Source organism: Glycine soja, chromosome 1 (assembly GCF_004193775.1).
Source record: "Glycine soja cultivar W05 chromosome 1, ASM419377v2, whole genome shotgun sequence".
Lineage (NCBI taxonomy): Eukaryota > Viridiplantae > Streptophyta > Magnoliopsida > Fabales > Fabaceae > Glycine > Glycine soja.
The window spans coordinates 54,516,762-54,586,846 of NC_041002.1; the positions used below are offsets into that span (position 1 = coordinate 54,516,762).

At 34.2% G+C, this 70,085-nt stretch overlaps 8 protein-coding genes and 1 pseudogene across 19 annotated transcripts in view; 5 read left to right on the forward strand and 4 right to left on the reverse strand.

The window, feature by feature from the left end:
* The first annotated feature begins 714 nt into the window (after positions 1–714).
* On the forward strand, positions 715–7,380 carry LOC114423599 (leucine--tRNA ligase, cytoplasmic-like). 3 transcript variants are annotated; one of them, XR_003668872.1, is made up of 5 exons: positions 715–866; positions 955–2,504; positions 3,628–5,376; positions 6,987–7,057; positions 7,178–7,365. XR_003668872.1 is itself a non-coding variant. In XM_028390431.1 (4 exons), the coding sequence occupies exons 1-3, from the start codon at positions 811–813 to the stop codon at positions 5,367–5,369; spliced, it is 3,348 nt and encodes a 1,115-aa protein (XP_028246232.1). In that variant the 5' UTR covers positions 715–810; the 3' UTR covers positions 5,370–5,376; positions 6,987–7,380. The 3 variants fall into 3 exon arrangements, 2 of the variants coding, with proteins under 2 accessions (XP_028246232.1, XP_028246224.1); XM_028390431.1 differs by having other exon boundaries at positions 6,987–7,380; XM_028390423.1 differs by lacking the exons at positions 6,987–7,057; positions 7,178–7,365 and adding an exon at positions 5,880–6,254.
* LOC114423615 (probable aquaporin TIP-type RB7-5A) lies at positions 7,188–9,733 on the reverse strand. Its single transcript, XM_028390443.1, has 3 exons — positions 9,529–9,733; positions 7,967–8,214; positions 7,188–7,785 (listed from the first exon to the last, which is right to left on the reverse strand). Exons 1-3 carry the CDS (start codon positions 9,653–9,655, stop codon positions 7,411–7,413), a joined length of 750 nt encoding a protein of 249 aa, XP_028246244.1. The 5' UTR covers positions 9,656–9,733; the 3' UTR covers positions 7,188–7,410.
* Positions 9,734–12,739: 3,006 nt separating this feature from the next.
* On the forward strand, positions 12,740–21,263 carry LOC114423625. Its single transcript, XM_028390453.1, has 11 exons — positions 12,740–13,498; positions 13,951–14,026; positions 14,191–14,298; positions 14,917–15,033; positions 15,499–15,846; positions 16,001–16,323; positions 18,239–18,338; positions 18,424–18,483; positions 19,046–19,132; positions 20,238–20,378; positions 20,646–21,263. Exons 1-11 carry the CDS (start codon positions 13,407–13,409, stop codon positions 20,973–20,975), a joined length of 1,782 nt encoding a protein of 593 aa, XP_028246254.1. The 5' UTR covers positions 12,740–13,406; the 3' UTR covers positions 20,976–21,263.
* Positions 21,264–21,504: 241 nt separating this feature from the next.
* On the reverse strand, positions 21,505–26,849 carry LOC114423632 (trafficking protein particle complex subunit 1-like). Of its 2 annotated transcripts, none has more exons than XM_028390473.1 (5): positions 26,512–26,849; positions 25,668–25,929; positions 25,036–25,153; positions 23,113–23,231; positions 21,505–21,901 (listed from the first exon to the last, which is right to left on the reverse strand). In XM_028390473.1, the coding sequence occupies exons 2-5, from the start codon at positions 25,889–25,891 to the stop codon at positions 21,850–21,852; spliced, it is 513 nt and encodes a 170-aa protein (XP_028246274.1). In that variant the 5' UTR covers positions 25,892–25,929; positions 26,512–26,849; the 3' UTR covers positions 21,505–21,849. The 2 variants fall into 2 exon arrangements, with proteins under 2 accessions (XP_028246274.1, XP_028246267.1); XM_028390466.1 differs by having other exon boundaries at positions 21,570–21,901; positions 26,406–26,849.
* Positions 26,850–36,091: 9,242 nt separating this feature from the next.
* LOC114423648 lies at positions 36,092–48,629 on the forward strand. 8 transcript variants are annotated; one of them, XM_028390536.1, is made up of 18 exons: positions 36,092–36,290; positions 36,390–36,481; positions 37,474–39,500; positions 39,961–40,473; positions 42,224–42,492; positions 42,718–42,981; positions 43,102–43,163; positions 43,426–43,478; positions 43,570–43,677; positions 43,757–45,453; positions 45,662–45,770; positions 46,225–46,405; positions 46,712–46,779; positions 46,898–47,013; positions 47,084–47,537; positions 47,637–47,956; positions 48,089–48,161; positions 48,267–48,629. In XM_028390536.1, the coding sequence occupies exons 3-18, from the start codon at positions 37,484–37,486 to the stop codon at positions 48,269–48,271; spliced, it is 6,309 nt and encodes a 2,102-aa protein (XP_028246337.1). In that variant the 5' UTR covers positions 36,092–36,290; positions 36,390–36,481; positions 37,474–37,483; the 3' UTR covers positions 48,272–48,629. The 8 variants fall into 8 exon arrangements, with proteins under 8 accessions (XP_028246337.1, XP_028246328.1, XP_028246290.1 ...); XM_028390527.1 differs by adding an exon at positions 36,535–36,566 and having other exon boundaries at positions 36,390–36,454; positions 42,718–43,163; XM_028390489.1 differs by having other exon boundaries at positions 36,092–36,295; positions 42,718–43,163.
* Positions 48,630–49,158: 529 nt separating this feature from the next.
* On the reverse strand, positions 49,159–54,608 carry LOC114423696 (O-fucosyltransferase 29-like). 2 transcript variants are annotated; one of them, XM_028390548.1, is made up of 10 exons: positions 54,530–54,608; positions 53,588–53,888; positions 53,395–53,485; positions 52,961–53,037; positions 52,579–52,667; positions 52,304–52,493; positions 51,958–52,139; positions 51,552–51,654; positions 50,959–51,287; positions 49,159–49,751 (listed from the first exon to the last, which is right to left on the reverse strand). In XM_028390548.1, exons 2-10 carry the CDS (start codon positions 53,843–53,845, stop codon positions 49,433–49,435), a joined length of 1,638 nt encoding a protein of 545 aa, XP_028246349.1. In that variant the 5' UTR covers positions 53,846–53,888; positions 54,530–54,608; the 3' UTR covers positions 49,159–49,432. The 2 variants fall into 2 exon arrangements, with proteins under 2 accessions (XP_028246349.1, XP_028246358.1); XM_028390557.1 differs by lacking the exon at positions 54,530–54,608 and having other exon boundaries at positions 50,959–51,212; positions 53,588–54,008.
* A 6,766-nt stretch (positions 54,609–61,374) lies between these two features.
* On the forward strand, positions 61,375–63,063 carry LOC114423709 (metalloendoproteinase 4-MMP-like). Its single transcript, XM_028390569.1, has one exon. It carries the CDS (start codon positions 61,853–61,855, stop codon positions 62,942–62,944), a length of 1,092 nt encoding a protein of 363 aa, XP_028246370.1. The 5' UTR covers positions 61,375–61,852; the 3' UTR covers positions 62,945–63,063.
* A 208-nt stretch (positions 63,064–63,271) lies between these two features.
* LOC114397252 lies at positions 63,272–65,586 on the reverse strand (annotated as a pseudogene).
* A 2,788-nt stretch (positions 65,587–68,374) lies between these two features.
* Positions 68,375–70,085, forward strand: part of LOC114405844 (WAT1-related protein At5g47470-like) — a 3,062-nt gene continuing 1,351 nt past the window's right edge. The window contains exons 1-3 of the mRNA XM_028368358.1: positions 68,375–68,517; positions 68,934–69,177; positions 69,258–69,419. Coding sequence (XP_028224159.1) covers positions 68,456–68,517; positions 68,934–69,177; positions 69,258–69,419 — 468 coding nt within the window. The 5' untranslated portion in view covers positions 68,375–68,455. The remainder of the gene's footprint in view (positions 68,518–68,933; positions 69,178–69,257; positions 69,420–70,085) is intronic.

Genomic DNA, 70,085 nt, shown 5'->3' on the forward strand with positions numbered 1-70,085 from the left:
CATTTGAATAAATATCTTTGTCAATCTTAAATAATAACCTTCTTTGGTTTCCTCCATTATTTTTTGCTTATGTGTTAGCCTCACACTTATTTACACACATAATGATTTATACACAATTATTTGCATACAAAATAATTTTAAGGCAATTGTGACATTGAAAAATAAAAAATTAATCTTTATAGTATCTTTTGATTAAACATAATTTCACAATCACTATACGTAATCATAAAAATTATTAATATCTAATATGTATATTTTTAATTCAAAGAGAGTTAGATAATAGAAGGCCATCAAGGAAACAAAAAATGACAAAAGAATGTATTTTTAAGATAATTTAATTTGGGGTAACTATATATATCAGTAATTAAATAATTTAATATGTAAATTGAGTAAAAAAAACAGTTGATATCAATAGAAAAAATTTAAAATTTTTAAAAAATAGAAATATCGTTTATTTGCATAATAAATTAACAAAAAAATTTATTTTGATTTGATTGATTTATATGTTAAAATACATAATTCTATTTTTCATGAAAAAATATTTATAAATCAAATAAAATTATGTATTTTTTTACCCTTCTTACACAACAAAAATATGTTTCATAGAAAGGAAATGTATGTCCTTTAAAAGGGTATTATCGGAATAAAGTTTTTATTAGACACTTGCGGGTGATAATAGCAATACCCTAGAATAAAAACACACAGGCCTGTAAGCCCAAAGAAATGGGCTGAGAAACCCGACCCAAAGGGAAGACGCAAGCAAAAACCCTTGGTCTTGATCTCTATCCCGCGCCTGGTTTCTTTCTCTGTATGTTGCTTTGTCGCACGCAGTCTCGCCTCCGTTTTCAAACTTCAGCACCAGACAGGTTATTAAAAGCTTTTTACACCTTCAACCTCTATCCGATTCTCTCCATTTTCTGTTTTCCAATCTGAAACCCTTTAATTTCACCGCAGCTTCCGCCACCTCTCAGACATGGCGAGCGAGGGTGGCAACAAGAGCTTCGCGCGTCGTGACCGTCTGCGCGAGATCGAATCGAATGTACAGAAATGGTGGGAAGAGAAAGATGTCTTCAGAGCCGAACCGGGCGAGAAGCCCCCTTCGCCCGGCGAGAAATTCTTCGGCAACTTCCCCTTCCCTTACATGAACGGCTACCTCCACCTCGGCCACGCCTTCTCCCTCTCCAAACTCGAGTTCTCCGCCGCCTTTCACCGCCTCCGCGGCGCCAACGTCCTCCTCCCCTTTGCCTTCCACTGCACCGGCATGCCCATCAAGGCCTCCGCCGACAAACTCACCCGCGAGATCCAGCGATTCGGCGACCCGCCCGTCTTCCCCTCCTCCGAAATCGAAGAAGAGCCACAACAACAACAGCAAGAACAAGATGAACCTTCTTCTGGCGATGGTGCTCCTCCTGATAAATTCAAAAGTAAAAAGTCAAAGGCTGCTTCGAAGTCAACGGGGCAGGCTTACCAGTGGGAGATTATGCGTAGTGTAGGGATTTCCGATGCTGAGATTTCGAAATTTCAGGATCCTTATAAGTGGCTTTCGTATTTTCCACCTCTGGCTGTTGAGGACCTTAAGGCTTTTGGATTAGGTTGTGATTGGAGAAGGTCTTTTATTACAACCGATATTAACCCTTATTTTGATTCGTTTGTGAGGTGGCAGATGAGGAAGTTGAAGTCCATGGGGAAGGTTGTGAAGGATGTGAGGTATACTATTTTTTCTCCATTGGATGGTCAACCTTGTGCTGATCATGATAGGGCTAGTGGTGAGGGAGTTCAGCCTCAAGAGTACACTATTATTAAGATGGAGTTGATTGCTCCTTTTCCTGAAAAATTTAAGGTGTTGGAGGGAAAGAAGGTGTTTCTTGCTGCTGCAACTTTGAGACCTGAGACAATGTATGGTCAAACCAATGCTTGGGTGTTGCCGGATGGGAAGTATGGGGCTTTTGAAATCAATGACAGTGAGGTGTTTGTTCTTGCTCACCGAGCTGCGCTTAATCTTGCCTACCAGAACCGCTCGCGGGTTCCGGAGAAACCATCTTGCTTGCTTGAGCTCACTGGCCGTGACTTGATTGGACTTCCATTGAAGTCTCCACTTTCCTTCAATGAGGTCATTTATGCGCTTCCCATGTTGTCTATTTTGATGGATAAGGGTACTGGGGTTGTCACCAGTGTGCCCAGTGATGCTCCCGATGACTACATGGCTTTGCATGATTTGAAGGCAAAACCCGCGCTCAGGGAGAAGTTTGGGGTTAAGGATGAGTGGGTGTTGCCGTTTGAGATTGTGCCCATCATTGAGGTTCCGCAGTTTGGGAATAAATGTGCCGAGACGGTTTGCTTGCAGATGAAAATCAAAAGCCAAAATGATAAGGAAAAACTTGTAGAAGCCAAGAAGCAAACGTACTTGAAGGGTTTCACTGAAGGGACGATGATTGTTGGGGAATTTACTGGGAGAAAAGTTCAGGAAGCTAAGCCCTTGATTAGAAACAAGCTTTTAGAAACAGGTCAGCATTCACTTTCTCACTATTTTTTTTTCTAAAATATCATGTGCAATTTTATTGTTTCTTGTATTTCTCAGAATTTATAAAGATTGGCTCCTGCCTCTTTCCTGCTTAATACAACAATGTTAAAGGTTAAATTCTTTGTGTATTATATATTACGGGAAATTGCACTAACCTCCTCTGAGATCTACCTAAATGATACAAACCAGTCCTCTAGATTCTTTTGGTTCACTGAATACAGTGAGTTGTTTTTTACATTTTTTTAGAGTACTGAATACGGTAATTTTTATGACTAATAGATATATATATATATATATGTGTGTGTGTGTGTGTGTATATATCTCTTAAATTTGTAGTATATGTATTTAAAAGTATAATGAATTTTGGATGGTGTTGAAAAAATATTTTACTTTGTTCTGCATTGGAAAACATGTATTGAAACATTATTTACGAACATCGTATCATCTAGAAATCATTGCTGAGAGCCTGAGACTAATGGCACACATGTCTTTGGAATGGTGTTTGCCTCGAAATGAGATAATATTTTCTCCTTACCAATTTTTTGTAGTTTTTTTAAATTAAATAGCCACCTTATAGATTTTGGAAAATCACAAGATTGTGGCATTGTTGCCAAGTGTGTAATATAACATGAGAATAAAATAATAATAAACTTTCATAGATTTGTGTTGATCCCCCCCCCCCCCCCCCCAATGCCCAGCCTGTTTTTCTCTCAAAATGGCACTAATAGCCTCATGAAGTTTTCAGGAGAAGAAGGGCAAGATTGTCAGAAAAAAAAGCAAGGAAGTGTAAGTTTTAATGTGTAAGTTAAATGATGTTATGAAAGGGGTAGTATGTGTAAGTTACAGAATAAAATAAGGGAGGTAAGTGTGAGTGACATTTTGAAAGACCTCAAAGAAGGTTATACCGTTTAGAAATTTCCCCTATATATTAACATGTAATTACATGATACTAGAAATAATTTGCAGTAATAATGAATCAAAATTAAACTCATTATTTTATTTTTAACTTACATATTTAATTGTAAATGTTTTACATTTTTTGTGTTCCTGTATTGAGCTTAGTCATCTTGCCACTGTTACTAAATTTTTTGGTTCCACACTTTCAGGCCAGGCTATTATCTACAGTGAACCAGAGAAACGGGTGATGTCAAGATCTGGCGATGAGTGTGTTGTAGCTCTCACAGATCAGTGGTACATTACATATGGAGAATCAGAATGGAAGAAGCTAGCTGAGGAGTGCCTTTCTAATATGAGCCTGTATTCTGATGAGACACGACATGGATTTGAGCACACTTTAAGCTGGTTGAACCAGTGGGCTTGCTCACGATCGTTTGGTCTTGGGACTCGCATACCATGGGATGAACAGTTCCTAGTTGAGTCTTTATCAGATTCCACCATTTACATGGCTTATTACACTGTTTCACACCATTTGCAGAATGGTGACATGTATGGATCCAGCGAGTCTGCCATCAAACCTCAACAACTGACTGATGATGTCTGGGATTATATTTTCTGTGGTGGACCATATCCCAAGTCAACTGATATATCATCATCCCTTTTAGAAAGAATGAAGCGTGAGTTTGAATATTGGTATCCATTTGATCTTCGAGTCTCTGGTAAGGATCTCATCCAGAATCATCTTACCTTCTGCATTTACAACCATACTGCAATTATGGCCAAGCATCACTGGCCTCGTGGGTTTAGATGCAATGGACACATTATGCTCAATTCTGAGAAAATGTCCAAGTCCACTGGAAATTTCAGGACACTGCGTCAGGCAATTGAGGAGTTTTCTGCCGATGCTACTCGATTCTCTTTGGCCGATGCTGGTGATGGTGTTGATGATGCAAATTTTGTGTTTGAGACTGCAAATGCTGCAATTCTCCGGCTCACCAAAGAGATTGCATGGTATGAAGATAATCTGGCAGCAGAATCTTCCATGAGAACTGGTCCCCCGTCTACTTATGCTGATCGTGTGTTTGCCAATGAGATTAATATTGCTGTCAAGACAACTGAGCAAAATTACTCCAACTACATGTTTCGAGAAGCTCTCAAGACTGGGTTTTATGATCTTCAGGCTGCTAGGGATGAGTATAGATTCTCATGTGGGGTTGGGGGTTACAATCGTGACTTGGTGTGGCGTTTTATGGATGTGCAGACTCGTCTTATAGCACCCATCTGTCCACATTATGCAGAATTTATTTGGAGAGAGCTTTTGAAGAAGGATGGTTTTGTGGTGAATGCGGGCTGGCCAACAGCTGATGCTCCTGATCTCACACTGAAGAGTGCCAATAAATATTTGCAGGACTCAATTGTTTTGATGAGGAAGTTGCTTCAGAAGCAACTTTCGGGCTCAAAGAAAGGTAATAAGAAAGGTCCTCCAGCTGCATCAGTGACAGAAAACAAGGTGACAGGCTTGATATATGTAAATGAACAGTTTGATGGTTTGGAAGCCGATTGCCTGAGTATCCTTCAGAACAAATTTAACAGAGATACGCGAACTTTTGCTCCAGACTCAGAGATATTGCAGGCTTTACAACAGAGTTCTGTAGGTCAATCTTCTAATTATAAACAAATCCAAAAGCGTTGTATGCCTTTCTTGAGGTTTAAGAAAGAGGAAGCAATTGCACTTGGGCCTCAAGCCCTGGATTTGAGATTGCCGTTTGGTGAAATTGAGGTTCTTAAGGAAAACTTGGACTTGATCAAGAGACAGATAGGTCTAGAAGATGTGGAAATTTTATCTGCAGCAGATGTTGATTCCTTGGCCAGAGCTGGACCACTAGCTTCTTTACTAAATCAAAATCCTCCATCTCCGGGAAAACCAACTGCTATCTTTTTAACTCAGTAGCTACTGGGTGAGTTTCTGGAAACTTTTCTTTTCTTAAACTAGTTCACAATTCCTACTTCATTTTTTGGTCATCTAAACACGAATGTAATTTATTTTTATTTGTTATATATGTAGACATGGATGAGTTACTGAACCTTAGTGTCAAATTCTTTTTGGCTTGATTTGAGGTTTAAATCTTTTTTTTTTTCTATATTTTGTCCCACTTAATTGTTTCATGGGTCATACCCTCTTCCTATATATTTAAGTTTACGGCCTGGTTGAGTAAACTAACTTGGAAACGATCCATTCCTGATGCATCCACACGAGTAACTGCTTTTACCTCTTCAGTATAGCTGCTAGAGAAGATTTATCAGCAATTTCGAAAGTTGGCATTCTCGTTATAGCTGAAAATATAATTGTTTCACTGATATTGCATAAGTTTCCTGTTTGAGAAATCTTAGGCAAAGTGCGTTCTTAATAATATTATTGTCTGGGTGCAAAATTGCTCATTCATGTGATCGTCATTTATAGGTTGCAATAGTGTACTTCATTCCGCTGAGGAACGTGTAGTATGATTATCCTGATCTGAATCATGCTTTGTTGGTGGTTGGGGAGCTTGAAATTTTTTGTGGATAACAGAAGATTTTGTTGGAAATTGCTGATGTAGAATTCTGGTTTGCTGACATTCTGCTTTCGTGTGCCGCGAAAGAGATCTCTTCTTCGCTTTTAATTTTATTACTCCTTAAGTTTCCTTCATTGTTTGCTCTACGTCTTCATGTCCAAGTTGTCAGTTTTCTGACAATTGGGAAAATTACATTTTGTAGCATAATGTTCTTATGGTGATGAGTTATTTATTTTAGAATGGTATCAAATCATTACTTAAATGTTGATCAAATTTCTCCATTATAATTGTTTTCATGCTGGATTTCAGACTTTATTTCCTAACTTTGACATGCAACTTAATTGAAGGCCATGGACTTGGATTAATAGCGAAAGATTTCTTTTCTTTTTTTTAATTTTATGTTAGAGTAAAATATGTTTTTTTGTCCTTTAAAATTTTTAAGAGTTGGGTTTCAGTCTTTCCAAAGTATTGTATGTTTTTAGTTCATTTGAAATGTTTCTTTTTGTTTCAAGTGGTATCTAAAACATTTTTCAATTTTTTATAAAGTATCATTTAAAACACTTTTAAGAAATAAAAAGTGGTGCATTTAGAGGGACAAAAACAATAGACCAAATGTTGTAGCTAATAACTGCAATTACAACCTGATTTTGATTGAGCACATCTTGTGATGCGATATACCAAGCAAGTATTAGGATTTCATTTCTTATCAATAGTTATATTAAAACCGTTCATTCTTCATTTTTAACTTCCACGTGTCAATCATATATTCACTTTAGTTCATCCTCTTGTATTTTTTTCTCTGCATTTGCTTTTTGACTCAACACAGCAAATGTTAGTTGCTTTTATGTTTTGTGCACCGTGCAAATGCTCGGGAGCTTCTCTAGTACCATATCAAAACGGAAGATGGCATTACAATGCATAATCTCACTTAAAAAAATTCTTTGAACTTGATTTTGCTGAGGGCATGCCTCAAGGTCTAAAAAGCTGAATAGTTCTTTGTACATTGATAATTGCAGATCCGAGGAAAAGTTTACAGAAGTGACGTTTGAGATTGTAGTTGTAAAACTCGGATTCGGATCCCCTACAGGTAGGAAAATAACTGCACGAGATGCAGTTTCATCTTTTACCAATTACAATACATTCTTTTAATTATGTTAGTCTATTAAATATTGGCCGAGATTGATTACAGTTGAAAAATGAACTGCAGATCTGATCCGTAAAAACCACTAGCTAGCTCGCTGTCATTGGTAGGACGAAAACCGAAAAACAAGGGGACCTTCCAACAATTCATGTATCAAGTTCGAATTATAATTTACATAATTATTGCAAGCGGTGGATAATAGATAAAGTAGAGTTTAAAATGCAAGAAGCCAAGAGGCTCATGACATGAAACGGTGAACAGAGATGAAACTTGAAGGAACACACAAGTGAAGTTGAAGCTCAAGGGTAGGTTTCAGAGGCTGGGACAGGGGCATAGGAACCAATGAAGACGTCTCCATAAATCAAGCCAGCCAAACCTCCTCCAATCAATGGGCCAACCCAGTAGATCCAGTTAGCAGCCAAGTCTCCACTGACCACAGCTGGGCCGAATGAGCGAGCTGGGTTCATTGAACCGCCGCTGAATGGGCCTGCTGCTAAGATGTTGGCACCCACAACGAACCCAATAGCAATGGGTGCAATGATACCCAATGACCCCTTCTTTGGGTCTACTGCAGTTGCATACACAGTGTAAACCAACCCAAATGTGATAACAATCTCAAACACTACAGCTTGCAAATCGTTCACACCATTAGCCGGCGAGTGGCTTGGAATGCTCTGCCAATATCCAAAGCAATATCACATCAGATTTTTTATCTATGAATTTCACATTCCAAGTGTCCAAGTCCAACTTACATTTTTATCTTTTAATTTCTTAACTAATATCCTAATAATATGAATAAATAAGATTCAAAATTATTATATATGGTTAAAAGAAATTTGAAAAAAGAAACAGTACCTTAGCGGTGATCAAATTGAGGAGGAGGCATGCGACTATAGAACCCAACAATTGGGCAATCCAGTATAAGAAACCAGTAATGAGAGTGATGTTGCCTCCAATGGCCAATCCAAAAGTGACAGCTGGGTTCAAATGGCCACCTGAGATGTTGGCGGCGACGGAGACACCTACAAACAGTGCAAATGCATGTGCCACAGCTACTGCCACCAGCCCCGTTGGATCCAAGGCTGCATCTTTTGTAAGCTCGTCTATAGAAAAACAACACCACAACCAACCACTCCATTATTCCATGTACGTTTGTGCCAATATATTACAAGTATTTTTTTTTAATAGATATGCATACGTGGGTATCATGAAAAATAAATATTATTACTCGTTCTTTTATGGGTACTTTCACCAACTCTATTAGTTATTTTATGGTAGTGAGATAGATAACTATGAAGCAATTATCGTTATTTAATTTGATCAGACGATTTCATTAGTTGCGTTAAATAATATTTAATGAAGTGGTTAATCATGTCATAAAATTAGCCTGAAATACAAAAAAAAAAAAAATTGACAAATTTTAAATGCTATTTGATACACAACTTAAATTTACCCATTAAAGGCTAACGATAGAGAACAACGTGACTGTTCAAATGAGATGTTGAAATAAAATTATCTTCTAATATAAATAAAATTATCTTCTAATATAAATAGAATAGTCAGGTTATTTCACTTTCGCACAACTAATTTTTTATCTTATATCATCAATATTATTCTTTTTAAGAATATCACATTATATGAACATATTATCAATTATTGATTTGACTCTTCTAAAATAAACGGCCAGTTTGGGAGTTCATAAACAATTTATTTGGATTTATCTTATGACATATAAACCTTTATATATGTGTTTGAGAGAAGTTACGAAAATAATTTAACCATGTCCATAAGTGGTTTTTAGCTCATTTTAATAAGTTCATGATAGTTTATGAAAACAATTTATAGCTTATACAAAAACAGGGTAATCTTATTTTCCTTTTAGTTATCAAAACAACTTATACATAAGTGCTTTTAAAATAAATACTTATTCCAAAAATCCAGAGTGAGACAGTAAATGTATAAAGTTAGTTAAGATTAAGAAGTACTTTAGTTCAAATTAATGATAGATGCAATCATATTTTTTCACTTGACAAATTTGTTCACTTTAGAGAGAAAGTTAACTCCACCAATTACGTACATTATTAATAAAAATTGTTAGTTTGAGACTTTAGCTAGTTAATGTAGAAATTTGTAACGATAATTACAATTGCTTTAAAATTAATTCAACGTGCTTATCACTCCATTTTTGTTGACTCGTGTGAACCAACTTAATTAATTCCTGAAATTCTCATGTTTAGAATGTCCATACATACCATAAATGGATTAAAGCAAGCATGTGCCTACACATTTACTTGGTAGCTAGCTAGTCAGCAACTAGTTAAATTTTTATTGTGCAGACTAATACAGATAGTGCATGAATCTATATGCTTTGATGTGGTTAATTAATATATACTCAAATATCAAGTTTCAGCACTTACTGTAAGCGATGGCTGATCCAACACCAGCGAACACGAAAATCAGAGTTGCGTGGAACTCTGCGAAATAAGCCTTAAGAGAGGCAGCGCTAAAAGAGTCATCCAAAGTACCAAGAGCTATCTTCACCATATTGGCACCTCACTTACTACAAAATCGAACTAATAGCTAGCTTGTTATTAATTACTGGTGCCTTGCCTCATAAACCTTTGCTTAGGTTTATATAACAAGAAACTACACAAATATAATATATTTGATTGTGAAGGGACAGCCATTCTTGGTTGTCATGCACCGACCATGGACCCACAAGAGTGGTTGGATAACGCTTGATTAATAATCGATCCAGGACCTAAACTAACCCCTTAGCTTACTCTTTTCTTTATTTTAAAAATCCTATTATTTGTGTTCATGTTTTATTTTCTTAGTGATCATGAGCTCAATAGTAGTCAATCAATTGAACAATAAACGAGGAACTTAAAAAATAATAATTGGGTGGATAAGCATCCTAAGCGAATATTATCATTCTCAACGATCCACTTGCATTAATATATATATACATATATATATATATATATATATATATATATATATATATAGGACGTCGTTTTCCATTTAGCCAAATTAACCAAAGGAGGTTAAAATTAAATGATGATGATAACAATCGTGACAATTTTTTTTCCACTATGACAGCCGACAGAAGATATATGAACAATACTTCTTCTCATATTTGTTTCTCATAAACTCCGATGCTTGTACATCGGTAATAGATTACATGTGCTCACGTTTTTATTCATTGACTATTGATTAATAATGTCGGCATTTCTTTTTCCAGATCGATAAATAATGAAGCCAACATTTAAATAGAATGTTTGTTCGGCCTTATTTCATTGGCAATTTGGAATTGTTTAATAATTAATGCTACCATTGATCACTAGTGGTTAATTGGGCGGCTTAGTGGGATAGTTCTTCTGTATGTTTTCTCTGTCTCTTTTTGCATTCCCTTTTTGTAGTCTTTTGTTATGAAAGCAGAAGATTCTGGATTGCCTATATATGTATTCTACTTGTTAAATAATGTCTATAGAGTAGCTTCTCTCTTAGTGGTACAATGCTCTGGTAGCAAATAGCATCAATGAAATACCAGTACAAGATATATAGTATAATTGTGAGAGTTAATTTGCATAAAAAATTGACTGATAATTGATTCGACTATTTAAATGTATTAGTTGTTATGTGATTATTTAGTGTCAAGATGGGATCAAGAACTATATTCTTATTTTAATAAATATATTAACAAACTACACTTTTTGAAGCATATTCGCAAATTCAAGTTGTAAATTATCAGCATGTTTCTTTAAAAATAAGTGAAAGTTTATTAATAACATGTGCCTGAAAAAGTGGTATATACATCGGCCATTGCACTATTAATAACTTTATACAGAATATGTATTTTATCAATCAAATCGCTGATATAATATTTAATTGTTTGTCAAATTTGAAAAATAGTAAAAAGTAATTAAACTATATATATTTGTGTATAATTTAAAAGTATACACTACTTCAATCTTAATATATGCCAATAAAATATTAAATAACTTTGTATTAATACACCGTTATTTGTTTGGTAAAATTTTAGAGGTTCCAAAATTTATATTGTGGTGATTGTAATTGATTTTGGGTTTTATACGTAATTTTCTTTTATCAACTTCACATAAGTAAATTTGTTTAACTCACATTTATAGTACCACTCTAAAAAACTAATAATTTTTTTTAACTCTAATTCTTTTAAAATGAATTTTATGAAAATCTAAATCAAGTCTTTGTTGTTTAACAATGTGGTTGTTTCTGTAACAGTGTCCATTTTGCATGTGTCCACCAGAAGCTATGAATTGTTGCTTTTGCGTAAGTGAATATATCTAACATGATTTTAGTCCAAACACACACTAAGAGGGTTTCTTCGTGCTCACAAATTTTAAAGTTAATAGTTATAGGCAACACTTGGTGAACGATGATACTAAATCAGCAAAACAAAATATATACTTGTATTTTGAATGAAAAATCAAGTGTGAATAGTTAGGTTTCACATTAACTAAGAAAGGACTCAATGAAGGATATATAAGATATGTGACTCGTATATCCAATTTTTTAATATTTTTTCTGGAGATGTGGTGCTGATTCTCTTGATAATCCTTAATTATCATTAGCCTGTTAACTTGTTTAAATGCTCTTCAAGCTCCCTAACATGTGATAAATTAGTTATCTTCTTCATAATATGATCATCATTATCTTCTCACATAATAGTAGGAATATTTGACAAGGAAAGCTACGGTTAATATTATTGGAGGTTGGCTTAAGCCTTTGAATTTATTTTTTATTTGACAAGGAAAAGTACAGTTAATGTGTTGGAAGCTGGCTTGAGCCTTTATGGGCTATTCGTCCTCCGGAGTTTTAATTGGAGCAATTAGGCCTTGTCGGACCTAAGTCAAGTCTGATCCAAAACAAGTCTCAACATGGTTTAAGGAAAAAAATAAATTCTTGGGAACAGGAGGAAAATATCAGTTCTCATTATTATTTGTTATTTGACTTTTGATACATACACACACATGCAGAGGTTTCATAAAAAATAAAATAGAGAAAAATAGAGGTTATTTCTTTATTATGAATAAAAATTATAAGGAAAACAAATTTATACTTAATAGTAATAGCAAATTTTCAGTAAATAAGAAACAGGAAAAGTAAAACCTAAAATCCGAATCAGCAAAGGCTTAAATCTACCTTTAATCCTATAGTTCATGATTATGTAACTTTGGTTCTTGAAAACGTTTTATTGCATATTTGATCTTCTACGCTTTTAAAATATAATAATTTTGATCCCCTATTAGTTTATCATCAATTTTATAGATAATTTTTTTTATGTAACATCCATGTTGATGTATCAATTTAACACATTTGATGTGACACATATAATATGATAACATGAAACTAAGAATCAAAATTGTATATTATTAATATCACATTAAAATATATTAAATTATTATGTTATATAAGTACCTTATGTCATCATTATATCATTAATAATTTTTATTAAAAATTTTACTACTGATCAACGATAAACTAAAATTATTAAAATTTAAAAACATGTGATAATTTTTTTAAAAGACAAAAATTGCATAAATGCGAAACTTGAGAACTAAAAGTGAATTTAAGCAATTAGTAAATTTGGCCTAGAAATCTTTCAAGATGAACATTTTAAGCTAAGCATTGTAGCAAGTCGAGAAAGGGAAAAGTGGAAAACAGAATTCAAAAGGGGAAACAAATTGGCGGGTGAATGAAGGATGGACCAAAACCAACACTTTTTCATTTCAAATTCAAAGCGTTAACGGATCGAATTAGCGATTCTGCGTTCCTCACAGTACCACTTTCCATTTCCATAGTTTCAACTTATCTTTCATCATGTGTGGGTGGTTCTGATCAGTACATGAATTAATTGGCAACATTGAATGCATCCAACCACTCAGTGCCCATCGAATTCAATTCCGATCAGTGCAGTCCACTTTCTCTGATCATCGCAGTCTTTCCGTAGTAACTATTGCTATAATGCTATTTATTTCACTTCACATTCTCCTTCTCTCCTACACACGGTTTCTGTGTTTCACATTTTTATTTATTTTTCAATTCGATTCTTCTAAGTGAAACCATGCTTGCTTATCTTATGTTATGTTCAATGTTCAATTAATTATTCGAGGCCCACACTCTCCCTTCCATTTGAAACCCGGTCGGTCCCTGGTGTTACGTTGTGTACTGTGTAGTAAATACTACTATATGATAGTATTGATAGATAGATAGAAGAAGAATGCAAGAGGGTTTCTAGAATAGCTAAGAATTAATGATGGGTGAGTTTCACTTTCATAATGTATTTGGCAACGACGGTGATGCACAAGTGGGTGCAAATTCTAGAGCACACAGGCGCTCTAACAGGTTTTTGTTTTTGCTTTAACTGGAACTCTATCTTGCCTCCTTTTGGTTCTTATTGTCGCTTTATAATACCGTATGGAGAACATAATAACGTTTTTTAAGCCAAGAATTTATTGTTTTTAAAATTGGTTAATGAATCCATTGGTGCGAAGAAGTTTAACTATGTGGCTTCTTCGATGAAAAATATGAAATTTGTCACTTGTGAGTTTGATTGAGTTCAAAGGCATTATGAAAAACAAAAACTGGAGTGGAGGATGGTAGGTTCTGTCCGAGTATATTATTGAAATAACGATTTAGAAAACTTGGTCTGGGGTACTTTGTAGATTGTGGCAAGAAGCGTTTGTTGTAAATGTTGATAATGTTTTCTAATAGACAAATTGCAGTTATCGTCTTGAGCTGTGCTTCATTTTGTGTGATGACATGGCATGTGGTTTTTTTTATTGTGCACTTCCCAGTGCTTCTGACAGGAACCTGAAATTCTCAAGGGGTGGAGTTTTGCGTCCTATAGAGAAAGACGAGCATGAATCTCTTGTGAGTTGTGAGACTACAATATCAATTTGATCTTTTTACTTTTCAAGTCATATCTCGTAATTCTTTGGATAAAACAATTATTGCATTCAGCATGCAACGTATGGACCTTGTATTGTAATTTTGAATGTGAAAGTAAATTAATTCATTTGCTGTGACTTAAACAGGCTTCACCACCTTCGGTGAGGGCTTCTAGGTTATCAAGTCCATTACACGACAACCTCACCAGTAACAAGAAAACCTTTTCAAAACCTAGAGCATCCTTGGAAAAAGATGTAAGTTGTCATTTTGGTTTGGTGGAATTTATCTCTGGCTATTTAGATTCTTCACTTAGGTATTTCTTGTGAACAATTCTGTTCCAATTAACACTGAGATGACTCAGAATGACACTATACTGCTTCTTGGTTTTCTTATCTTCCCCCCAAAGTTTAATTTGGAAGTGGGGGAAACACCATTGGATAACTTGAAGATTGTATTACTTGAAGAGACCTTTAAAACGAAAGAAATTGATTATATGGTCTTGGAACTAATTGATATAAAGTAGTGTGTTTCATAGAACAATTTTGCATACTCTTTATTGTGGAATCAGAGACGCAACTCCTGAAGACCAGAACTGACCTTTGTCAATAAAGTGTAATTTAGAAGCATCTTAATAAGATCAAGAAATCACAATGGAAAAGAATTGTAGGAAATATTCATATGGATATAAGCATAGTGTCTTTTTGGGAAATGCATCTTCTGTATTTTATCACTTTAATGAAAACACATTGGAAGAAACATGAAGGGCAAAAATTATGGAAAGACAATGCCAGATTGTGCAGGTTTTTATTTTCCCATAAGATGGTCATAGCTTAGTATTTGATTGAACAGCTATATGATGTATTGATTTGCAGGTTGAACAGCTACAGCTACGCCTACAGCAGGAAAAATCTATGCGTATTCTGCTCGAGAGAGCAATGGGTCGTGCCTCAAGTACTTTATCACCTGGACACAGACACTTTGCAGCTCAGGTAATTTGACATTTGCTACTCGGGCAGTGGGCCTGTGCTCTGTTCACAAATTAACCTGTTAAGATCGTAGTGGACATGGAAGAGATATAAACCATACTTGGGCACCCACCAAACAACTTAAGTTTTCAGGTTAATTTGGTTCTTGACTAATATCCTGTGCAATTCTTTGTGTGTATAGTCTTGTGACAGAAATATTATTACATGTTACTATATTATTTAAGTTTGGACAAACTTGACTTGGCATAGAATAAGCCATTCAGGATTATAAATTATTAGAACCAGAGGAGTTGATTCTCATGTGAAGGACTGTAGCTAGTGATAAGGATAAAGGAACCCTTCACTTGGATTGTAAATTTTGATCGGACATGTATAATGCACAATGTGATCTTTCTCATTCAAGTTATGGCCATAAGTATTCATTTGTTTTGTGGAAATTAACTATTTTTTCTTTTTTCCCCTTCTTAGACAAAAGATTTAATTGCTGAAATTGAGTTACTTGAAGAAGAAGTTACAAGCCGTGAGCAACATGTGCTTGCCATGTACAGAAATATTTTTGAACATTGTGTAAGCTGGCCACCTTCTGAACAAAATTCTGGCGTGGCTTCACCTGCTCATCCAAGGCATGAATCCAGGAAGCATCCAAGTATAATTTCAAGTGCTTTCTGTTCATCAAAAAAGTTTCCCTTGCGACCCTTGCAAACTTTGATTTATAATAATGACTTGAAGAATAGAATTTTTGGGTCAAGTTATGCTCCTTTATCATGTGGCAAGGGCAAAGTTTATTTTGGAAAGACTTGTCCTAATTCCACCAAGGTATAATATATTGCTATAGATACTCGTTTCCTTTGTTTATTCTGTGAATGGGAAAAACTTAATTATATATAATAATACCCTAAAGATGACACTAATATACAAAAGATCCCCTTCTAATGTTTGTCCCAACATTTTCACCTTAATCATGTGTCAGGTTAATGAGAAGTTTTCCACAAAGGAGAAAACTCCAGCATTGCGAACTTTAAAAGATCATCTAAACCAGTGCCCAAACAGGCTTTCTGAGGAGATGGTGAAGTGTATGGCAACTGTATATTGCTGGCTCCGTAGTGCAACCTCTGTAAATACTGAAAAAAGTAGATCACCTTTATTATCAAGGTCATCCACTCATGCTGTACAGCCAAGACATGGTTTTGGGAATGATCGAGACTGTTCTTGCAAATCAGTAGTGGAAATATCTTGGATAGCTACTCGTAAACGTCATTCTTCTCATGCTTCTTACGCCATTGACAACTACAGGTTGGCTCTTTAAATATGATAACTTCAAGGTGTTGTTAAAAATATGAATACCAAGAAGGTGCTTCTCATGCATTTATAAAGAATCTTAAGGCGGTGTCGTACCTTGAAATTATATCCTTGTTTGGAAAATTAGAAATTTGACAACTAACAGTTTTGTGGCAATCTTAGCGAGAGTTATTTAAAATTACCCACTAACTATTATATATTTATTGTGGTCTGTACGATGATTTTCTAGACAATATTTGTTATCTGATCGGCAATTCTTTTTCTAGACATCTTAAGTAGTAGTGTTAAATACTTGGAGGGAGAGTTTTGCCATCCATAGTGGTATTACTTAGCTGGAACAATATTGTCTCCAGTAGAGGATACATGTGGTTTAGACAAACAGAGTAGTAGCATCAATACAGTTGTTTTAGTATTCTGTGACTTAAGTTTATAGTACTACGATCCAAAAAAGAAAGTCAGACTATTGGAAGGCCCTCATCAGATTCCAAAGTTTTCTTAAATTTCAGAGAATCTGTCATAATTCTTTTAAAATCCTTTGTCATTTCACAGGTTCTATGTATATTCCCTTGAATCCATTTGTCATATTTGAGATACACACTAGCCTGGCCTCCCCTGAGATGACCAGTCCAATACACCTGTTGCATAACTTCTTGGCAAAAAACTACTCAAAATCCTAAATGGTTTGATCTGGGCTTCTTCACATTTAACGATGCATGACAAATGAGCCAATTATACTTAAATGTTGGCATGCTGTAGATGGGTTGGTGATGTTGCACAACTGCAGCGGTGCAAGTATTAGTTCACATTTTGATTTGTTTTTGCTCAAGTTACCTTTGACGGATGTTATTAGATTTATTTAGATAAGAATTAGTTAGGATCTTTATCCTGTACGAAGGGACTTTTGAAGGCTGTTGGATAGTGCAGATTTTATTCTTGTTCTTGGTTGTTAACCAGAAGATTTTTCCTTTATTATGTGCCAGATGTGTGTCTCTCTCTCTCTCAAATTTTTGGAACATGCCCTTGCCTTTCTTTTCTCCCAAATCTTAAGTCAATAATTAATCCCAGAACTGTTACTTCCCTTAATTTTACTCTTACCCAGGGAGATCTGTTTTCGTAATTCGGATTCTGACATTGGCACATTTTGGCCCAAGTTTAACTGGCATTGAATGTTTTAGCATTTATAGATGTCATTATTTGGAAAGTACAGTTTAGACACGCACATATATTATTGTCCGTCCCTTTTTAAAATTTTAAAACTTGTAAAGGTATCTACTTGTTTTATGGGAGTGTAAGTGAGAGTATAGGAGGTGGTAATGACATTTTAAGTCTTACTTTTCTACTATATTAGTTATAGATTTGTGGAGTTTTAGGGGAAAACAAAATATGAATATTACAAGGGGGAACCGCTTTTCTTTTCAGCAGTGTAGAATGTCGATAATGATAAAATGGTTTCGAAACTTAACTTTTATAGCTAGTCTAGTGACTTTATTGGTTCATAAGGCAATTTATTGATAATATCATAAATGAATAAATTAGAAAGCAAATTAGAGCTACAATTGTGAGAAAAAATGACAAAATCTTGCCTACATGATTTATATGAGAAGAGAACTAATAAAGGTCCTACTAAAAAGAGTTCATCATATGAAGGATGAGCTCATAAATAAAAATAGAAAAACATCAAGAACATCCCTAAAACAAACTACTAAAAACCTTAATATAAATGGAATTCCTTAAATTTAATTTTTGAGAGAACACAACAATTTTGCTTAATCTACTTAACCCACTGTCTCTTAAGGGAAGGATATTTCAATTCTAGTTTTATGTGTGCTTGCTATTTTGGCCCAAGCACACCCCAGATTCTTATGATTGAATTGTAGACTTAACCCCTTCGTTTTCTCATTTCCTTCAGAGTACTGGTGGAACAACTTGAAAGGGTGAATATCAGTCAAATGGAAAGTGATGGACAAATTGCGTTCTGGATCAATGTGCATAATGCTCTTGTGATGCACGTAATATTCACAATCACGCGTGACGCGACTATGATTTTTTTTTTGCTGAGTTTCAGCACGTATGACTTTCTTTTACTGTTAACAGGCATATTTAGCATATGGAATTCCCCAGGGCTCTCTCAAGAGGCTGGCCTTGTTTCACAAGGTAGTCTATTTCTTTATTCGATTGGATATTGTCCTTAGGCAGCAGCAAATTCTCCCTAGTTTTTATATGTTCTGGAAAGTTTTTGATGCAGAGACTATCTAACACTTTAAGAATGCTGTTAAAATTTTAGAAGGATAATACTTTCCCTGAAATGCTCTCCCCAAGCCAACCTTTGTTTAGTGCGATGCCTAGACGAGGAACCATATCCAAATAATGTTTATTACGTTGTTTTTTTTTTAATCCAACAAATTACAAAGAAACAATCACATCAACTAAAATCTTCCTTTGTAGGGGGGAAAAGAAACTTCATGAACCCTTCTCTTTAATTACTTGTTAGCATTTACATGGCTTAGGCCACCAAAAGGCATGTATCTAAAGTTGATATGCTATTTGGAGGACATTTAGATGCCGTTGAGAAGTAACTTACTTTAACCTGTGATGTCATAATCATATACTTTTAGCACCTCCATTTTTCTCAATGGTGCTATCTTATTCTTAATTCATTTCTTTTATTGATACATCATGGAAAGTAGGAAATAATGAGTACCACTGTGTAGTGCAGGCAGCTTACAACATTGGCGGTCATATCATAAGTGCAAATGCAATAGAACAAGCGATATTTTGCTTCCGAACACCCCGCATTGGACGGGTACACATCTGACCCTCTCAAGTAAAAACATGGGCACCTCCAGATATATGAGAGAAGTGTTGCTAGCTTTATGGATGCATTTTAATGATGGAATATTTTGATTGGTCCGAATATATGAGAGAAGTGTTGCTAGTTTTATGGATGCATTTTAATGATGGAATATTTTGATTGGTCCGAATAGTGCAACTCTATATTTTTTCTGTTTTGACCGGAGGTTTACAAATTACAGATTCTTCCCATGATATGCATCTACTGCTTGCAAGCTTATATTGCTTTAGAAAGACATTAATGTATCCGTTTGAATGTGTTATCATTAAATTGGCGTTGCACAGCTATGATTTAACAATCACCAATGATCTTGTAAACTTTTAGTGCTGTTTAATTGTCAGGATAAAAGGGTGGATAAGAAAGCTGTATCAAAGTAGGCAAAGATACAAGCTTGATAAGCTTTTGTCTTATCTAGTGTTTCATACGTGTCATATATCATAGTAGGTAAGAATATAAATTGTATACAAATAAATAACCCTTATGAAAGGAGGGTAATGGGGATGGCGGTAACCAGGGCAGGGGTGGTAGTTGTGGTAGACGTGGGAAAGTAGTGGTGGTGACAGAAGTATTAGTGGCAGCATCAGAAAAAGAAGAATAATGTGCAACAGTTAACTCCTGATTGTTAGTTATTTTTTTCCTAAGTGTTATTATTTTTGTTGTGGGAAAGAGAATGGGACATGTGATTTGGTTCTGTGGAGATGAGGGCGAAAGGGAAAAACATTGTTTGTCCTGTCATAGTTCTTCCTAACCTAACTCCCCTATCTGTGTACATTTAACCTAAAGAACGGCATAGGATGAGCTTATCCTGTTTGATTAGCTCACTAATCGATGGATCACAACAGAATTGGTGAAGGATCCATTGGGGTTTGATTCTCAACTTGAAAGAGTAGTCCACGACTCTATAAGAAGTTTTAATATAATAATTTTGTGAGTGAGATGCTTAGGACTCCATTAGGACCTTATTTCTTTACCTAATATTATACTGTAATTTTTTTAACAGAATTTGAAGGATGGCATCTCGTGTTTCATCTGATTATTTTTTTTGTTTGTCAAACAGTGGCTTGAAAGCTTTTTGTCTGCTGCCCTGAGGAAGAAAAATGGTGAAGAAAAACAGCTTATCAGCTCAAAATTGTGTATTACTGATTTCCAACCCCTTGTTTGCTTTGCTCTTTGCACTGGGGCATTGTCAGATCCTGTGGTAATTTTTCTTTCATTTTACTTTTTTCCATGGAATTGCAGTTTGAATATCATTGGGAAAATGTGATTGTTAGTTGTGTAGGGCTTTGCTCTTGTTGAGTATGCATCTTGATCAATTTTGATGCATTGATGAAGCACAGTAGGAAGTAAATAAGAGAAATTCTAAAACTGATATTCAGTATTCACATTTGAATCCATATTAACTTACTGTCTCTGATACCCTGATTTTAAAAAGTTGATCAAGACTTTTATTGTTACTTTGCTGCAGCTAAAAGTCTACACCACATCAAATATAAGAGAACAGCTGAATATTGCTAAGAGAGAGTTTCTTCAAGCAAATGTAGTTGTGAAGAAGTCAAGCAAAGTTTTTCTCCCTAAATTGGTGGAAAGATTTTCTAGAGAAGCGTCAATCAGTTTAGATGATCTCCTTGGATGGGTCATGGAAAGTGTTGACAAGAAACTGCATGATTCAATACAGAAGTGCCTTGATCGTAAATCTAATAAAAAATCATCTCAGATCATAGAATGGCTGCCTTACAGTTCTAGGTTCAGGTACATGTTCTCGAAGGATCTAGTAGACAAGCCATGGTGGGTATAACAATATAACATCTTACAGCAATGAAGAGGTTCTTTTTAGGTTGACTGTTAGAAAAATACGAGGTAGTTATGGGCTTTCATAGAAATTTCTGAGTACATTTCAACATAATGTAATTTTTGCTTGTGTTAGATTTCGTACTCTTTTTTTTACCAAGATTTCGTACTCTTACTATCTAAATATTTTGATAAATGTAGCCGCACACCTAACCATTTGTATTGACAAACTCTCCTTTAACATGTAAGTTGTAGAATAGAATAATAAAAGGTAACCATGGGTAATTCATAAATATATGAAGAATTTCGAACGATTACATACGATATATTATATAGGTGAGCAGAGTGTGTCACTACTTAATATGCATGCTTTTTTGAAGCTGATATAATCCTAGTTCAAGAGTCAAATAAGAGGAAATAGAAAAAGAAAAAAAAAAAGTTAGATATCTTGTATTGAATGCAAGTTTAGCAGAAGACGTATCAATCTTGGCTTTGAGGTAAATCTTGGCTTTGAGGTAAAAATTGGAGACCATATCTTATCATGTGATTCGTGTCACACGATTTACGCATCTTCAGTTTATTATATATATTGGAAGAGAAATACAGGGCAACATAAATTGTAGGATTCAAATAAAATGGAGTATCACTAGTGTTATCTGTGACAAGAAAAAGTACAGCTCAAACTTGAGAAAACTCCCTAAAAGTTTTGACTAACAATGTATGACCACCATACAAAACATGGTGTTACACCACACAGGTCATCAACAGTGTTGAATGGAAACAACTCAGCTTCTATGCAATGCCTCTCACATACACCATGCAAAACAAGGCGTTAAAACCACACAAGTCATCAACAGTGTTGATTGGAAACAACTCAGCATCTATGCAATGCCTCTCACATACTGGTCCAACGTTGTATTGAACAGCTCGCACCTATGAAAAACCCATCAAAAGTTTATCTAGTCAAAAGACTTTCTTGACTACCAGAAAATCTAAGAAAACATACAATATAATCCCTGAAACCATTAGAGGCAAGAGGGAAAATAGTTAATTAGCAACAAATTAACTTGGATCAGTATTATATAATAGGACACCAGGATGGAGACAGAAATTGTTAGCAACAAAAATAGATCAGGTGATAAATAAAAAGCAATTGATACATTTATGGATAAAATCTGAAAAACAAATTAGAAATAATTTGGATATAGATCTACTCATCGTTGAGGTTATGTGATGTAGCAGCAAATAAAATCACAAAATCAATCATATAAAAACATAGCAAAATGTTTAAGTGAATAGGATGTAAGCCGAAAATCTATCATGGATGAACACACTACCCACTAGCCACAGGGCTGAACACAAATAGGGCCGTACCAGTCCATGGGCTAACCTGCAATCTATTGAGCATAGCAGTAGAGCACAAAATGTTGTGGCCTAGTTAGAAGACAGTAGTTACTAGTGAGTAGGGATAGGCACTATCAGATTTACTGTATCAATATAATTAGTTGATAATTTGTTTGGTTTTACTATTATATAGGAACTAGGAAAAGATTATGACTGTGTGAAATTTATGGATTAAATATACTTCAAAAATTAATTCCATTTTTTAATACTTGGTGAGGATCAATGTTTTGGAGGCCCATTTATCAAGTTAACCTTTTGACCCTAGCAGACCAACCCACTTTGATAGCTCTGCACTGTTTAGAGTACTGGGAAGAATTATAAAGATTGAATGATGTTTGTCATAACAGCCTTGTCCTTTTTTTTTAAATGTCTAGTATTAAAATCAAGAGGTATCTAGGCCAGCTTACAAACAATTCAGCTAATCTGCCTCCTTAAGTGGCCACAAACAAACAACCGACATTAGATTCCTAGAGGCCTAACTCTATAGAATAAGGAAAGTTAGGATTTGAACCTATGAACAGTGCGCCTAACCACATATCACATGCTCACCTTCATTACTATTGCACCTCCTCATGATTAAAGCAGTTATCATATGCATTTAAGACATAGAATGATGCCAGTTGATGATGGGAATGTCCATGGATGACACTATGAAACCACATTCATAGGACAAGTATGTCGTTCTGCTTTTGGTAAAAGGACAAGTATGCCATTTACAGGGGAAGTATAAATTCTGTTACCTAATAGGTGATCCAGGTGTATAGAGCGGATTCTTGACAACATATTCGACATACAAATTGTAGATATACTTTAAGGATTCCCGTAGATCACCAGTTCTAGGATGAGTCACCAAGATGATCTGCATAAAACAAGAACAGGGTCACATTAGGAACGATATAACAACCACCTACATATGAAATTATGAATATTGCTACATAATTTATTTTCCAGAATGCATAATTTGATAAGATAAAATTTATGACTGCTGCAATCTTTAATTGCTAAAATAGCTGGCAGTGTTACTAGTGTTAAGTAGTCCATCTTACTTTGCACAACCTTTAAGCCAAAACACTATAAAGGATAAATTTAGTGAAATCCACCAAACTCCATCTATACCTACAAACTAATGCAAGAGAGGTAATAGCATCATAAAAGCATGAATGTAACAATTCCAAATCAGAACCTCAACTATATGCATTGTGGACAATGAGAGAATAGCATTATAATTCAGTCTTTAGCTTACTTGACCTTTCCACAGAAATACCAAAGATTATAAGCATGTATTCACCATATTTCTTATGGAATATTAATGTTTCAGCTTCACTTCATAAAAACATTTTGCCTAAGCGTGGTATACAGATTAAAATTAAAATAGGACAAGAACATATTAGGAGTTATGAATGGGAATAACATCCATTCCAACCATTATTGGAAAGTCAAAAGATTCCAAGTTAGAAAAGATTGCCAACATGCAAACATAAAATGGTAAGGTTCTAGTTGATGGAGAATGAAGTGAATATTTTTACTCTTACTGTATTTTTCTTGTTCAACTACAACTTGGAATTATGGGTTTCAAGTTTGAGAATCTAGGGTTTAGTAGTTTCAGTCTTAAGATATCTTGCTACTAGTCAGATTACAACTGTATTTCCTGATAAGAATTTAAGACAGAGAAGAAATATATTAATAAGAGGGATGTTTGAGGTTGGGTTGAAAAGGGAGCTTTAGATTGGAGGGTTAGGGTTCTTTAGAAACACAGTTTCGGAGAAAATAACACGGAGAAGGCTTGTCATTTGCCAACTAGAGTCTGTGTCACCTGACGAATTGCCACATCACAGGTTAATGTTTCACATATGCAAATTTGTCAAGTAAAAACACAGGTAAATTAACAAGAGGAATGTATGTGGCTAACATGTTCATTTTCTCAGGAACCAAAGGTTAGGAATTTTATTGTGTTTAGAGACTAATATGATGCAGCCACAAATTATTCGGTGACAAAAATGAATATTTACTCAGTTGGCAATCTTGTCCAACCCAAGACAATATACCTTACAATGTTTTGGATTGAATGAAAATGATCATTCTTAAAATATCCCCACATGCAACGGACATGGATTCTCTTCCTAAAAAAACCAAAAATATCCCACATCTGGAGCTTTCTAAACCATTGTGTCATCTGGGCAGCATGATAAACTCATCTATGGAGCTTATAAACATGTTCATTGTTCTTGAACCAACAAGCTTTACAAGCTACGATGAAGTAGAAAAAGCCAGAACATTGGTTCAAATATACATGAATTTGTAAGTCACTCAAAAAATTAGATCAGGCCAAAACTCATAAATCCAAAAATTGGATCAGGCCTAAACTCACAAAACTCGTGAATTTATCTTTTTCTCTTCTTTTTCCAGTTCTCTGCCACTTCAGTTTTTCATTTAAATTAGGTCAATATACCTAACTTTTTTTCTGCCCAAAATGGGATTAATATATAACAGACAAATATAGCTTACAGTATAAATGTGAAATAGCTACAATTATCAATGAAGAAATGAGCAAAAGCCAAGGTGCAAAACATTTCAACACTAAACTTTATAATTAGCAGTGACTTCATCCATACGGTTCTATAACAATAACATATAATGGAAACACAAATGCTATTGTAGCTGACCTTTATTCCAGAAGGACTTTCCATGAAACTAAGTTTGTACGTATTAGTGCAGAAACTGTGAAATGAACAACCTTGGCCAGGTAACTGAAGCATACCAAGGTTTCCTTTCTCAACAGCACTGCACAACAATTTGGAGTATAATGAACTAAACTTTCCATTGTAACATGCATATAAATTCCTTTAATAATTACACAAAAAGTCCATCATATAATCCATAACTTGCTGATATTTATTGTGATAGTAATTCGATAAAAACATTAACATAATCAAGTGATAAGGAGCTAGAAGACTTGTGTGTGTTTGGTGTAGCTTATTTTGAAGAAATAATTGCTTATTTCAGCCGGCTTTTCCAGGAGAACTAACAAAAAATAAGTGTGATTATTTCTCCAGAAATATCAAACTAACTTGCTGGGCAATATGGCAAATTTTGCAATACTGTAACATAAATTTCTATTAAAAGTTCTTTCATTAAAGAATAAGAGCATAAGCAATCGTCAAATTACTTTTAAGGACTAAAGTTACTTTGTGTATTGAGAAATTAATCATGGAAGTAAAATTAAACAGTACATATGGGTGCAGAATAGCTGGAAAAACGATTTGGCACCTATTCAAAATCTAAGAGACAAACATACCTAGTGGGGTCCATCTTGGCAGTTAATGACTTCAGAGAGAAAAGTAGACCAAACATTAACTTATGGTCTTGCTGGGCATCCAATGTCCGCAAGGGACGATTCCACTCCCTATAGAGCAGGCACACACCATTCCTATTGAACACATACATCATATGGCCATTGTTTCCTGATGCTGTCGGAGCAGGAGGTGAAGGACTAATCTCAGACACCCCAAAGAATTGCATTCTTGATCAACAGGGATACTCACAGAAAAACCAAAACCCTGACACATATGCTAATCAAATTAACACAGTGCTTTGCATTGGCCAGTAAACACCATGTACACAAGGAACATGTACACATAATTGGATTCCACAAAATTAAGGGCCTACATGGCATGGGCAGCTATGAAAGAATAAGATATTGCAAGGGTAAATATGTTCCATAATTCATTCCAAACATCATCATCTGTTTGGATCATGATCATGATTAGCTAGTGGCTACTATTGTCAATTTATGCAACTAATTGATTCATTAAATAAATACCATATAATAATAATAATAATGAGTAATATATTTGGTCCAACTTAATATGCGAAATCCAAAAATGCAGCAATTTATATTTACAATGTCTAACATTAATATATTGCAGAAGTTTTCAAAGGGCTCAATCCAGTCCACGGACACGTAGGTTAGGCCACATTTAGGCAACATGTAAATCAGTTAAATGTTTACAATCAAAGGATCCAAAAATTATACCATAAAATGCAATTGCAACTCAAAGTAGGAGGAAAAAAAGGATTCCTTTAAGGAAACAAACTTCGTTATGCAATAAGGCTCTCTAGCATGGTAGTTAGTATCGTACGATTCAGGATACGTATCGCACGATTCGATACGATTCCAGATGCTACCAGTACGAATCGGAGGTTGTCTCGTTTTTGTTCCTGAATCGTGGTTGAATCTCTGTATCGGGCATGAATCGTGCTGGAATCGCGATTTCCAGACGAATCGCGCGATTCTTCACCGGCGGCTGGCCTCTCGATTCTTCACCCTGCGCAGTCCCGTTGGAGAGCGGAATCGCTGGATCGTGAAGACGAGCTATTTTCTCAGCCGTGGCTGAGCGGAGTCAAGGTAGTTTCAGATTTAGGGTTCCTGTGAAGGAGATGACTGATGTTTTGGGCTTGCGGGTCTTGGACAAATTAGGCTCACGTGATTTTTAAACTAAGTAACCCTCCCTCACGGTACTTTTTTAAAAAGGCTCTTTCTATTTACACTCCATTGCCCAAAGTACACCTCATATCCCTTTTCTACTTCTTTATTACCCATTATACACTTATTTTGAAAATGTATTTCTAAAACTAATGTACTTAAAAAATGGCGTGTAAATAGAAAAAGCCTTTATAATGTAATAAAGATTCAAATCTATTTTTTTATTATGTACTAAAACTCGCGTGAATATTTAAACTTCAAAGTCATATGTGACTTGGGCTTTCTTATTTTAAAGGTAAAATTGTATTTTTGGTCTCCCACTTTAGGTCAAATTTTATATTTGGTCCCCCACTAATTTAATTCACAAATTGGGTCCCCCTGTTTTATAAAATCCTGCAATGTTGATCCCAGACGCCTCAATTTGACGTTAACCGTTAAGCTTAGACGTTGACTGGCATGTCTACGTTTGAGAGGCACTTGAAATTGGTTGCATTTTTTTACCCATTAGTGGTAAAATAATTTTTTTTTACGCTAAAATACAACCTTAACTTTACTATCAGCATTCAACAGGTGTATCATATGTGCAACATGTCCAACAACAGAACAATAAGTCTATAGTTAAATCCAACCAGTTCTGAAATTCTCCAACAAGAAAAGAAACCAACGTGTACCTTCCATAGAAAGGGATCTTCGTTTTAGTAGCATTTTGCTTCAACTAATCAAAAGCACCAGCTCTGAATGTATCCGCACACACCAGAGTAGGCTTCCACCCTTTCTTCTGATGATAAAACGCGTATTTTGTACACGTCGTCGTTTTACCAGATCCTAAAAAACACAAAACACAAGCATTCAATCATCATTCCATTTTAGGCGTTGATTTTGGTTTTCAGGGAAGAGAGACTTTTATTTTTCTCATCCCCTCTCACTTTCACTCAAGCCCCTCGTCGATGTCGAGGAAATTATCAACGGCGGGTGAGGCTTTCTCTTTCTCCACGATTTTGTCTGTGAGGAGAATTAGGGTTGGGCGTTGATTTTGGTTTTCAAGGAAGAGAGATAGGGCTTCGAGGACGAGGTGGCATGAGGCGCAGTCGACGAAGACCAGCGCGGAGTTCACATGGCGGAGGATGACGAAGACGGTGCGGGCATAGAGGCGGTGTTGATGTTGTTGAGAATTGCGCTGGGGAAGTGGAGCTTGTACATGACGGGGACGTTCAGGGCCAGGACGGAGACAACGCTGCCACAACGGATGCCGAGGGAGGAGAGGGCGGAGGTCAGCTGGAGGCATCAATGGCACGTGAGGGACCACGTGAAGGTGGTGTCATTGTAGGTCAACATCCAATTGAGGCTTTAGGGACATGACATTGTAGAATTTTATAAAACAGGGACCCAATCTGTGAATTAAATTAGTGGGGGATCAAATGCGAAATTAGACTTAAAGTGGGAGACCAAAATGCAATTTTACCTATTTTAGATGACAAATGACCTATTTGGTTTTTTTTTTTCAATTTTATCTTTTCGAAAGTTCATTTAAGTTTTTTATGTTTAAAAAAATATCAAAATAGTTTTTTTTGTCAATCTAAAGTTAACGTTGTTAATGAAAAAAGATATTGATGCTCAAAAGCCGCCACAAGATGTAAGTTTTTTATTTCTTCATCTTTTCACTTCTCTTGCTCTCATTCTTTCCTTTCTTCTTCTTCGCCAACAACAATGGCATCTTCATCGCCGACGAAAACAACAACGAATTAATCGATGTCAAGTTCCCCTCCTCGAGCCTCGGTGACATAACCTCACACTCTTGCATCTACCACACGTGAATCAACTTGTAAAGCCAAACAAATGACAAAACTAAACAAAATGCAGCTTTGTGCAAGCATATTATCAAACATGTTGGGTCATAATGCAGTTTTGTGCATCAATTCCAATCCAAATAGTCCAATTCTAAACAAAGACAAAAATCAAACAACAATAAAAACAAATCACAAATGTTACACGCAAGAATTAAACCCCAACTCAAATTTGTCTCATTTCAAAACCCCACCAAACCAACCCATCAAAAAACCCATAAGAGTTTTTTTTTTGTTTCGTGGGTTTGTTAAGTAGGGTCGAGTTAATATGGCCCTTCAGCTGTTTGATAAAATGTGCCAAGTTGATTTTAATCATCTTCTTTCCTTGTTTGATGTTCTCATTAAAGGACTTTGCAGGAATAATGATGCTCATAGAGCTTTAAGCTTGCTTTTGGACGCCTAGTGGGAGAAGGATTGGGCGAGTTTCCAAATGCAGAGGCGTGTGAGGATAGACTCGACCAAGGAAGACAATGACAATTGTTCATTTGGCCATAAAATATAATTGGGTGAAAACACACCATTGGTATAGATCTAGTGTTTGTTGTTGAAAGACACTAATGGTTGGATGGGAGAAAGGTCAAAGATGGAGAAGAAGAAAAGAGAAAGAAAATGAAGGAAATAAATTACATTTTGTGATCATTTTTAGTTATTGATATTTTTATTTCATTAACGACGTTAAGTTTGTATTGATGAAATGATCATTTTGGTTATTTTTTTAAATATAAATGACCAAAATGAACTTTTTAAAAAATAATGGACCAATTTGAACAAAAATAATAAGATCAAAAATTAAATAGATCATTTGGCCTATTTTAAAATACGTCCAATAATATCCTTTTTAAATTTTTTTTTATTACATTCAACTCAACTCTTTTTTTGTCTTGTGGCTATTTTTCATTTGTCTTGACTCATGAACCTTTTATTTAGAGATTTAAGAACAAGGTCAAGATGGATGATCACCTCGAACCTCATATTTAGATACACACTATTTTTTTATTTAGTATATATAAGTATTAATTTTTTATATAATAAGTTTGAAAATTTGTTTTTGTTCAATGGGATTGTAAAATGTAAAGATGAATAAGTTATGAAACTATAATAAAATAATAAAAATTGAAACTTTTTATGAAACATGTTAATTCTCTAATGTGGTTCTGAGATTGATCTTTGGTGTCATGAGTAAACAAAAAAAAATATAATCATAATTATTGAAACATTTTCTCTCTTGAATTTTTTGTTACAAAACTCATTAATAATTCATTTATAATAAAGATGATTTAAAGTAATGATAACATTAATAATTCATAATTCGTATAAAATCATTTAAAGCAAAAAAAAATTAATTAATCTATCTAGTGACATAATATATCACTAATAGAATTTAACATTTTCAATTTTACCAAACTCTATTTACCACTTACTATGTCATAAGATAGATTAATTAATTTTGTTTTGTTATAGATTATTAACTATTCATGTTATTGCTAATAATAACTTTTAGAATAATATTAATCATCAATGGTATTATTGTTTTAAATAATCTTAATTATGAATGTATTATTAATGAGTTTTCCAAAAAAAATGTTAAAAGATGAACAATATTTCAATAATTATGAAAACACAATTTTTTGGGTTTGCACATGGCACCAAAAATCTCAATATCAGTCTTGTATGCAAGTTTTTCTTTCTCATATTTCTTTATGTTAAAATACCCCAAAAGTGTTAATATATGTCTTGAATACATATATATATATATATATGAGAAAATCAAATTAATAAAACTTATTTTCTACCAAAAAAAAAATAGAAGATAGCATGACAATAGATAACTAATACTGTAATACAACTTGAAGTCGTGAAAACATGACAGAAGTAGAGGCGCAAAATGGTAGGAGAAGTAAAAAGAAATAATATCCTGTGAGCAAAAAAGTAAGCAAAAAATAAATAAATAATAGGAATGATGGTTAGATTTAAGCGGATAGTATCTATTAGTGGGATTGCGAAGCTCTCTTGAGTAATTCCCCTAACAAATAAAAAAATATTAAAGAAATAAACAACAAATCGAACAAATAAAATGAAGAGTGAAGAATGAAAAATTAGACAACAAATGAACCAATAGGAGAGACATACCTTTTCAGTGTTCGGTGAGAGGCAAGGATGACACGGCGGGAATGCCGCCGGCGATGTGGCCTGCGATTAGGAATGACGACCTAGCGTGGACGAGTAGAAGAGAGATGAGATTTAAGGCAGCGCAAGATTAAAGTATAAAACATGGAATTCACTTTAAGGAGTGGTTCCATTAGTATTAATTAATTAATGTGTAAAAATATATTTTTTCTCCCTTTACACTTTCAATCTCTTTAAAAGAAAATATCACTAAAAAATATTGCATATTATTGTCAAATGTTTTTTTGATTAATTAGGATCTTCAACCAAAATCATAGATTAATCATTTGAGATATAGAGATCGAGTTGATCATGATTATATATTTAAATGATAAGATCATTTATTAATCATATCACATTAATTATTGATGTTAATGAAAATTAAAAAAAACCTTAATAATTTTAATTATATTATTTGATAGTTCTCATAAAACAAAATAAAAGTTTGATATTAGTTTTTTAGAATATTTTTAATAAAATATAAGAAGTAACAATTATTGGTAGGGATGAGCATAAGGCGAATTACCATAGATTTAAGTTTATTCCTATTCAACTCAGAATGTTGTTAGAATCATTTATATGATCATGACATAATAAATATATGGGACAAGACTAGATAAACTTAATTTATTAATAAAAAATTATTGTATGCACCAAAGGAAATTGTTTGTTACCTGTATGGTAATTTGACTTATTTTACCCGAAAACCAAATTGAAAACTGCCACAAAACAAATTTTTATTTTACTGCATTCGAACTTGGTGGCGCGTTTGCCCCAACCCTCATTTCTAGAGCTGATGTTGCAGTTCATGATTAATATGTGCATGTGATACTTATTTTTAGTATCGACTCACCTTACTTTTAAATCATAAAATATAATTTATATTGGTTATTTGTATGTTTAATTATATAATTTTGATTAAATTCTAACATTGTTCCTAAAATAAATGAATGGAAATAAATAAATGATTGTTTTCTTGTTTGACATATTTTGGTGTGTAATATAAAATTATTAATTTTTAAGTAAATATTTAGAAGTTTATTAAATATTATAGTAAAATTGAGCAAGATGATTAATTGCATTTTTAATTAAATAGATATTGTTTTAAAAAAAATTAAGTCTATTTAAATTTATTATGATTTATTGTTTGACTAATGATATCAAAAGTATGAATACATGTAAATATAATAAATTTTGATATATACTTATTTTAATTTGAGTGTTTATTTTTGTAACTATGAATATTATTCTAATGTGTACTTGATTTTTATGTGTTTATAATGAATATTTTTAACTTATTTATATTAAAAAATTATAATATATTTAAATTTTTTGAAATTGCATGATTTTTAAAAATATATTTATTTTAAATTATGTTATATTCTTTAAATTTTGAGTTTGTTAACCTCATCGTGACATAAATTATATATTTCTGATCATGTAATAATATTTGTCTATTACTATTATTATTAAATTATGAACGAAAAAGAGTTTAAACCAAAAGTTTCATATAAATGAGATGGAGGCATTAGTGTTTAGTGGGAAAAGAGTTTAAACTAAAAGTTTAAAATTTTAATTTGAGTTGGCATTTTACAAAAAGAAAAAAAATACTTATTTGATGAAGTGAAATTAATATAAAAATTATATGGTTATAATTTAAGTGTTGGATCACAAAGATTATTATCAAGTGAAATAAATAAAGAAACTCGCCAAAAAAATTTGATTTGGACATTTATTAAATCTAAATCTAAGTCGATATTTTTTAAAATTATAATAAATCATAAAGATTATTTTGAAATTTATTCATTTTATAGGCATTAAAATAAAACATAAGTTGCTAATTTTAAGAACATGTTTTTCTTGATATAGTCATTCATTTTTTTATCAAATTGTTTTTATGTATCTTAAATTTTTATCCCTTTCAACATCTATGATCAATTAAAACATATTATTATACTCATAAATATATTGATTTTATCTGAGACTTTTTTTCCCCTTTATTGCTAATCTCGTTGAAAACATACCTTGCATTTTGATTTTTCAATCTCTACATTGATTTTAAAACGTTATATTTCTAAGCTTGTTGTTGCAAAGTTTTTTTTTTCTTTGCACGTCTCAGTATTCTAAAATTAGTTTTTCCAAACAATCTCACTTTTTCCTTTTATTTTTCCAAAATTAACCCTACCTACTTCCTTTTATATATATAAAAACAAAGATGTTATCCATGATTGAAAATGCTAAAGGAAAACATTACTTGCAAGAGAAAGCACCGAGCAAGGTAAAGATAACATGAGGTTGTTAAAGATATGAACGGATGCCCATTTTTAAAGAGTTCATAAACAATTTTTTTTGAATGTATCTTTATGTTATAAATGCTTAAGTAATGTTTAGTTTAGTTTTTTCTAGCTTCTCTTCTCTTGCAAATGGAAGTACGGGAGTGCAAAATTTGGTTTTCCAAATGAGCCAAACCAAATCAAAAATATTTTAAACAATTTGATTCTTAATCCAAAAATATGAAATGCTCTATATCAAAACCGAAATGGTTTAAAATATGATGCCAAAGAAAAAAAAAAGGTTCAATTTGGTGCATTGGACCGAATCTATTTTATAATAATAGTTCAGTTCTAAACTGGTGTGATTTGGTTTAATTTTCCAAAAATTCAGTTCAAATCATGTTTTTGGCATACTTTAAGTGAAATTTTTTAAAGTGTATGAAACATACTAGAAGGGGGATTGAATAGTGTGATGCATAAGAATTTGGTCTTTCAAAAATTATAAAAGACATTTATCAAACCAAAAATCAATGGATGAAGGGTTTCGTCCAAGGGGTTTAAAATAATGGTGTACTCAAAAAACTAATTCACAAAACTTGGATATGGTAGTGTAAAAGTGACTTAAAGAAAATAACTAATTACATAGAAATAATAATGAAAACACAAAGGTTTTATATTGGTTCACCCCAACTCTTGGGTTATGTTTAGTTCTCCTTCAAACCTTAAAGGATTTCACTAATCAAATATTTTATTTCAGTCAAGTATTATTTATATCACTTCTGACTACAATGAGTACTTTTTAGGCCACTCCTCACAGTATCTTTAATCTTCCACTAAGATTAAGATCCAAGTATTATTTGTCACTAAGTCACTCTTGCTTTCACAAATAATATATGTTTGATGAAAAATGTACAATGATAACTCAAAAAGTATTTACACAGTAAGCTCGAATACACTGAAACTCGCTAACTTGAGAGAGCTAAGATTCACTCACTTAGCTTAAGTTTATTTCGTCCTACGGACCAATAGCTTTACAACACTTGTTCGTTTTGTCTCAAAATATTCTCTTGTGATTCGACTTTTTTAACACAAACATCTCCAAACTTTATATAGACTTCAAAACTCCGATCCGCTGAGAGATCCTAGTTAGTTGTTGTCTAATAGTTTTGGCACTTGACACAAGGTTGCTACTGTGCAGAGAGAGAGAGAGTGTAGACCACAAACACTTCCCTGCATCATATTTTCAGAAAAATACAATATGTTTGTGTCGCTCTAATGCTTAGAGTTGACTTTCAACGTACAAATTAAAATAAACGCTAACAACATAAGACAAAATAAATTAAGAATGTTGAGACAAAACAATTTAAATATTCCTTTTTGTACGTTATGACATGAGTTTCTTATCGAGTCTATGAACGTTACTTTATTGTGATTGCTTTCACTTCTTGAAGATCGAGTAACTATTCCATGCTTTTGTATTGCGAGCCAAGTGCAATAACACTTGTTTTTTCGAGGTTGGATGCAAAAGTAGTATTATTCAATGACTGATACTTTGTTTATCGTCCAGAGTTTTCCTGTTCATGTTTTTCTGCTTGTATCTCGTAAAGATAAACATGAACACGTAACTTTAATCATGAAAGGTTAATACATGAAATTTATATTTTATCAACATCAAAACCTTAAGATTTAATTGTTTGGTATAGTCCAATGTGACTTGGACGCAATTAGACATAACAGGATTGAGGTAAGAATGTTTTATACAAGATTTTTTTTTTAATTTCTTGATTACCATAAATTGAAAATGTTTGTTTTTCATATTTAATTATTTTTTTAAGTAACATTTTTATGAAACAATGTTTCTTCATAAGTGTTTTTGGTTAATTTCTCACAAAAATATTAACATGGGGAGGTGGTAACCTAACTTTTCCATGGTAACAACATTTTTATTACGATAAAAATATAATATTATTCAAGTTAAATAATTTAATATGATAAATAATTAAAAATCATGATAAAAATGCTGTTACTTTTTTATTCACAACATTTATATAAAAATAAAAATATTTATAATCAACCAAACAAATATAGTTATAATCATAATTCTAAAGAATGACGATTCTCACAACAAACAATACTTAAGATAATATTACGTTATAAGTACTTAAGATTCTTCTTAAAAAATACTTAAATTTCATTAAGTATATAATTCTCTTTTCTCTCATGCTACTTTTAAATTTCAACCAATTATTTTCTCTCTATTTAAACAAAGTGTTAAATTTCATTAAAAAATTCACTAAACCTCCAAATTTTAAAATTATTTTATATTCAAAATTTGTCATAAACTCTTTAAACATTTAGATGAAATAATAATTTGAAAATTTAAAATAAAAATTATAAGAATACAAATTTGTTTGATTTTTAACATTAAGAAAATTGATTAATTAATTAATTCAAGAAAAGTTAACAAACTAAAATCACGTGCAACGCATTATAAAAAAAAGGATTTCCTTATTGTTTTTCATTCGCCCTTTTTTATGGTGCAGTCATTGGCCTTTTATTAATTCGACTATTTTTTTGTTTTGAAGAATTTACTATTTTAATTTAATAATAACACGAAGAAAATAAAAAAAAAAACTGAAAAACTTATGTAGGTGGCTACACTACACGCTCCCGATTCCTGATTCCCTTAGTAAAGCCTCTGTGAACCGTTGGATGAGAGCATCCGAGTTTTGACGAGATACTTACTTGACTCAGCCTTAAATAACCAATCAGCCGCCGGGCATACGTGACACTATTTCCCACGGATAGCGGTTTCCTGCTTAACCCTAGAAAGTAGATACTTTCCACGTGCGAATCAGGGCCACCCACGTGTTTACCGTGGCCATCTTCGCCCGTCGGATCTTGACTATTTACGAACAAACCCACTTTTTTCAATTTTGTTTCCATCGCTGACACTTATTTTTCTCTTCCTTGGGAAAAAAACAAAATTCTCCCACTCAGCTTTTTTCCACAGCCACACCCAAACCCAACCAACGAACAACCAAACAAATCCACTCCACACACCCACCTTTTTCAGTTTTCGCACTTCTTCCTCGTAACTCTCACCTCATCGCCGGAACCCTAGTTCGATCCGCCGGAAATCGAATCCGCCGGTGAGGTTCAATTCGCTCTCTCGCTGTTTCGTTTCTCTGTTTTTTTTTTCTGCGGTGAATTTGCACTGACGGTGAGATTTTTTGTGTTGGAGAGAGTAGATGACTGTACGATTGGGGAATAGGTGAGATCAAAAGGGTTGGATTTCCTCGCCGGATGGAGGGAGGTAGCGTCTCTAGACTTACTTGTTCTGGTACTGTTCACGTCCAACTTTGGGTTCTCAATCTTTTCCTCTTCTGTGATTAGGTTAAGAATTTTGCTTCCTTTGCTTAGAAATGGTGAGTTTTGTTTGAAAAATGGTTACTTTTGCTTCCTTTGCTTAGAAATGGTGAGTTTTGTTCTACCACTTTTTTTTTTTTTTTTTGGTTTTCTTCTCTCGCTTGAGTCAGAACAACGGCACACTTCAATTGGTCCCGAATTTGAATTCGTGTTTCTCTATTGTTGAAAAAGAATTGCTTGATGTATCCATTTTTAACTCCACCATGTTTTTAACAAGGTTATTCAAGAGGTTGCTGAATGCTACTATGGTCCTATGCCTAAGAAGCTAACCTGTTTGGATAAATTTGTTGAATCAAAATAACTTGGACTCTTCAAATTATTGAGGTTTATCTTATGTGCTGTTTTCTCCCTCGTGGTATTGTAAAATCAACTTTGCATATCACTAGACAGAGCCCATAAACCCCGGGGATTGTTCTCTTCTCCCTCACCCTTCAAAGTGCATCAGTTGTTGTTGATTAGATAGATATATTACCATTGCAGAACCTAAATTATTTGTGCCATGATATTTGGTTTTTCTTTTAAAGGGCTATTCTAGGTAGTGGCTGTGAAAATTTGAATTATGGAGTAACAGTTAAATGTTTCAATATATGTTTTTTGCTCTATTGAATTAAGTTTCTATGTTTACCTGCTTTATACATGGCTTGTAATTTGTTTGCAACAAGCCAACGGATTTTTTTTTAATTTATTATTGAATTTCTATGTATTTGTGTGTCTGTTTGTATGTGTAATGACATATGCTCATACTTGGATGATGGATATGCCCATGGTGGATCTTACATGTACCTCTCTCTGCTTTTGTATTTGTCTCTATGAGTGTCTTTCTGTTTATGTGTGCATACATTTGTATCAGGTTTAAGCTCACGATTATTGCTGTTTCTCTTATTCTAATGTACTTATTTGTTTTAGGGATTCACCCATGGATTATGATGACAATGATTTTCAAAACCAGAATCTCCATTTAGCTGGTGAAGGGAGCGCCAAATTTCCTCCGGTATTAAGGCCATATGCTCTCCCCAAGTTTGATTTTGATGAAAGCCTTCAAGCGAATTTAAGATTTGATAGTTTAGTAGAAACTGAAGTTTTTCTTGGCATTGAAAGTAACGAAGATAACCAGTGGATTGACACTTTCTCCCGAGGGGGTAGTGGCATAGAGTTCAGTTCAACTGCAGCTGAGTCTTGCTCTATATCAAGGCATGGCAATGTTTGGTCTGAGGCTACTTCCTCAGAATCTGTTGAAATGCTTTTGAAATCTGTTGGACAGGAGGACTATATTCCTAGACAAACAGTTATTCAGGAATCAGATGCCTGTGATGAACTGGCCTGCTTAGCTAAGCAAATGGACACCAATCCAAAATTTGATGATAAAAATGAATTTAAACATAGTGTTTCAGATTTACATCCACCTGGTGGCACCCATACTAGTTTTTCTGGATTGAAAGAGGATGTAGGAATGGAGAAGCCTCAGGGTGGAGTCTCCCAAGGTCATGATGGGGAATTATCCATTGATGGAACTTCAAGTAACCCTGAACTAAGTGATATCTGCAGAAATATTGACTTGCCCGTGTCTGAGGGGAGCCTGACTCTTGATACCAATGACAAAAATAACAATACAAACCAAAGACAAGTTGAGACTGTTGATGATGACTCACATCATGGCAAAACTCAAGATGATTCATCTGCAGTGCAAACTAATATTGCTGAATCATGTATGAAAAATATGGGTGATGACAAGCGAGATCCTTTACAAGCACAAACTAATAATCAAGATTTGGAATCTTCTGTGATGGATAAAGAAGCTGTTGTGGACACACAGACTCTGGATCGAGGCATGGTTGGGGGTGATGCACATCATTTGGATAAACCCTTTTGTTCAATCCCCACAGAAGAACATTTGGAAGGTAGAGGTGTAGTTGAAGGTCTTGAGACTGGGATAAGTAGTTTAGAGAGTTCCTTAAGAATGGAATCTGTTGCTGTTTCGCAGAAAGTTGAAAAAAGCAGTGAAGATATGTGTTTCAGTGCTCTGTCTCAGAACATTGTAAGTGAAGATGTAATGTTGCTTAACGATGTGGTAATGGATGACCAATCTGTACCAAATACAACTGAATTGCCAAAACCTTCAATTAAAGATGATTCTATCTCTGAGGGGCAAGCGGTTGAGGTTAGTAATTTACATTGTGAGAATTTTCCCAATATGCAGCAGAATGTGGATGTCATGGAGAAGACGACATACGATGTCGGCAGTGTTACTAAGGAAGATGAGCTATTGAACACTGGTGATATTGTGATTTTGTCAGGCAAGGCATCTGTGCTTACTGCAGAGGAAAGTAACATTTCCACTATTAATGAAGGAAATAGTGAAAATATGGTAGGAAGTTTTTCAAGTAGCAGTGTGATGGCCTTTTCAACAAAATCTTCCATTTTGGGTGAGTCTACTCAAATATGTGTAAACAATGAACCTGACAGACAGAATGACCATGAAAAATGTGATCAAGATGTCTCTGTAAATGATCAGGATGAACTATTGAACATTGGTAATCACGTGGATACAGTTAATTTGTCAAGCAAGTCTGAGGCATCTATGTTTACTGCTGAGGAAAATAACATTTCCTCTATCAGTGAAGGAAATAGTGGCAAAAAGGTAGAAGGTTTTTCAAGTTGCAATGTGATGGATTTTTCAACAAAATCTTCCATTTTGGGCGAGTCTACTCAAATATGTGTAAGCAATGAATCTGATGGACAGCATGACCAGGAAAACTGCGATCAAGTTGTCTCTGTCAATGATCAGGAGAATGAAAGGGTTCCTTCTGATTCTAGCCAGAAGCATTGTGATGTTGATATGGGTGTTGTTTCATCATCTATTAGTGAAGGTAGCATGGAAATCGAGTTGACAACTTCCACAGTATCAATCGATGTCACACCTGTCAATAATTCAGGTACATTATAAGGATTTAATCTTGACACACTCAGTCTAAATAGTTGTTCACTGTTAGTGAATCATATGATACCACCTATTTTATATATTGAAAATTGTTAAAAACTTGCACTACAAATGGAAATTCTTAGGCTTGTCTAGTTTGAGTAAATGTCATTTCCTGTTTTTGCCAATGGTTACAAAAATGTCATTGTTTTCATCTTGTTTCCTATTATGGCATTTCCATCATTTCTTGTACAAATCATTGAAAACAGGAAACAAGGTGACATTCTTTATAATTATTAGTGATAATAGGAAACAAAAGTATTAATCATTTTCTCAAAACCATTCAGGCCTTTAGGTACGACAATGATGTGTCACTTTCTTGTTTACCAATGTATTAAAAGGTTCTACACTCATCTTGGGATCAAATTCCTAATAGCTCACTAACTTAAAGGTTTCCTTTTCATCTTATTTTTCAGTTTCACAAGTTGTTTCAGAAAATAATAGTTTGACATCACATGAGATTGTAGACATTCCACCTTCTAGCAAAGTTGTTTCCACTCATGAAGTTACTAGTCACAATGAATTTCAAGGGATAACTCCTGTTGGATATTCTTCTGCTGAGGAAAAGAGAGAATTTACAGCAAAAGCTGAGGAAGCAGGCACATCTACCCTTGTTGGATCTTCTGAACTGGAAACTGCTCCTTGTCCTGTCACAGGAACTGAAAAACATCATTCTTCTGATACTTCAAGGCTATTGTTACGTGACAGTGATTGCCAGCACAATGTAGGGACTAGTGCTATAAAGATTGGTGAACCTCAAGGAACAGCAAATGATAAAGTTATTCAGGAATGTGCAAAAGAGACTGGTATGCCTCAAGTTCTATGTGCATCATCTGAGAAACAGAGTGATGGTGTTACAGTTTCTTTAGTTAAGGATGGCAAGGATACTGTGCAGGAGAATCCTGACGAGTCTTCCTCAGAAAAATTAGGTAATCTTTAATCCAGTTTTTGTTGTCTACTTATAAATTTCCCTTAAATTCTGCATTTTATTGTGAGATTAATGCATCACTTCTAGAACTTGGAGAAAATATATGTAATATATTCATTGTGCCAACCATTCAAGTTTTGTCTAAAACTGAATGATTTGATTATTTTATTTTTATGAATGTATGTACTCATTGTGAATTAACTGCCTATCTCACTACCAAAAATTAACTGTCTATCTGATTATTGCCATACAACTTTTAGGAAGACTATGGTTGTAATTTGTATGTATCTGCTTCTTACACAGAGCATCTCATGATTTCTCAATTTTTTTTTATTGCTATGTAAAGTGAAAATTGTTGTTTGTGTTCAGTCCTTCCTTTAGTGCAGTTTGGGTTATCTTAGCAAATTTTCAACTAAAGAAATTATCTTGGTGTTCTCTTGTAGAGGGATGTTGTTTTTTTGTAATGAAAAATTGTTGCTTTATATGATCCAGTTTCTCAGCTATCAAGCTAATTCTGGCTAATAAACTTGTACTCATATTATGTACAATCAATTGTGTCAGCAAAGAAAAATTACAACTGAAGTTCTAAGTCTCATGCAATTTAGAATATGATAGAGAACTATAGGAGCCGGTAACAATGAACAAATTACTGGTTATATGAGCAAAGATAATGTGTTTTTCAATTCTTCCATTGGTAATTCTCTTGCTATTGAAATTTCAATTGTTTTACTCATGCCCAAGTCCATTATGAATGATGCATACTAGAAAGTTCCTTTGTACTATGATGCTACTACCTAAGAATTTATTAAGATAGCATCTGGTGGGAAAGAGTCCTCCTAAAAAGAAGAAGATTTAGTGGGCAACTAGGTAATATAAATGACGGCATTAGCATGGTGTTAGAACTATCCAATTCATTTGGATACAAGATAAAGGAAACTCCTACCTTAAGCTGAAACCCACAGAGGATAGAAAAACAAGCCTACTGTATAAATGTTCTGGACATAAATGTCTATGAACTAAAACACAAGTTATGGAGAGAAAGATATCTAAATGGGCAGAGCAGGTCATCCATAAATCCCAAACAAAATACTCAACTTCCCATAACATAAAGGGTGTTATGGAGAAAATAAAATTTACTGGTGAAAGAACCTGAGTAATTAGAGGACTCTCCCGTGGAAATTAAATCAAATGTCTATTGGTCATAGAAGTTCCCAAAGAAGTTAAATTTGCATGGGAGGAGTCCTGTACAAGTAAGAACCAAGGAATTGGAGCTGTGTGCAGGTAGGAAGGTGACGATAAAGCGGGAATATTTTTGGAAGTAGATTCCCCCATTGACCGCACATCCTTCCACAAGGAGAATCAGGAGCAGACCCTGGGCTATTAAAAAGCAAATGGGGGAAAGAAGTAGGTTGAACCTAAGAAGAAATGAGTCTTTTCGATGACCACTATTTTTAATTCATTGGTCATATATTATTTATAGTTTCCTTTTAATAAACATGCCACATTACTATCCATATCAAGGGCGGTAAATAACCATGTCATGATGGTAATTTTGTTTATATTGTCTGATGCATATTTTTTTGATTTTTTTGTGATGTATGTGAATTGCATTCTCTTTCTATCATAGGATTCCTTCAAATGTTTCCATACCTATTACAATATGAACTTTGCTGGCAAAATTTTATGTGGAAACCAAATTTCCATATCTTCTGCTTTTGTACTGGACTCTTACATTGAGTTGTGTGAGACAGGAGGTGGAAGCCTTTCCCAAACTGAAAAGGACAAAAATCAAGTTGAGGCTTCTGCTAATCAGAACACCCAAGTTTCTGAGGTGATAAATGGTGGTCCGAAAAATACATTGTCTACTGCTGAAGATCTAAAGGAGAATAATGCATCTAAAGATGAAAGAAGGTCAACTCCTGAGGTAAATTCAGTGATTGATTTGTCCAAAAAGGATGTTGCAGATGATGTTGGCAAGATGCAACCAATTCCTGTTACTGAAACCGTCAAAACATCATCAGTAAGTCTTGTTGCAGTTTGTAATCCAAGCTTAGAAATTGGTATCTGAATGTTATTATTTTTATTGCCTATATTTCCTTATTGAGTTTCTTCCTGAATGTGCAAAGTGGCTTCTTGAAAGGTTATTTATATGAAATGCATGGCTGATATATTCTGTTGATTACTTTATGAATGACAAATGATCTTATAGGCTTTTCATATTTTCCCTTCCTCTTTGTTGTTGAAGGCTATGGAGGGATCTCCTTCAACTTTTGGGCGAGGTCCCTCAAAAACCAAATCTGTTGGAGAGGTAGCAACAAATGGTGCTTCTAAAGCTACGGCTGAGCGCAAAACTAGGCGAGCATCTAATAAGAGTGCTGGAAAGGAATCTTCTAGAAGAGGAAGTCATGCAAAGGACACTAAACTGGCTAGACAGACTGATAGAGGTGATAAATCAACCAAAGTTTCCCTGAGCCCATCTCCTGGTTTTCAGATGATGCAGTCAAATGAGGTGCAGCAGTTTGGGCATATTGACTCAAATAGTACAAAGTCATTTGCTGTTGTAAATACTTCAACATATAGCATTCCAGATTTGAACACTTCTGCTTCTCCACCTGTTTTGTTTCATCAGCCTTTCACAGATCAGCAGCAAGTACAATTACGTGCACAGATCTTTGTATATGGAGCTTTGATGTGAGTTCAAATATTGTATTTTTTTTAATTGTTATGGATGCTACTCATGTGATGTTTGCATGCGCATATGAAAAATAGGAAAATCGTGGCTCATTGCATACTTTGCCTTTCTTAGACCTTATTCATACTCATTCAATCAAAATTATCCAAGGCCAAGGTCACCGTAGCCATTTAGATCTGCATGATATAAGTTATTAATATTCTAGGTTTTGGGCATGATAATTAACTCTGCCAATTCTTTTTGTTATTGATGTTGCTGCAGTCAAGGCATGGTACCAGATGAGGCTTATATGATATCAGCTTTTGGAGGATCAGGTTAATTTTTTGTTTATCATGACTCCTTTGCATGTTTTATTTTGTTATTTGCTCGTAATAAATATTGAGTTCCTAGACATTGTGTTTTTAGATGGTGGAAGGAGCCTTTGGGATAATGCTTGGCGTGCCTGCATGGAAAGGCAACATGGTCAAAAATCTCATCCTGCTAACCCAGAAACACCTCTGCAATCACGATCTGGTATCTCTTGTGACATAGCTTTTTTCTCTGGTTTTGTTTTTGACTTGTTTGGTTAACTTCTGATAATTGAGTTCTGCAGTTGCTAGAACCTCTGATTTGCCACATAAGCAAAGTGCTGCTCAAGCGAAAGGTATCTCTTCGCCACTTGGTCGAACCAGCAGCAAGGCTACTCCCCCAATTGTAAACCCCTTAATACCTCTTTCATCTCCACTTTGGAGTCTATCAACTCTAGGTCTAGGTAGTGATTCCCTGCAATCTAGTGCCATTGCAAGAGGTTCTGTCATGGATTATCCACAAGCAATTACTCCATTACACCCTTATCAAACTACTCCTGTGAGGAATTTTCTTGGACATAACACACCTTGGATGTCCCAAACCCCCCTTCGAGGACCATGGATTGGTTCTCCAACTCCTGCACCTGACAATAGCACCCATATTTCTGCATCACCTGCCTCAGATACAATTAAGCTAGGTTCAGTCAAAGGATCTCTGCCTCCTTCCTCTGTCATAAAGAATATTACTTCCAGTCTCCCTACTTCCAGTACAGGTTTGCAAAGTATCTTTGCAGGAACTGCCTCTCTGCTTGATGCAAACAATGTGACAGTATCACCTGCTCAACACTCTTCAGATCCAAAGCCCAGAAAAAGAAAAAAAGTTGTGGTCTCTGAGGATCTAGGCCAGAGGGCTTTTCAATCACTGGCTCCTGCTGTCGGTAGCCATACATCTACTCCTGTTGCAGTTGTGGTCCCTGTTGGGAATGTGCCAATAACTACTATTGAAAAGTCAGTTGTGTCTGTATCTCCTCTTGCTGATCAATCCAAAAATGATCAGAATGTTGAGAAGAGGATTATGTCAGATGAGTCTCTTTTGAAAGTTAAGGAGGCCAGGGTACATGCAGAGGAAGCTTCTGCTCTCTCTGCTGCTGCAGTGAATCATAGCCTAGAGTTATGGAATCAGTTGGATAAACATAAAAATTCTGGGTTGATGCCTGATATTGAGGCTAAATTAGCTTCTGCAGCAGTTGCCGTTGCAGCTGCTGCAGCCATTGCGAAGGCAGCAGCAGCAGCTGCCAATGTTGCCTCAAATGCTTCTCTTCAAGCAAAACTAATGGCTGATGAAGCATTGCTTTCATCTGGTTATAATAATTCCAGCCAAAGTAATCAAATTTGTCTTTCTGAGGGTACCAATAACTTAGGAAAAGCAACCCCTGCTTCCATCTTGAAAGGTGCTAATGGAACCAATAGTCCTGGTTCTATCATTGTTGCTGCCAAGGAAGCTGTTAAAAGGAGAGTGGAAGCTGCTTCAGCTGCCACCAAAAGAGCTGAAAATATGGATGCCATTGTGAAGGCTGCTGAGCTGGCAGCAGAAGCTGTATCTCAAGCAGGAAAAATTGTAACTATGGGTGATCCTTTGCCAATAAGTCAGTTGGTAGAAGCTGGCCCAGAGGGATGTTTGAAAGCAACCCGAGAGTCTTCTCAGCAAGTTGGATTATTCAAAGACATTACCAGAGATATGGTGAACATTAATGTGAGAGATATTCCTGAAACTTCTTATACACATAACAGAGACATTTTATCTGGTGGCATTTCTGCTAGTATTAAGATCAATGAAAAGAATTCAAGAGGACCAAAGGGACGCAAGGTTGTTTCTAATTTAGTCAAGCCTATTCATGTGGTTCCTGGATCTGAGCCTGAAATTCAGGCTCCTTTTACTGTTAATAATGGATCTGAAAATCTGGTGGAAAGTAGCATCATCAAGGAGGGCTTACTTGTAGAGGTTGTTGTTATTTTTATTTATTTTCTTTTTAATTTGAATTAGTTAAAGTGTTTAGATTAATGCCCATGGGTTCATTTTTCTAATATCAACATTAGTGGGGATTAGGCACTGGTTTTAAATCGACACACATTCTTTTCATTTTTGAAAAGTAATATGTTGCTCTTAAATTATATATTTCCTAGTAAACTGAAGCTATTGTATGTATCAGGTTTTCAAAGATGAGGAAGGGTTTAAAGCTGCATGGTTCTCAGCCAATATTTTGACTTTGAGGGATGATAAAGCTTATGTAGGCTACACTTCACTTGTAGCTGCTGAAGGTTGGTCGTGAGTCTTTATACTTGTACTTTGATGAGAACAGAAGTATATTATTAATTAATTGGCCAGCAAGAAAATGGCATGTCTGTATTTCCAATATTTGGCTATTCATGGAAAAGTCAATGGACTTGAGTTCATTTGAATGTACAATTAGGAGGATTCTTCTAAAAGGGTACATCAGAATGCAAATGCTGCATTAGACCAAGCTATATAACTGTTGTATTTGTTCCAAAGTGTCATATAAGTTCATAAATTAAATCATACTAGAGGATTGAAATGAATTTTGGATAAATCATAAAAAAATAGTGTTTAAAAGATGGTCCATGTCTCCCATAGCTTGTATACATCTGGATGCTAGTGAATTGCCAACCATTTTTTATTAAGATCTTATTCAATTGTGTATTCGTGTGTATTGAATATTCATTCATTATGATTAAAAATATTGTTGTCTTTTAGGTGCAGGGCCATTAAAGGAATGGGTTTCACTTGTATGTGATGGAGACAAACACCCCAGAATACGTACTGCTCGTCCTCTTAATACTTTACAATATGAAGGAACAAGAAAGAGACGTAGAGCTGCTATGGGAGATTATGCATGGTCTGTTGGGGATAGAGTTGATGCATGGATACAAGAAAGGTTTGCTTATATAGACTTCTTTTAATTAGCTATCTATTGATGGCCATTTCTTCAATACCCTTTGAAGTTATTGTGTGTATATTATAACATCTTCACCATTGATTTCTTTCATCATAGACATATGGGTGTTTGTTGGTTTGATTGGCCTCTGAAATCAGGATTATTTTGTACTTCCTCCTGTTCTTTAATTAAAATAAATTATGATTTTCCATTTTTTCTGTTGAAGTAAAAATATTATTTGTAATAGAACTGAACAAGATAAATATGCATGTTAAAGTTCTCTCACATGGTAGTTTTTGTCATCAGCTGGTGGGAAGGAGTCATCACAGCGAAGAATAAAAAAGATGAAACAACATTTACTGTTCACTTTCCTGGTAAGTAAATTATTTGATTAAACATTTTGTATTCTATGTTGTTTCTTAATACTTACCAAGGCATAAAATGCATTGGCATCTTATTCTTAGAAAAATGTATAATATTGGTTTTCTGCAGCTAGTGGAGAAACGTTGGTTGTTAGAGCTTGGCATCTCCGTCCATCCCTTATCTGGAAGGATGGGAAATGGATTGAATCTTCCAAAGTGGGGGCAAATGACAGTTCTACCCATGAGGTACTTTGTTTAGGTTCTTCTGGTTCCCCAACTTCATGTGAGTCTGCTAACTTTTACATTTTGCATGCAGGGTGATACACCAATCGAAAAACGACCTAAATTGGGTAGTCATGCGGTAGATGTAAAAGGGAAAGACAAGATGTCAAAAGGCAGTGATGCTGTGGAGTCAGCAAAACCTGATGAGATGAAATTACTTAATTTGGCTGAAAACGATAAAGTGTTTAATATTGGTAAGAGCAGCAAGAATGAAAATAAATTTGATGCACACAGAATGGTGAGGACTGGTCTTCAAAAAGAAGGATCAAAAGTAATTTTTGGTGTTCCTAAACCGGGGAAGAAAAGGAAATTTATGGAAGTAAGCAAGCATTACGTGGCACATGAAAACAGTAAGATCAGTGATAGAAATGATTCAGTTAAACTTGCAAATTTCTTGATGCCTCCAAGTTCCGGACCTAGAGGATGGAAAAATAGTTCCAAAAATGATGCCAAAGAGAAACATGGAGCTGACTCCAAGCCAAAGACAAGTAAGTATGGAAAATCAGCGTGCGTTTTGTTTTGGGTAGAGTAATCCCACCAAAAGATATTTCTTTATCAAATGCGTTTTCTCTCCAATGACCTGACAGGTCATACTGAAAGGATTAAGGATTCTTCAAATCAATTCAAGAATGCTTCCCAGAGTGAAAGTAAGGTGGAGAGAGCACCTCACTCTGCAAGTGATGGAGCAACAGGATCAATCTTGTTTTCAACGCTGGCAACTTCGGTGGATGCTCATCCCACTAAAAGAGCATCCTCATCAAGAGCAAGTAAAGGGAAACTTGCGCCTGCCCATATTAAATCAGGTAAAGGTGAGATGGAAAAGGCTTTAAATGACAATCCCATGAAATCAGCATCCGACGTGGTTGAGCCCCGGAGATCCAATCGCAGGATCCAGCCAACATCAAGAGTAAGTTTCTATAACTGAGTGGTTTTTCTTCTATGGTTCTATCTCGTTCAAGTATGAAGCCAATTTTACTCTTTAAAAATTGTATTTCATATAATGACCTTTTGTTTTGAATCTGATCTGATATGGTGGCAGCTATTAGAAGGATTGCAGAGCTCTTTGATCATCTCAAAGATTCCTTCGGTTTCACATAATCGTAATACTAAGAGTGAGTATCATCCATATCCTCCTAGAATTTTTATTTCGAGTCACGTGCTCTTTTATGGGTCGAGTTATTATTACATTTCAACTGTTTGACTGTGAGTTGCAACAGGTTAAATGGAAGGGAGCTTGCAATGATGCGGTACAGTTAAAAGACCGGCCTGTTATTTAGATGACCGACATACCTAGCATAGATGTGTATATTTATAATAGAGAACCAACCTAGGAATGGAATGGAAATTCTTGCTTCCTATGTTTTAGGCGGACTATAGTTCAGTAGACGGTCGGTCATATTGATTTTTTAGTATTTATTTAAATTTGAATGTGATTTGATCCGTAGGCTGTGCTGTATATCGATATTCTCCATGTTACCTTGGTGGTAGAGGTTTGTTTGTTCTTCAAATGATAACATAACGGGATGCTCTACATGCCAATTGCTGCATTCATTGGCTGTCGGCTAGTACCTTCTCTTCCAGTTCGCGCATATTTCATAACCTATCCAGAGTCAGCGTTATTTATGAGAAACGAATGGAAAGTTTCATTTTTTCAGTGGCTAAAGATGTAGAATGGGAAAGTTTCATTTATAGCTAATGATAAGAGTAATTTATATAATAAATTTAAATTTCAAAATCCAAATGAATGATTAAAATTAAGAATTTAATGAAAGTAAAGTATAGAATTTTACTGCTAATTATTAATTATCACGTGATCAGATTGTTGGTTTTTATAATTTAAAATTCCTAGGGTAATTATTAATTGGTTGACAAACATGTAATAAAAATAATTGTTGTTTTAAAAAGTTAGAATTGTAAGTTTTAGTTCCCAAACTATCCAAGAATTCTCACTTAATACCCTCCCTCTTTATGTATCTGGTTTGAGCTTTTATCATTTTTCATTTATCTGAATGGATGATTTCGTTTATCTGAATATATTAATTGACAAAAATGGATTTAAGCGGACAGAATGGAAGAAAATGAGTAATTCAATTTTGCACGGAGACAATGTGGCAAAAAAGATTTGAAGCAAATCTAAGCTAACAAGCATATATTTATATATATATATATATATATCTACATTTTGCAACGCACTGACGTCCTTAGGACCTTAACTGAGCCACCCACCTAAGAACTTTTCCCCTGATGATTTACAAAGATCAATCGTGTGAAAATGGACACATTACCATATTATTCAATTTTCAATTGACGTTCCGTTGGCATTAACAGAGCGAGATAACTCTTGATTCCCCCCCTCCCGATAACCTCATGGTTCAAGGTAACTTCATGTCCTGCCTCTTCTAATTCCATTCGAGGAGGAATAAGCTTTTGCAGTAAGGTTAATTGCAACGAGTTTTGGGGAACGATATACCTCTTTGCTGAGTTCTTCATCCACATATGGTCTCTTGCACACGCAAGAACTTGGAAATTCATGAAATTCACCTCGACCAGGTCTCATCTCATCTGGCTCTCCCATGAATCCTCTCTGGCATGACTTAACCTTTTTGGCAAAGGTATCCCAGTCCATTTGATGCCTTCCTGCCAATATCGTGCTAAGCTTCTTTGCATTTGGTCTAATTGTTCTTTTGTGACCCATATATCTCCTATCGTAAACAAAATGAAAGGTTAACAGGAGGCACATTAGTCAAAAATAAAAGAATAGGAAGATAATGCGTTAGTCAGTAAAAGCAAGCATAATGCGCAGTAGATCATGTGCATTACAATAAAGAGATCCTGAAGGAATTGCTATTGGCATCAAGTTTCGAGTTTTGTGTTTATAAAAAAGAGCCGAGGAAAGCACAGGCATTACAGGAAACCTCCTGAAACAAGTTATACTTTTCGCGAGAACACTTTTGCTTTAGCAAAAGATAGCTGAAAATGAAATCAACTACATGACTGCCTATTTGTAAATGAGAACATTGAAATCTCCTCAATATTGACCCTCGGGAAAAACAAATATTGACAGAAGATTAGTACGTTAATCAAGTCTACTTAAATGCCTAAATAAAAGCAAAGTAGTTGTTTTTTGTAACATACAACTATACAAGATTTGACTTCAATGTTAATTCTACCATCAACAGCATATCAGATTTGGCTTTTCAATGGGTTTTGCTATTTTCAGTTAAATTAAGCTGCCAAAGATCTAAACTGCGCTAGGAAAATGGTCCTTAGAAGAGAACATTGTCGTCTATGCAAATATATTATACAATATCAACTTTTCTTGAAACTTGCCAAAATAGTCCCTATAGTTATAGCACAGTTTGCTAATTCCAAACAACTCAAAATGCAATTGTGGTTCCTAGTACAATAACAACTGCTCTCCAACATTTTGAAGTCGCGAGAGTTAGTAGAGTAATCAACAAAAGGTGGGGAAGAAATAGGATATAGATCTTGCCTTATTTGTGGGCATTGCATCATTACCTAGACCATCTTTAACCCAACCTACATCCTATACTCTGTATCTTCCGACAGTTTTGAAGTTCATGATTCCAGATGATCCTAAATGTATAATTTATCCCTTTTCTTTCTACAAGACTGCCAGTGAATAAGTAGCATAAAATACAACATGCTTTCCTAAATCCAAGGAAAACCATAGCTTTCCCACCCATTTGGTATATAATTCAAGAGTAAATAATGCAACATAGTAGCCACATACCATAACAGATTAATCATAATTATGATTCTAGCATTTCCATTACATGTTGTGGATAATAGTTTGTTCATTGTATTTAGTTTAACTTTTAGAAATAAGTTCATTAATGTACTAAACAAACAAAAGGAGGATATTAAAGAGATTTTATATATTATTACCTTCGACCTGCAAGAATCTTGGCCATGTTACCATTGTTGTTAGTAACAAATACATCACTTTCATCACAAACAATGTAGTCAATAGCAGCAAGGCGGGAAGAGAATGGAAGGAAAGGTTTCAGCTCTTCCTCAGCTAGCATCTCCTTTGTATAGATGTTGGGAAAAAGATCTCTGAGAGGCTGCATAGTTTCTTCCCCTCCATATACTTCTCCTGACGCAACATAGAGGTATGTATCTTTTGAAAAGCCAAGTGCCTGCAGCATCAAACCCACTTCATGAGGAGTAAGAGGACATTTCCCTCGCTTCCGTTCTCCATCTGGGCTCAAATCCTGCTTTTTCATGATTCATGAGGATTGAGGGAAAACTCATTCGTTTCATATCAGCAAAAAGTTAATTAGTTTCAACTTTAAGAAATCTTATATGGCAAAAATTAATTTGTACTTAGAAAGCATATTAGGCAATGCGCCAAGAAACAATGTCGGTTTCAATACGTTCAAGAAAGTCAGAATGTTTAAGAAAGGACAAAATGTCAGAATCTTGTTAGTTGAATGAATTAGATTTGTACATTGGAAGCCAATGGATTGTAGTCTTACAGGTAATGTTGTCCACCTTTTTCTGATTTCACCAAGCTCGCGTCTCTCCTTTTCTCCCCCACCAAAATAACAACCTGAAAATGCTAGCATATCTGGTTCAAACCTGTCGTAAACCAATCACGATTTCTGTTGTTAGTGGCAATTAACATGGATCCTCCTTGCTTCCCAAGCTCTTATGTAATTTATTCTATTTCATACTTTAGAGTGAAACATTAAGTTGTTTTTATAGCTATTATTAAGTAACATGAGAGAGTTGAATTTTTTTTTTATCAGCTGAGAAAGTTGAATTTAAGGGGTTCCCTTCCATAAACCCCGAAGTAGAAGTAAACAAATACTTCCAATTACAACAACTTTCAAATTTCAGAACACTACAAAGAAGTTGTGGAAAGGGAAACATCAAACAAACCTCAAATGCACTGCTATGAAACGCCGCGCCATCTTTTGCATTCTCATAACAATTATTTGACCAAGTTCTTGTATAGGTTTTGTAAATCTCAAAGCATGAAAATTAACGCGGCAACGTAGTTTCTGTAGCTCATTGTCAAGGTTATTTGCAAGTCTGTAGTCAAATTTTGTCAATTGAACAACCTGTAAAATTTCCTACATGTTAGTTATCTCAGCCAAATTCAGAGACATTCTGTAAATTGACAAAAACCAGTAACTAATGCTTCATGATGAGAGTTATTTAATGAATCAAAACATCTAGTGAATTAAAAAAAATTAAAATATGTATCAAAAACAACTGGTCATACCTGTCGTCTCAAAAGTATAGGCAAAACTTGATCAAGATAATAATCAGGCTCTGATTTCCTCGGGACGCGCATTGTATATGGTGGTTTCTCCATTGACCGCATGAACTTATCAGGAACTCTTTTGACAATAGTAACATCTTTTGCGAGATAAGAAATGAACCAATCGACATCGAAAATATGGATGAAGTCGCTGTATTCAAACAAAAATGCCTTCATTTAAATGAACCAACAAACTTGAGTCTCATGGTGAATGAGTGAAAGGAACTGCAAATTACCTGTCATCTTTCCAATAAGAATGATGATCCAACTCAGGTACTACTAGTGTGGCATTAAGAATTCGTGCAACAACAACAGCATCTGTTATCTGGGTGCAGGAACATGATGATTGTCATTTCCACAGGAAGAAATTATTCATTATTATTTTTAAAAATAAATAAATCATCTGCCTGACTAGGAAAGAGAACCTAACCAACCCTCATATTCTCTGAAAACAACTGAATCAGAGCCAATTAATTAAGAGAAAATTGTATAAAAACTCTAATCATTTTCATGCTTTTAATTGGTAGGTGAGGCGGGCAACTAAGACGGCAGATCATACACAAAACAAAACACAAATGACCATAATGTATCCTATGATGAAACTTATGTCCCACTCACCCCAGTTCTTTGTTGGTTCAATCCTCCACTAGTACCAATAAGCAAGTAGCCATTCGACATCCACTCAGGCACAGCAGCTACATTATCCGGTTACCAAAATAAGAGAGAAGATAACACATGGAAAAGTTAGTATATATATTCCTCAGCCCAATCATTAGAAGTCCATTCATACAAAATATAAAATGAAACCCTTCAATCTGCTCACACATCCCTCAAGTCACCGCATAAAAAACACCCTATAACCGAAAATTCATCAGTTCAGCCTTCATTCACATACATAGCTCAGCAAAAAAAAAAAAAAACAAGTGAGAGTTGAAAACAAAGTGAAAACATTCATGATTCGCCCAAGGAGCTTAAATTCTGGCACAAGAAAGCAGCAAATTGCAATTCACGAAGGAAATTGCGAGTAATGTAAGGATGAAAAAGAAACTCACGAGCATAAGCGCGTCCCCTTACACTGCATCCGTAGTAATATTTAGAATACTGGGATTTCCAAACATCGATTGGCGCACGATAGCTCCCATCCTGACAAAACATTCGTTCACACGCAAAACATTTGACAACCCCTCACTCACATTGTGATTGTTGCGAAAATGAAAGGCAGAGATGAAAATAGAAATGACTGACCATTGTAGAGTAGAGAGAGCGACGGTGAGAGTACCATTCGAGATCAGAGGCCATGTGGCCCGTCAAGAGCGAAATGAGGCCCAACCCAAATAACATGAAACCGCACAACACAGACCATGAGATCGGCTTCCGCTGCAGATGAAACGGCGTCGTGGATGATCTCCAACACACGTGCTTCCTGCTACTGCATTTGTTGTTCGCTTGAGCTAACACGGCGAGGTTCGTCGTCGATAATAAGCTCAACTTCTCCACACCCATTGTTTTAACCTCACATCCTCTCCCCAACACAAAGAACTATTAACTATCAAGGGAGAACAACCCTAAATTAGTAAGCAAAAGGAGAAGAAGGGAGGGAATAATTATATCTAAAATCAATTCTCTGAACATCAAATCAAAAATACAACTGAGAGTGGAAAAGAATATAACTTTTGTTTTCCTATCTTAAAACTTTTTTTTTACAAGAATTAATATTTTTCATTTTGTTTTTGTTTTCATTCAAAGATAATCTTATTCAGCACAATGAATATGAAAACTTCTCCTTATGAAAATTTAATTAACAAGGAATTAATTCCTTCTAACCTTTTTTTAAACGTACCATAACCAACCTAATTGATATATGTTTATTTTTGTTGATTAAATAAAATATTGTACTACAGATCCCACCTTAATTAGAAATAGTGTGTATATATAAATGATACTATACAACTCCCATTTAATGTCTTCTGATACATGACTCGAATTATATGTTATTTGTTTTCAATTTTATCATGAAATTTCTTATATATGGTGGATATGAATCATGTACTGTATATGCCACCTCTCATCTTGTTATCTTCGTCTGCCTTTCATTTATGGGGAGTTATGGTTACGGCTAGGAGCCGGTGGAACGCTTAGAGATGGCTAGCTGGTATAAAGAGGATTGATTTAATCCGAGATAATTACCAAATATGAAAATTAATGAGTTTCTGCACTGCCATGTGAGTTGCAATTTCTTTCAACTTGGCAAGAAATGAGAGGTTTAGGGAAGAGAAAGAATAGTATGTAGTGTAACAACCATTTGAGCTATTTTGTGTTTTGCAATCCTGTCATTATGATGTGAAAAGGAACAAAGAATATTGTGGTACCAATAGATATCTTTTGTTTTGGTTTTTGGTGAGTTGCTACTTGCCTCAAATAAAAACGACGTGATTGAGTTTTAATTGGTATAATATAGGGATACAATACAAACAATTGCAAACGAAGGAGACAGATATTGAAACCTCATGGCGGACAAAAGCACGATACCTGCTACAAGACGATTTAAGGAGGGACTTTATTTAACGTCTCCTTTGTTTAGGATAAAGACAAACAGATTCCCTGAATATATAGGACCACTGCTCCATGCAATTCACTCTTTATATTGCTTTATTTATTTCATGTTTCTGTAGAATTGACTGTGAAAAATTAGTGTTTTAAAAATTGTGAAGCTAAAAAATCAATTTATTTTTCGAAATAATATTTTAAAGGATAGTTAAGAAAAAATAATTTTAGATATGCTTATTTCAAAATTTTAGTAGAATTGATTTTGAAAGAATTATTGCTAGAGTAAAAATCATGTTAGAGTTATTTTTACACATATAAACACATGTCCATTAGACAAATCAATTTAAAAGTGTTTTTAATATTATCTTAAGCTTTTAAGCTGCCTAATAAAGTGCCTATTCTCGTTGGAGTTGTTCTTAATATATTTAATTACACAAGATGTTACTAACAACTAATTGGTGAAAGTGATGTATCAATAACATAATTATCAAAAAAATTACACAAGATGCTTCCCCATATATATATATATATACTCGCACGTGCAACGCGAACTCTTTAACCCTGATTTCGTTATCCTTTTTTATAGCATAAATTTACAGCTTCTAACCCTGGAAATGGAACATTCCTTGATCTATATAACACGTAAAATGTGTTCGATCCTTTGCTCAAAGGGATTAAAAGATGGATAAAGAAAAGAAAACCGAAATGTGCCACTCATAGCTCACTTTAAAGTTTAAACTACGAAAGTTTAGTGGGTATTAAAGTACCATATTCTAGATTCACCACCGTTCGTTCTTCTTGCGTTTTAATACAGAAGATGGACCCAAGTACTCGATGGTGGCACCAAGGTAGTCATTGATTAGTAGCCTAAAGCTAGAGATATTATTAGAAAACCAAGAATGAGTGGAAGCTAATTTCTTTTAGCGGAAACTAATAATAATTAATGGTGTAGTTAGCCGCTTGAATGGCACACGTGGTATAATTTGAGAGAAGTGTTACCAATGCCTTTTGTAACACATTTATAAACGACAGGTTCCAAAAATTTGTTTGGCTAATGGTTTCAAAATTTAATTAAACTAAATGTGCAGATTTATTTGCGTTGTTAAATTTGGGCCAGATTCCATTCGGTGATTTAGGCAGTTGCTTCCTGCACTCCATAATTGCTTCCGGCACTTAAACTGAAGTGTAAAATTACATTTTCACAAAAGGTTAAAATGGTAGAGGAAGCAACTGCTCGGTGATTTTCCATTGCTGAGCTTAAAATGACCTTTCATGGCCCAAGTTCTAAAGTTTTTCTGAACTTATCAATCTATGTTCTTGTGTACCCAACAATTTTTGTAAATTCCCAAACTAATCCGACTAACTTCTTCTTCTTCCTTTTCCCTTTTCATGCACCATTCATTATTTTCTTTGCATTCATTGTCGTGAGAGTTGATCCTTCATTGTTGTGTCTATTTTGGTCGAAGCGCATTGGTTACGGCGGTTAGTTGGCAAGTGGTGGTGATTAGTGTGGCAGTTAATGACAGAAGTACGTTGATTTTTTCTTTGAGAATTTTGATATAGTTTTACAGGGACTTGCAATCCATATAAAACTTACGATTGATAATCCTTATGTTTCTTACGGATTAACAATCCATATGATTTTTAGGGATTGTCAATTCGTATGAAACTTATGGATTGTCAATTCCTATGAATCATAAGAACTGCTAATTTGTAAGATTGTTAATTCATATAACCTGTTTTTTTTAAAAAAACATTTTATTGTTTTAATATAATTAGTTAGATTTTTTATAATATGTTTAACTACGTGTAGCTTCATAATTTGTATATTTTAGTTTTTATAATTTGAAAGTGTTATTTATTTTAAAATAATTTACATTTTTATTTTATTTTAGTCATTTTTATTTTAAAAGTGGTTTTTTAGTCATTATAATTCAAAAGAGGTATTTTTAATCCTATATTTTATATTTTGATTCTCTTTTAGTCCTAATAATTAAAATATGATTAATTTTATGAATTACAGTTAACTACAAAAATATTAATAAGTAATTCATAAAAAAAGAGTTAAGTTTCATAAACTAACTAAGAAGTTGACCAATAAATCTTCTAAAATCCTATTGTATTATACAATGTAGTATATTTTAACAAAGGTAATAACAACATTTAAATTAAAATTAAATCATTAATGTAACAAACAAAAATATGATCAAAATTAAACTACAATTTAATTTAAAATATTTTATAAATTAATATTTAATAATTCACAAATAGAAATTTAATTAGTTTTAAATAACTATTTTAATATTTTTATATATTCATAAACCAATATAGAAATTCTTTTTTTTATAATTTTTATACTTCACATGATCAATTCTAGTAAACTAAAATAAATCATCAAAATCTAAGTATGTTTTTGTTTCTTTATTTCTAATAAATGACTACTTCATTATTTTATAGATAAATATTTTAATACTTTTAAATATTCATAAATAAATGAAAAAAAATCATTATTTTTATACTTCCAAAAAATATTTGTGTAAATATTGAATACTATTAGTGTAATAATATTGATGCGAGTATATCAATGAAAAAACATTTTTCATATATAATATTATAGTTTCTTGTTTAACTAAATTCTACAATATATTGTTATAAAAAAATTGGAATTTTTGTTATCTCACAATTTTATAAACAAATATTTTAAATATAAAATAAAATAAATTTTTTTATTTTCAAAATAATTAAATAACAATAAAATTTATACATTAATTTTAAAATTAGAAAATAAATTATTTATTAAATTAATTAATTACTTTAAAACAACTTAAATAAACAAATATAAATAATTAAATAAATAAACTTTTAAAATAAATTATCAAATAAAACAAATAAAAACAAATTTTAAATTTATATTTAAATAAATTAATTAATTCAAATAACAATTTATTATTAAAAAAAAATAAAATAAAAAACAATTATACAGATTGTGAATCCGTATAATTTATACAGATGGTCAATCCATATGCATTATACGGATTCCCAATCAATTACAATGCTACATATTTCCATTTTCAATCAACATAGAAAATATACTCAGAGTGATGACAACGGCAACAACACACAAACAGAGGGATGAACGACGAGGACTTGACGGCGCAACAAGAATGGATGAAAAACGAAAAAGGAAGCAGCAGCACAGCCAGGCACGGATGGGTTGGATGTAGGGAGAGGGAGAGGGAGAGGGAGACTGTTTCTAAAATTTTAAGTAAAGAGTAATTTCAGCATTTCACTTAAAATCTTGGGTACATAAGAATTTTTCTAGGTGGAGGAAGAAAGTCCCAACGTTCTTTTCTCTAAATAGGCCTATTCTTTTTCTGATGAGCCCATGACAAGTAAACTGAAATTAGTTAGGCCTCTTGAAATCCAACTACTGGATTGGGCTTTTATGGCTGGGCCTACTGCCGTGTGCTGCTTTTATCCATGAACCAAAATATATAAATTAAACTCTCAAGATGTCAAGACCGAAGGCTAAATCGGATTATTGGAACTATTATCCACCATAATAACCAATTGACCATGATCATGGCACTCCTTGACTGGGAATCCTTGGGAGGGTGAAACAACAACCAATGCAATATAACTTGGTTGTAATTAGACAATATATAAGGGAGAATGAGCAAACATTGATGATTAGATTGCTATCTATTTTGAGTTATATAAAATCATAGATCTAAGGTGTTAAGTCTTAAATTGGGTATTCAAACTTCTAAAAATCAGTTAGAAGAAACTAAAAAATACATTTAAACAGATATTAATGATAAACTACTTTTTCTTTTTAAAAAAACTACTTATTTAAGAGAATAATAAACTACTTCAAGTGTTTTAAGTCTAAAATTTTGACATTTGATATCCATTGATGATGTTAATTAAAAGTGATATTAGTCTAAAATAAGAGAGAATCAATAAAAGAGAATATTCGTTAATATTTACTTCTATTTAGTAATGATCATTTACTTTTCATCAAAATAAAAGTAATGATCATTACTTATATTTTAAAAAGGATATTGTTTGTCAGAATAAAATAATACCATGAGTTATCAATTAATTTTTAATTTATACTAATTTTTATAAACTTAATCTAACTCTTGAGTATTTTTAATCTCTCTCTCTCTATATATATAAACTGGAAGGTTAATTTGAAAATAATTTGGATATTTTTTTAAGAGAGTGGAAAGGAATGAATAGATGCTACAGAAACAAAATTTTCTATCGGTAATCAGCAAAAAACACAAGTCTTCAAATTTAATAATTACGCAATTGAACGTTATATTTATAATGTGGCTTTCAAAATCATGGCAGGTTTGCCACACATACATTTGTGTTTCCATTATGTTTTACTGATTCATTGCACATTGATAAAACTTAGCAAGATTTTTTCCGTTGAGGGTTAAGATTTATTTTAGATTGAGATTACTACTACTTCATGTTGTATAGGGATTTTTTGTTTTTTTGGTTTGTGTGACTGTGAGTGTGTTGATTTTTATTAGGGCTGTTAGGGGGAACAAGTTGAGTGATGAAATAATTCATCTATTATCTCTTAAATTTTCTTCTATATTATTTTTCTTTCTGCATGTGTGTGGCCTTAGATTGAGTTCTTTCCCTATTTTTATCCTTTTAATTTCATTACATTTCTCACTTTATTTGTTTGAATTTATCTCTTAGTTTTATGTATCCCTTGATGATACATGCACGCTAACATTGCACGAGATCGAAATCTCTATTTGATGTCTTATTTGAATTTTTCCTGATTTTACCTTTTTCATTCGTTTATCTCATTTTCTTTATAACTTTTCATATTTCTCTCTCTCATTTTCTGCCCTTTTTAATTTTCAGTGTCTTTTTTCCCCTCAATATGCATTCACTTATTTATTAAATAATGTTATAATTTAAAAAATGAAATTCCCATAATATGAATATATTTCTAGCAGATTCGCTTATAATATTTTAAAAAAATATTGAAATATAGGTAAAAGAGAAACATTGAATGAAATGAAATAAAATACATTTGATTCAAATAATGACAATTAGTATTTACTTTAATTTTATTTCATGACCATTTTCATAAAATTCAATATTAAAAAAACTTTCGTTTTTTAGAGTCACTTTATTTTTTTTTCTCTAGTAACAGGTTAATGATTTATAATTATTTTGTTTCTTCTATATATACGCTCCACGTACGTAGTTACATAGTATTATGTTGCATGCTCTTCTTGACTCAGCCAAATGTAAAGCGCGTTTGGCTGAAAAAAGTTAAGGGCTTGAAGTCTCTGCTTTTGAACGAAGACACATATTTGGAAAAAGATTGTGGTCAAGCTTTGATTAAAATAGTCAATTCGAAGATCAAAAAGTGAAAGACCAATTCCACAATCTTTCGCCGGCTCTATTCTAAGCTCTGCCTCCTCTACTCCGTATTTTCGTTTTTACGTTGCTTGTGTTTGTTGCTTTGTTTCTGGCTCCGGTAACAGGGTTTCAAGCGTTCTTCATCACAATAGCAACAACGTTGACGCATTATTATTGGAATGAAAAAACAAATTAGAAAATTAGGCCCCGAAAGCAACCCCAACCCGAGTGTGCGCAAGAGAGAAAAAGTAGGACCCTCTATATTACGCAATGACAATGAGAAAATAATTCATGGAGGGATAGTGGCACTTCCATCATCTAGATAAACCTAATGGCGTATTGAAAGCGAATACATACATCACTTGGACCTTAACCCTCCTTATAGTAACTCAAGTCATGAGCAAGAAGTAGAATACTAAACCATCTCTAATTTTGGTCTTCAGTCTGCATGTACCTAACACAATGTTGAAAAAAGGCAACAAAACCTGGCAGGTTTAGAGCTTGCTTACGTTACGTGATATAATCTAAGTATTTGTTAAAGTATAAATATGTAACAAAATCCATTTGACTCCATAGTTACGCTATGTTGCATTGACCCTGTTTATATCATGTTTTACTGTTTGACCTAACAGCGTAATCCTTCATTGTTCTGTTTTTACTCTATATAAGGTATAATCATTCATTATGTTTTCAATTATTATTACTTGTATTAATTTGAATTCTTTAAGAATTTAAAAGATCTCCCTCGTGAAATACGAGTATTTTGTGGGTGAAAACGAGAGATAGAAGTCATAGAAAGAATAGTAAATGATGAGGACAGGGGATGGAATAGAAACCACCTCTTTCGGAGGACTAGACCTAAACTACTTATGTTCGACCATATGCGTTTTGTTGAACACAGAAATCTGCTCTTTAGACCAAACTCGCAGCACTTTCTTGTTAGCTTCATCAAAATTCTAGCTTGACTATGAAGCGGACAAACCCAAAAGACAATTTCAATAAGCTAAGTTGTGATTCAAGCCATGCTTGTGAACGGATAATTGAGGAATTAAGCCGAGGAGGCATTATTTGTCACGCATTGCGTAGTTATTTCTCAAATATCAAGTCTTTGTCGTATTACACAAGCTAAAACCACTCCCCTCCACCAAATTCGGTCAACCAACATAAGTCTAGTTCTTCAAGCCAACTAAACTCGAACAAACCGTATCCGATTCATAGTTTACTCCCTATTCCCGTTTTCTCTGCAATTTCGATCAGTCACACAACAACAAAAATATAAAATATAATTTAAATAGAAACAGAAACAGCAGTTTACCCACCATCATCACAATTGAAAAGAGTCCCATCAAAAAAAGGCAGAATCTTCTTATCTTTATCAGCCTAGCTAATTAACTTGGATCACACCAAAGACAAACTCCATACGCATACATATATATGATTCTAAACTCACAGTTATGATAATACCGCTTATCACATATTCTGTTTCATGACGTCTCTTTTTAATAATTGAGCTCTTCGTTCATTCCCTGGCAACATAACTACCATATTAACGAACGAATAGTTATGTTTCCGTTTTTCAGTTACTTTAACTTGTTCTTCTTCTGCATGACCCTCTTCCTTTGCCGCCCTTGCTTTCCCGCCAGGATCGTACCCGAGTCCGTAACCGTGGTAACCACCGAAACCGAAAAAACCGTAACGCATAACGCCATGTGGCACGACTTCTCCAAGTTCCTACACGCCGGGCGAGGCAGCCACGTCAGCGGCATGTCGGAACTGAAAAAGTACTTCCACCGCTTCGGCTACCTCTCCCTCCCCGAAACGACGCCGAATTTCACAGACACCTTCGATTCTCAATTCGAGTCCGCGCTCGTCCGTTACCAGAAGCGCCTCGGCTTGCCGGTCACCGGAAAACTCGACTCCGGCACGATTTCCGCGATCGTGGCGCCGAGGTGCGGCGTCTCCGACGCCGCACCTCACGGATTTCGCGCCACGCGTCGCTACGCTTACTTCAACGGGAAGCCGCGATGGACGCGCGGAACTCCGATGACTCTCACGTATGCTTTTTCTCCGTACAACATGATCGACCGCGTGAGCGTGCCGGAAATCCGAGCGGTGTTCGAGCGTGCGTTCGCGCGGTGGGCGTCGGTGATTCCGGTGAGTTTCCAGGAGACGCCGGAGTACGATAGGGCTGACATCACGATCGGGTTTTACCTCGGGGATCACGGCGACGGAGAGCCGTTCGATGGAGTTTTAGGCGTTTTGGGGCACGCGTTCTCCCCTCAGAACGGGAGATTCCATTTGGATGCGGCGGAAACGTGGTCCGTTGATTTCGAGCGCGAAGCGTCGAGGGTGGCCGTTGATTTGGAATCGGTTGCCACGCACGAGATAGGTCACGTGCTTGGGTTGGGTCACTCTTCGGTGAAGGAAGCGGTCATGTACCCGAGCCTCAGCCCCAGGAGAAAGAAGGTTGACTTGAAGATTGATGACGTGGCAGGAGTCCAAGCTCTTTATGGCTCCAACCCAAACTTTACTTTTAGTTCTTTGTTGCAGTCTCAGAATTCATTAAACGCTGCTGTTGGGTTGGAAACCGGTTTCTATAAATGGACCCTCTCTTTGCCTCTTCTTGCCTTGTTCGCATTATTTTTATCTGCTTGATTTTTTTTTTTAATACATGTATTTTCATTCTTTGATCATATATTGTTATATGAAAAAGAAAAAGAAAAGATAGAAATTAAAGTTCAATCACATGGGCGAAGCCCTCGTGATTCATCGTATATGGTTTCTTAGATTTTTTTTTTTGGGCACAATAGACGATAGATATTTGTTTAATCTGCCGAATATATTTTTTTCCCATAGAAATGAGGTACATCATACTACTTTTAAGTAGGGAAAGGTGAATGAGCTTTTGATTGGATTTGAGGCCAACATTGAAGGACAAGACCCATGGAAAAGGGAAGATTGAAAAGGTTGGGAGAATAAAAAAGAACCCAATGGGAAATCCATGAAAAATTACGAAGTTGTTCTAAGAGGATATAATAACATTCCGTAAGTGATTGGCTAACCCCCGACTAGTGGGATGAACTAAGGAATCTCTTTGTATTGGAGATATATATATACACATAACTATCACATGGACGTAATACGTATCAATGTTAACTAACATACCCGTCCAAGGCTCGTTTCTCCCTACTTGTGGCCGAATGAAATTGATCCGTTCGCTATCCAATTACATCTTCCCATCTTCCACAAGATGCATACATGTTAGACATCATCACATAAACATAATCTTCATCCCTATCCATTTCAATCACCTTGGCAGCTGCAATCTCTGCTACTTGTAAATCTGCCTGTGTTCCACAAGCACCAAGCAAAGCCCTCCAAACCACCCCACATGACTCAAAACCAAGTTCAAGTATCAACCTTTCTGCTCTCCACAGCTCTCCTTTCTGCCCCATGAGCCGTATCATTGAACAACAATGCTCAATGGATGGTGCAATCTTATATTCATCAATCATAGATTCAAAGTAACGAATAGCAACCTCAAATGGTATTTCACTATGGGAACATACTGATATAAGGTTAAGGTTAAGAAACGTGATACAATCGGGCTTTACATCTCTTTCCATTTTCAGTAACTTGAAGAGGTGGATAACACCTGCAGAATCACCATTGCGAGCATAACCAGACATAATTGCATTCCAGCTCACCAAATTCTTGTTAGGCAGTGCATGGAGGAAGATTGATTCAGCATTCTTAACCTGCCCACATTTTGAGTACATGTCAATTAGGGCACTCCCAACAACTACAGAAGCATCTAAACCGCACTTTATTGTGCAGCAATGAATCAACATCCCCCACGTTAAGGCAGACAAACAAGCAATTCCATTTAAAATGATTGAAAATGTGAACTCATCCATCTCTACTTTTCTCAAGTGCATTTTACGGAACATATCCAAAGCTTCCCTAGCTCGATTCGTATCCAGAAATCCCGTAATTACAGAATTCCAAGAAGACGAATTTGGACTTGGCAGGCTTGACAAAACCTGAACAGCAACTTCCACATTCCCAAACTGAGCAATTCCATTTATCAACCCATTATACGACACAGTATCAGTGTTGGGCATAAGGTGCAAAAACTTGTAAGCAAGTTCAATGTGTCCATTGTTTGCACTTGCTGCTATGACTGAATTCCAAGAAATAACATCCTTCTCAATGGTCTGAGAGAATACCTGAACAGCACGTTCAACAAACCCGCATTTCCCATACATGTCAATCAAGCAATTTGCAACCACAGTGCCATCATCCATGCCAAGTTTAACTATTTTGCAATGAATTGAGCTTCCAAGTTGAAGAGACTCAGTTGGGAACAGGCAGACAAAGCAGATGTGAACGAGACTGCGTCGGCACAAACGTAGGACTTGTCTAGGCGCGTGAAGAACGACAAAGCGTTTCGAAACTGGCTGGCGTGGACATACCCAGATATCAAAGTGTTCTAAGTAACGACGTTCGGTTCAGGAATTTCAACAAACAGTTTGTGTGCGTCACTAAAAGAGTGCATTCTTACGTAAAATTTGGTGAGGGAAGTTGAGACATGGATATGTGAAAAATAGCCAGAACGTATAACATAACTGTGGAGTTTATGTCCGAATGAGGCACAGTTCAGGTTACTGACTAGTCCAAGTAGGTTGACAAGAGCAAAGGAATTTGGTTTAATTCCACGAGAGGCTTCAAATAACGCAAACTCAGCTTTGGTTCCACCTTGGGCAGAAACATCCACCAAATTGAATTTACTGTCTCCGATATTATGAGTATGATTCAAGCTAGTACTATAAGCTAAGGGATGGAAATGCAAGGGGGATATGAGGTTTGTGGAATTTTCGTGCTTCGTTGTAGAGAAAGAGAAACCTTCGCATGGCTTTTCCGGTGCCAGTTACTTATAATTCATTTCCCTCTCTTGAATTCCCAAATCACAAAATGTGTCTATAAGAGTACAAGTATAACATTTTCTATTATATCAGAACATAACAAGATTAAAGAACATGCTTGGAAAAGAAAACAAAACAAAATAATAAAAATAAGAATAATTGTATACAGTGTCGGTAGAATGTTAATTATTTTTATTTGATGTTTAAACAATGCAACTGAGGAGGTTAATTATTTTGGAATTGCTATTAAAAATTATTGTAATGTCCTACAGTTATTCGATGTTTAAATAATGTGAAACTGTAACTTTTTCCAGTTATCTATCATTATTGTAACAGTAGTATTGTTAGAGTTATAAATACCTGAAAAATCATGTTCAGATATTCTCTTAACACTACGTTATATATGGTAGAAAGTTTTGACCGACCATTCTAATATATTTTCGCTCGGTTTTTGGTTACCAAATAATAGTTAGCGTCTGTCATTGATTTATTTTCAGGACTAAGCTCTCTTATTAGTTTGTTTATTTTTCAGATAAATTACTTATTTGTTTGTATAGTTTCATGATTCCTATTTTTTAGTATTTATAGTTTAAAAATAATTTTTTTAATCCTTATAATTTATATTTTAATTTTTTATAATTTCTATAATTTAAAAGTGATTTTTTTTAGTTCTTATAATTTATATTTTAATTTTTTTTAGTCCCTATAGTTTGAATATCTTTTTAGTCTCTATAATTTATATTTTAATTACCTTTTAGTCTTTATTACAAAAATATATATAAAAATAATTAGTTACAAATTAATTGTAAATTATCAACTATTTTTCTTATTACAAATTATCTTACGATAAATTAATTACGAATTACTTATTAATTTTTTTTAATTAATTGTAATTGATAATATTATTCATTAAAAAGAATTAAAAGGAAATTAAAATATAAAATATGGAACTAAAAAATAACTAGGAACTAAAACAGAATTAAAATACAAATTATAAAAACTAAAAAAATTATTTTTAAATTATAGAAACTAAAAGAAAAATAAAATATAAATTATAATTTTAAATTATAAAAACTAAAAGAGAATTAAAATATAAATAATAAAAATTAAAAAAATATCTTAAAGTATAAGAACTAATGTATAAATGATAAAATAACATCGAATGAATAAACCTTTTCAGATTTATAACTTCGATTCTGGATATGGCCACGTAGAATGGGTGAATTTGTTGCAGGGGCCCCACCAAGGCACAAGACATGAATGTCTGCACGCACGGAATACATTATTCAAGCTCACTTCCACACCGTTCATTGCATGCACATTTTCATAAAGCATTCGTACTATTACTAAATGAACTTTTACAAATACTTATCAAATTTTACTATTTCATCTGTTAAGTGGAAAGCAGGAGGGGTAATCCTATTCTATTATTAAGGAAAAATCTAGATTTAGAAAAAAGAATCATCAACGCTAACCAATCAATCACCACTATTTATATATTGGAAAACAGAAAACTGAACCATAATAAAAACAGGCCAGACCATAGAGAGACAGGGTTGGTATGGACAAAAAAATCGTGAAGATTGGCTTGGTTTCAACATGGAATGAATCAAAGGTTTTCCATAAGAGGCAAATTCAGAAGAAACATAGCAGCTTACACACGCATTACCATTTCCTGAAAGTGAAACAAACAAATGCAATCTAGTTTCGAAACACAATTGGAGGGGATTTAAGACAATGGGTATGCTGTTAAGAAAACGGAAAAGAGAATGAAGAGAGGATAGGAAGCAATATATAAGTATCCTCTCTTGTTAACAGAAAATAAAGAGGCATTCTGATCAATTATTTTTTTGGAAGAAAAAGTGAAGATGAGTAGGGGAGCTATGGAAGATGTAGCAATAATCGGAGGGTTGATAGGAGTCCAATTTATCTACGCAGGGAATGCTGTGTTGATGAGTTATTCTATGTCATTGGGATTCAGCTCTCTTACCATTATCATTTTAACTTCTTTGGCAACATTCCTTATTCTATTCCTCATTGCCTTTTTTGTTGAAAGGTCCTTTGTCTCTACTTCTCCTAAATGAAATGTAGAAATGCCTTTGTTTTTTTTTTTTTTTTTACTTTCTATATTAAGTTGGGATGAGACTTATTTGAAGATTAATTTCATTATGTTTTGTATCTGTCGCAGGAGTAGGTGGCCCAAGCATTGCAGTTTCAGGTTTATTGCACAGCTATTTTTTCTTTCTTTTGGAGGGTAAGGAAATCTAATTTAATTTCTTTTCAAACATCCATATTTTATGTTCTATCTCAAGCATCAAATTCTTTTCTCAATTCGCTTCGTCTCTTATTCGGAAGTGGAAACTGTTTTGAATTGCTAGAATATTCATACCATTACATCATTAAATGACATTTCGGTAATGCTTCAAAGTTTATCTTTTGTTGTATTGCTTGTCCTCTCGTTAGTGATTCGGCAGTCCATGATAATGATAATGTTGATTTAGTTCAATTGCATGGAGTGTTTGAACCAAATGAAATCATACGGTTGAGATTGAAATAATGTATCCTTAATCGTTATTTATGGAGAAAAAAGACAACTAGTAAAATCACATAACAATCCCATAACTTTAAGGTTTATCCAATTTTTTTTTATAATATTAATAATCCTCTGCGTTAGTGGACTTTTTTTCACCCTGCAATCTTTTTTGCCACTAACACCTCCAATTATCCATAGACGGGTTCTAGCGTGCAAGAGTGACGCAGGTCTTGTATGGTGACAGAAAAAGGAGAACCATCCGATATATTTTTAAATTATTGGACGGCTTAGATTAATAATATCCCTCCGGTAAATAATATCCTTAAATTATTTGCGGAAAAATAGCAGTTTTAAAAAAAAATTAAGAAAGAAGTAAAAGACCAAGTTCGGAAGAGAGAAAATTATTTCCCTGTCATTTGTTATTCATCTTTTAAAATAACCAATTACAGTGCCAATTTTTTAACCGGAGGGATATTGTTAATGTAAGCCACCGAATAATTTACTGATATATCTTATATCGGACGGTTCTCGCTTCTTTGGCACAGTGCCAATGTACGTAATAGTTTTTTACTTTCCTTTTTGTGTTTCGGTTCTTCATATTTCTAAAACATGATACAACGTTGTTGTTTTTCTTTCTCATTGCCGTTGTTATGCAGACTAGTCTTCCAGTATTTATTCCTCAAAGGAATCAATCTAACTTCGCCAGCAATGGGAACTGCCATGCCAAACATTGCCCCAGGTCTTATCTTCATCATCGCATGGATTTCCGGGTAATCTTATTTTATTTGGGTTTTGGTAGTTTTATTATTGCTCTAAATTGATGGGTAAATCAGGAAATAAAAAGGGTTTATTTCAGAAGATGGTGTACTTTTACTATTGCTATTTTAGCCCAAAATAATTACGTGTTTGTATTGGAAAAATATCTGGACATATGCACCGCTATTTTGTCAGAACAATCAAATGTAACAATTCATACCCAAAAAGTCTGTTGGAAGTGATATTAGACTCGATTTTTTTTTAAGTCTCGAATTCAAATAATATTGTGAATGAAAAAAGAGAAGAATCCCACTAATATGATGAGACGGAGTTACCAACAAAAATTACTCATCAACATAAATAATAAATATGTTTACTGCTTCAACAATGCACCTTTCTACTATTTATCGGAAATTCTTGTATTGGGCAGGTTAGAGAAAGTCAACTTAAGCAATAAATATAGTCAAGTAAAAATCTTGGGAACATTGCTTTGTGTGTTGGGAGCTCTCACAATGAGCATAATGCAAAGCATTTCTGCTCCTGCAACAGTGAAAAATGACACAGTCGAATTAACACCGCCACCATCTGCTTTTACCTTTGACATACAGAAGATAATCGGTTGCCTCTATCTCGTGGTTGCAGTCTTCATTTTGTCAAGCAACGTTGTCCTGCAGGTAACTTTTTGATCAAATAAGAAAGAGGATACAATTCTACTTAAATTTCATAACTCAACAAAAAATTGGTGTTCCTGCAGGCTTTTGCTCTAGGAGATTTTCCTGCACCCATGTCCTTGGGTGCAATAACGTCCTTGATTGGGGCGTTCATGACTGCAATTTTTCAGTTTCTTGAAGACCACGAAGTGAAAACCAGTTGGCTGCTTGTGAGGTCTGGAGACTTAATTGGCTTTTTTATTCTGGTAATTCCCACTCTGTCTCGTCATTTTATTTGCAAGGTTCCAATGGAAAGGTGTCCTAAGAACAAAACTTGGATGCAATTTTATAAGTGTTTTTATTGTTGTTTTCCCATCATAATTAAAGTAACATTTCAGTGATTAATATTGTCAATTAATGGAAATCTTTATCATGTGAATTATCGAGAAAAAACTTTTCTAATTAACGAACTACACCAAAAACACATATGAAATAATATCTAAGTTTTTTTTTTAATTATTGACATATAAGTTTTGTTCCACATTTAATACATAACACTAACTTGAACATGATTATATCTAAAGAAAGATACATGCATCAAACCAAAATAATTTCTTTTATGCTTAGTTCAATCTTAGTCTTGCAAGATATTATTAAATAATCTTAGATGGTATGATTCATACTAATTTTCACATGGCATGAAATTAGGTGATACTAATTTTTTCATAAATTAAAAAACTTCAATAAGTATAATATAAAATTTAGTTAGGATGATAAATAAACGGTGTCGGAGTGATCCTAAGTAACCTAACAATTAATTTCCCTACTCTTGCATGTTCAAACAGTGGTAACATGGGCGATTTCTACCAACCATGTGTGCAACTTTTTAATTTTTATATTATCACTGTGATGGGTGTTAAAGGCATAATAAA

Coding starts and splice junctions, on each gene's coding strand:
- LOC114423625 (XM_028390453.1), top strand. CDS start 13,407: ATGATGGGTGAGTTTCACTTTCATAATGTATTTGGCAACGACGGTGAT. Junction 14,027..14,190: donor AAGACGAGCATGAATCTCTT/GTGAGTTGTGAG, acceptor TGACTTAAACAG/GCTTCACCACCTTCGGTGAG. Junction 15,847..16,000: donor CTTGTCCTAATTCCACCAAG/GTATAATATATT, acceptor ATCATGTGTCAG/GTTAATGAGAAGTTTTCCAC.
- LOC114423615 (XM_028390443.1), bottom strand. CDS start 9,655: ATGGTGAAGATAGCTCTTGGTACTTTGGATGACTCTTTTAGCGCTGCC. Junction 8,215..9,528: donor TGGATCAGCCATCGCTTACA/GTAAGTGCTGAA, acceptor GTTTTTCTATAG/ACGAGCTTACAAAAGATGCA. Junction 7,786..7,966: donor TCAATTTGATCACCGCTAAG/GTACTGTTTCTT, acceptor GGATATTGGCAG/AGCATTCCAAGCCACTCGCC.
- LOC114423648 (XM_028390489.1), top strand. CDS start 37,484: ATGGATTATGATGACAATGATTTTCAAAACCAGAATCTCCATTTAGCT. Junction 43,479..43,569: donor ATCAGCTTTTGGAGGATCAG/GTTAATTTTTTG, acceptor TTGTGTTTTTAG/ATGGTGGAAGGAGCCTTTGG. Junction 45,454..45,661: donor AGGAGGGCTTACTTGTAGAG/GTTGTTGTTATT, acceptor TGTATGTATCAG/GTTTTCAAAGATGAGGAAGG.
- LOC114423709 (XM_028390569.1), top strand. CDS start 61,853: ATGTTTCCGTTTTTCAGTTACTTTAACTTGTTCTTCTTCTGCATGACC.
- LOC114423696 (XM_028390548.1), bottom strand. CDS start 53,845: ATGGGTGTGGAGAAGTTGAGCTTATTATCGACGACGAACCTCGCCGTG. Junction 52,494..52,578: donor TCTTATTGGAAAGATGACAG/GTAATTTGCAGT, acceptor GTTTGAATACAG/CGACTTCATCCATATTTTCG. Junction 49,752..50,958: donor AAGATTCTTGCAGGTCGAAG/GTAATAATATAT, acceptor TGTTTACGATAG/GAGATATATGGGTCACAAAA.
- LOC114423632 (XM_028390473.1), bottom strand. CDS start 25,891: ATGCAATTCTTTGGGGTGTCTGAGATTAGTCCTTCACCTCCTGCTCCG. Junction 25,154..25,667: donor GCCAAGATGGACCCCACTAG/GTATGTTTGTCT, acceptor ATTGTTGTGCAG/TGCTGTTGAGAAAGGAAACC. Junction 21,902..23,112: donor ACACCTGGATCACCTATTAG/GTAACAGAATTT, acceptor GGTTTTTCATAG/GTGCGAGCTGTTCAATACAA.
- LOC114423599 (XM_028390431.1), top strand. CDS start 811: ATGTTGCTTTGTCGCACGCAGTCTCGCCTCCGTTTTCAAACTTCAGCA. Junction 867..954: donor CAAACTTCAGCACCAGACAG/GTTATTAAAAGC, acceptor ATTTCACCGCAG/CTTCCGCCACCTCTCAGACA. Junction 2,505..3,627: donor AAACAAGCTTTTAGAAACAG/GTCAGCATTCAC, acceptor CCACACTTTCAG/GCCAGGCTATTATCTACAGT.